Source organism: Gymnogyps californianus, chromosome 3 (genome assembly GCF_018139145.2).
Source record: "Gymnogyps californianus isolate 813 chromosome 3, ASM1813914v2, whole genome shotgun sequence".
Lineage (NCBI taxonomy): Eukaryota > Metazoa > Chordata > Aves > Accipitriformes > Cathartidae > Gymnogyps > Gymnogyps californianus.
Genome location: NC_059473.1, coordinates 122,834,680 through 122,906,768, shown reverse-complemented (window position 1 = coordinate 122,906,768; position 72,089 = coordinate 122,834,680).

The following is a 72,089-nucleotide window of genomic DNA, read 5'->3' as shown; positions in this document are numbered from 1 at the left end:
TGTTTGCTGTAGAGGGCTGAATCCAACATTCAGTGCTTCAATAGGAATCTTGAGTGCCCGAAGAATGAAGGGCTCAGCCCTCTATGCCTTGCTCAGGTCTGGGTAAGCCTCATTACTGAATTATACATGAAGACATAAACTGCTATACAGGTGGGACAGAAACTCCAAAGGATGGCAAGCAAGTTCTGTTTGGAGCAACCAGTGATTCCTTTAAAAAAAAAAAAGACAAAAAAACTCAACCAGACCAATCAACAAACCAAACAAAAGGGTGATTATCCCATAATACCAGTAATAAAAAACTTGACAATCCAAATCGGAAGGGTAAAAAGTCTCATTTTGTCCATGAAAGCAGATTACAGCTAGCTTCAGAACATTACAAAGCACTGAAATTTAGAGTCAACACTTTCTTTTGATTGAGCAACCACTTTAAATCAACTTGGCATGTAATCCTAGCAGAATTTATGGTTTTGAAAGGGGCAGGAAGGCTAAGGTTTTTGCTTTAATGAGTCTGGGGAAAGTCATGGACTGTGTAGCTGCTTCTTTGAAAGACTGCATATCACCATTTAAACAAAAAGAGTTACTTATTTTCTCTTCATCTAATTACTGTTTTATGCTGCGCTGTGGCACAAAACTTTCCAAGTTATTGGAATTAACATCTTTCTTACAGTCAAATTTTGCCTTAACAGTTATAACAAAGAGAAATGGGCTTCATGGAGGCCAAGGTTAGCCTGAAAAGACTGTCTTTGATGCAAGAAGGAGCAAGAATGGTGTCTTTCATGGTAATGTGTGCCTGAGAATGGAGTTACAACAAGTGGAACTACATATTGAAACTATACATTAATGAACCAGAGAGTCAGTAATATATATTAAGCAATTTCATTTGCTTGCTTGAAAGATGTTTGCACTGGATGCCAGAGCACTGACAACTCTTTTGCCCCCCGTTCGTTATGCAGCTTGTGTCGAGGTATGAAACACTTCCAATCTGAGGGGTATTGACACTCTACTAGCACTAACATAATTGGTTATTTCAGGTGCAAGGCAAAGCTGAAACAGCTTTCAGAGCAGGCATGAGAGAAAAAAATACTCATGGGGGAAAATCATGAAAGCACCTGTCTTCATTACCCCACTTCAGCTGAAGATGTGTAAGGACGCCTCAACAACTTTTAGCATGCAATTTCCATGGGATAATTGCAAGCACCTTCATCTGCAGTGCTGGTTTTGCTCTTCCTCATCTCATTTCTTCTGTGATTGTAAGGGCTGGGGGGTGGGTTATTTTTCATTGCAAAGAGCCATATTTAAATTCATTTTCTCCTTCCTACACACATGTTTAATTTAGGCATCATATCACATAGCAGAGCACCAAAGTTTAGTTCCCTACATGTTCTTCCTACCAGATAGTTCTGGGTACAGCCTGAAGGTCCCCATGTCACCGTTCCGGTTCAGACACAACTACGTTTAAAAGCTTTCATGAACTGGTATTTCAACAAAAAAAGAAAATGTCATTAAAAAGAGAAGAAAGAGGTTTGGGTTTTTTTCAACTCCAATATCTATTTTTAAGCAACCGTGTTGAAAGTGATAGAGATATTCCTAATGGTAGTTTTTAGTTTAAATAAATGAAAACATTTTTTTGGTCATAGCTTTTAGTAAACACCACTGTCTACCAAAGCATTTCATTAAATATTCTGGGGAGAAAATTATTAATGGGAAGGAGGTGCAAAGGAGGGGGTGGGTGGGACGTCCTTTTTTAAAAAGTCAAAGAAAAATAAAAAACTCTCTTTCACATTCCAGCTAGAGGCTTTCCAGAGAGGTTGGCATTTTTCAGGATTGTTCCACCTGCTCTAATGATCTGCTTGGCTTAGCCAGCTCCAGGATTTCTGACTGGCCTCATGTGCCTATTTTTGACCTTAAATTTCTCCACTGAGGTGCTTCCTAGGGAATTCAGTTAAGAATGTAGGAGGTAAATTACACAGGAATCACAAATGGGCTATGTAAAGGATTTTATTTGGCTGTCACTTCACTGTGATCCTTGGGAGCAGATCAGAGACATTTTGGTGCCTGGAAGTGTAGGGAGGTTTCAGAAATACTTGAATTTTCAGCCACATATTTCAGCATCCAAAAACCTTTGGAAATTCACACTACGTTCCGAGAAAAAGGGATCGTCCAAACCCTACCGATTTCAGCATTTGTCGAATGAATTCCTTTGTACACTTTCTCACATCCCTGTCCTGAGTGGGTGGACTTCTTTATTTCTAATTTATTGACTGAGCACAGAAACATGGAGAATCTAATGGCAAGCATATGCTTTTGAAAACTTGTCAATAAGTTGTCTTAAAGGGAATTATGGGGAGATATGCCTTTTTGGAAAGGGGTATGATGGACACATATTCTTAATTGTCACATCTGATGCTTCTGAAAATGTTAAGTCCAGTCTATTCTTTGGGCACCACTTTTTTCACTGACATTACAATTTTTTCCCAAAATTTGCATTAAAAAAGAAAAAGAACAAGTGTTTTTGCTGGTCTAGGCAATTTACTGTGCCAGAAGCTAATGAGACATGAATAAGGCCAGAAATGCACATCTTTTCACTTCTTTAAACTTTCCATCTTTTAGCTGCTTCTGATTTTTCCTCAGATATCAGCACAACTTTGCTGCACTGTCAAAGTCTATGTATGATCACATGGCTAAAAACCAGCAAAAATCCCTCATTTCATCCCTCTCTTTTTATTCCAATCTAAATGGATGGCTCTGGGTGAGAAAAAGAATTTGCTTTCTTCATGGTATTAATAAAACCTTTTCTTGTCTCCCTCCTCACCCTGTAATGGCATATTAAGGAAAAAAACAAACAAACAAACAAAATCTAAACTCACAAAGCTCCTCGGGGTTAGTAACTACTCTTTGGAATTTTTTTTTTTTTTTTTTTTGGTACGAGGGACTGGAAGATTAAGAATTTGATCCAGCAAAGAGAATTTTCCAGCATAAGGAAAGTGGTTTTACTGCCTACTCAAGCCAAACTAAATGCAGGCTGCTCAGCTCTGCCCACCTCCAGTCACACTATCTTTTCTGGTCACCAGATCATGGATTTATCCCAACAAAGAAGAAAACTGTATTCAAACAGGCAATGTCCTTGCTCTGACTCACTGCAGAAGAGTGCAAGCATTAGTGTTGCCCCAGGGAGGGCAACGAAAGGGCAGGCGGAACAGACAGGGAAAAAGCAGGAACGCTTTTGGGGCAGCCCACACCTCGACAAGTTTGTATCATTTGTGAAATCAGAACCTATGAGCTGTTTCAAAAAGAAAACCAGTTCCACCCAAAGTAGCTAAATTTCCATCCTTGTGGAAAAATTCTAATAGCATTTTCATGAAAAAATATCTATATAAATGAGAGATTTCCAAAGGAAAATGTCCTTGCCTTTTGGAGCAGCAGCCTTACTCCTTTTTTTCCCACTGAAAAACTTCAAGAAAGTCTGCATTTAGGATTTGAAGTATAAGTGCATGAAGCAATCTCACAATGTGAGATTCAATCTCAATGTGTTTGGGAACACATACTCATGCAAAACCCTTCTAAGTCCATGGATGTGCATCCATTCATTTTATTATTTCTTTACTTGGACTTGTATATAAACTACATAAGACTTCAAAGACATTTTAGGACCAAAATAATGAAGATGAATCTCTTCCTCACCACCCTAAACAAATCCAGAGAGTAATTCTAACATCTCCTTAGTACACACTGTGAGTAAGACCTGTAATTTTCTCCTGTTCTTCCAGTCAGATAAAATTGTATCTTACTCTTTTGTAATATTGCTGTGGTTTTGCGGTATAATTAATACTCTGAGGAAACGCACACTGTGAGAATCCCTTCTAGAAACTGACCTGGCAGATGACCTCCATGTAAGATACGGAGTAAAACAGTATTCACTTAGCTGATAACTAAAGCCGACAGAATAAGTAACTCTGACATAATATTGCTCACAATTAGCAGCAAAGGCTCCAGATTGGCCAAATAGGTAGGTGCGTTGTTTAGACCCTTGGCCCTATCACTGATGCATCTTCAGATCCTCCTGAGCACCATGGCAGACCATCACTGTGCGTCAATGAGAAGCTGCATAAGGGACTACGCTGACCCCTGTGTAACTCCGGTGCAGTCCAAGATGCTCACGCTGTGGCTTAGTTCAATACCCACTGTGGGATCCAGCTCTTCATAGACTAGTAGAAATGCAGAGCTGGAAGGAGCCTAGAGAGATAGTGCAGCCCACTCCCCTTCCCTGGGAAGTGGGGCGGGTTTTTCTGCACAGTGAACATTTTTGCTTTCGGCCACAAGAACTGTTATCAGCAGGATGCAGCTTTTTCTTAAAAAAGAAATTAAAACCTGAGTCTTCATTACGGTTCTTGTAGTGGTGGGGTAAACTCAGACCAGAACTGTTGCTTAACCGATTGGTACTCATAGATGCAATTCATACAGTTTATAATGCTAAATGATGTGTATTAAAGTGGATTAAAGTAAATACTCAGAGCGTGCAGAGGCCCCTCAGAATCATGACCTGATAATACTGATCAGTTGTCAGGAGTTGATTAAACACAGATTGAACTGCTAGCTGTAGCACATTTACATTGGCTCTTTTCTTTTTAAAAGCACTAATCTTGAAAAAAGCTGCCCACATCCTAGATTTCAGACCCAGGAATTTTGTCTTTGATTTCACTGGAATTAGTACATAAGGAAAGGGGAAGGTACAAGTGATCCCACCCGTATTATTAGGATCAGGCTTGAATTTTCACCTCCCCATGTCAGATGGTTGAAGCCCACGCTGGTAGGACTGTCAGCTCATTCCTGTGTGTCCTATTCAATATCCCCCAGACCCACTGGAAATTTTATGGGGAAGACCAAATTTGTGCTAAATGTCAGGTCACCGTCTTCGTTTGCTTTTTAATGAAAATGCAAACAAACCAACCAACAACTTTTAACTTAGAGCAAGCCTGGGCAACCAAAATGATGTCGTGCAACCACTGAAGAAGTGATGGCAGCTCTTTAAGCTTCTGCATTGCCTGCGAAGCGTCGCTGGGATCTCTGATGGCACAAAGTAGCCGTGGCTTACGGAGCTGGTAGGAGTTTTCGTTGTAACAACATTGCCACCTAGTGCTCCAGTGGCACAGTTCAGACAGGGCCTGGGAAATTATGTGTTTTAGCAAGCGAAACAAGTACAAAACAAGTTTATTTGTCGGGTTTTTAATATTTTAGAGGAGTGGACAGGCTGCAAGAAATACAGGGGTTCTTTTGGGTGACCCGTCTTTGTCAAAGTGCATGTAAAGTGCTCCCAAGAGGTGAGGAATTGATATTGTAGACACTGCACGCTTCTAAAAAGAAAAGAACAGTGGGATTCGTCACATTGAAATCTATCCTCTCTAAAGCTAGGAATAAAGCCTAAATTGGTCATCTAGACTCCTTCTGCTGTAAGTAGAGATAGGCGGCACCTCCAGGTTGTAATACATCCGACCTACACGAGAATGTGTTTATTAAAATGCATTGTTTATTAATAAATGTGTGTTTATTAATAAGCATGTGATTATCAATATACATAATAATAAACATATTAATAAGCATCCTCTCTGTGGTTTTACTGTCTCTGCTCATCATCTAGGGAGCCATAGGGACTCAGATTGGATGCCTAACTTACAGGTGGGTAATTTTGGGTGAGGTGAGTCTGGGTGTAAGTCTATGGCCAAGCTAGGAAAAGAACCAGGATATTTATAACCCTGCATTTTAGTCACACTACCACCTCTCCTGTACAACTAACTTTTAGTGAAAGTGAAGGAACATGCCACTTCTGAAATAAATCAAAGCTTACTTGCTTGCTTTTGCAATGATGTGTTGAGGTGTAGTTTCACACTACCTTTTGAGGAATTTGGGGTTTGGAACATTTTAAATTTGATCCCAGTGACTATGCTACTACAAAGAGAGAAAGGATACCTGCAGGGTAGAGGTAGGATTTTATTCCCAAAAGAAAACAGCCTAAGAACATTAATTCTAGACAGTTTTGGGGAGAAGGGTCAAAGTTTTGCTCACTGTAACTGTGTGGATTTGAGGTTTTGCCAAGTGAAATAGCTGCATTTTCTGCATATTTCCAGGTAGACTGCAGGAGGGAGATTTCTGGCAGGAAAGGTGTAGAGATGAGATTGAAACAGTCTTGTTGCAGACTGTGTTCTTACATTGTTCCTACCCAGCGTGATTTTGGAAGTCACTTAGGTTACCTGTACATTTTCATATGAGATCTAATTTCAGGGATCATCATGGTAGTTTTCATCTACCCGTATGGGCTTAAACCAAAGACACAGTGCTTTAGCATAAGTCATATGAGTCTACCAAAGGCTCTGAGAGTACATAGGTATCTGGTACTAAAGTCTACACCACCACCTCTTCTTATTGTCTCATCGGTACTAAGCTGGGGAGTACATTTTGGGTACTACCTCTACTACAAAATTTAAGCAACAGATAATCACCTTCCCCTTGTGTATACCTTCTCACTGAACAGTTATATTAATTGCAACATCAGCATGGATATCTCTCTAGGACTGGCCGTCTTTACTGCTACCATTTACCCTAATAAAAATACACATAAAAACTACTTATTACTTGCTTCTCTGAGGTAAGATGTGTCAGTACACTGATAGCAAACACAAGTGGTTAGCGCTTTGGGTTGAAATCTCCTGTAAAAGATGTTCCACTGAAACCTCTAGGCAACTTGCATTTGGATGAATCCAAATGCGCCTCCATCTGTCAACACAAGATTTCAGGATTACTCTATTGGCAGTGTCCAGGTTACAGGGCAACTCTTCAGATATGAACTGCCTGGCTCAATAACCCATAGAGGCAGAAGTCCTTATATTTGTGATAGTTTACAGTAATATGCTCAGTATCCTACAGCTGTATCTGGAAATGTAAAAGGTTTAGCAAATCAGCAAATTTTCCTTGTGGGCCTTCTTGTTCTTGAACTGGAGAAGTATTCCTCTGTGTCCTAGCTGTCATTACATGCTTGACAGATTTCGGAATGGGATATAACAAGGTGTCCAAAACCACCGGAGACAGATTTTCCTCCCATACTAAAATATACAGTAGTAACTTGGTCTCTTTAGCAAGCATCATGTGCCCTGTAAAACCGGTAAGTGGGTGGCTAGGAGCTCCTGGCTCTACGCATGACTTATTAGATACCTGCAGAAGGGGAAACAGCAGCCTCTGCTCTTTTTAATTGTTTTATCAAGTGTTTTCCTTCTTTAAAAGTAAGAGATGTAATTGCACAGAGACTAACCCCCCATAAAATGTGATTTCTTTGGAAACACATCTGGTGCTCTAAAATTTATTGTTATAGGTATGATACTCATCTGATATTGGTTCTCTCTGTCATATGGAGGTTATTTTTGTCATTATAGCATAATCTCCATTTGTGTAAATAACAGATAAACAGTGCTTTGTTTTTCAGGTGAGCACTTGAAAATCTGTGTTTAAAGTGAAACCGGAGTATTCAGGTACACTGCATTCATTCTTGCCATCAAACAATACAGAGTAGGCCCTGATCTTGACCCATCTTTGACTTTTAGATCTGAGTATTAAGTAAATGCAGAGAACAGGTGAAGATATTCAGGTGGGATTCATCACTGCTAACTGAAGGGGTCTATTTCTGAGACAGTCACACCCTCTTTAAATGGGGACAAATATGCTCTTGTGGAGCACACATCTTCTCCTTTAGAAACGAGTATTCACCTTGGCTGTGCTGATCTTTCTGAGATGGATTTGGATAGAATTGAAAAGATCTAGCTCAGATTTAGATATCTACAAGGCATAAGTGATGGCAATGTAACCAGATCAAGCCCACTTGGAGTAGGTACTGCTGTAAATGACTTCCTGCAATGTAAGGTAGGGATGAGCTCATCCAGCTAATTTCCCAGTGTCATCCTGTGACTCAAAAGCATTTTTTTCTGACCTCGGTGTTGTAACTACAAATTCCTTGATGTCAATAAGCTGATTGCCCATTAACTTCAGACACCTCAGTCCTGCTAGCGCAAAGCTGTTCAGAAGGAAGACGTCAGGCACAATGACATTGACCATTGACAATTGGGTCCTATTTGCACAGAAGCCCTCAAGCAGAGGTAACAGACAAGGATGTTACAACTTTCAGTCAGTGGATTGATTAGAACAAGATTAGGAATTTTTTTAAAGCATCTAAGTGCATAAACCCCATAGATTTTTTTGAGTTTGGGCATCTTAACACTACTGTGAATCTCATCAGGTGTTTGTGCACGTCTATAGCCACTCAGGTACATGTGGAAATCTGGTTGGCGATTCTGGAGATTCTCTGTGGAGAGAGATCACACCTGAATTAAACTGTTATAGTTAGAGCCAAAAGTGGAAGGGCTAGAATACCATGTATAAGGTAGGTCTTGCCAAACTAATCAAGAAATCATGAAAATCTTAATCAGTGCAATTAAGTGCTTAATTTTTAATGATTGAACTTCAGAATGTTATCCTTTTATAGTAGATTCACAGGGAATCTTGTGTTCATGTAGACACAAGCTTTGCAGAAATGTCCTGGCTATTAGAAAGTTCAGCTTACATTATACCAAGGGCAGAAGCAAATTCCAAGCTGTCAAGCCCTTCACTTAGAATAATTTCTCTGTCACTGTCCCCAAACAAACACATCTCAGGACTGTCAGCTGTGATGTCTCATGTGCAGAAGTATGGTCTCTGGGGTACAAGACATCTCGAACCAGAGATGATTTAGCTTTGAGAACTTTTAACCAAGGTTAAATTCTGTCCAGTTTCTGAAGTCAAACAGGAAAATCTGCTTTTACCTGAAAATCATTGTCCCTGCTACACCTATGAAAAATAATCTCAGCTGTTATCCATCAGTTAGAGTGGCCAGTATAACTAGTATACCACATAATATGAGGTGTACTTGTCCACAGGGAAGAGAAGAAACAGAACTCATTGAAATGAATTTAAAATTGATTTTTTACTGAAGCTGGTAAACAGTAGGGTTCCTCCAAGCTCCCTAATTCCCAAATTAAGAAGCACAACAGACTGTCATTATGCAAACCTGCTTAAATTCAAGTCCAAATGATTTACTGACTAAACTAACTGAAGTACATCTTAGCTTTGACTGCAAATAATACATTTTTCAATTTAATGTTGAAAAAGAAAATAAAATAAAAATCAGCTTGAATCAGAAAGAAAGAAGTTGTATGATTTTTTTCCTTCCTGTTTTTAAATTTTGTGTAAAAAAAAATCTTATTAGGGAGATTAGGACTGGGAAGACAAAATTTTGCACATTGCAATGCCAAGTGAAAAATTTTTATATTTAAGAACAGAAAAGCACAGTACTGGATCAGCTCCAAGAGGAGCCAAAAATTAATGTCTATGGAAAAGTATAAAACAATATTTCTTCAGAATTCTCTCCCATCCTGCAAGGCCTTACAGCTCAGGGATTTCTTGAGCCTGAAATCATGCTTTGTGTCTAACTCAATGAACTTCTCTGCAAAGTTGTATAGGCAACACTTGAACTCATCTAGTTTCAGCACTTGCAATATCTGATATCAGTGTCTGGAAACAGGGAATTCCATGAATTGACTGCATGTTCTATGATGAGAGATTTTCTCTAGCTTGTTTTAAATCTCTGACCTGTTGTTTCATTTCATCCACCTCACTGTTGCACCAAGAAAGTGAACAATCATTTCCCAATGTATCCATTTTTACTTAATTAAAAAACATTCCCAAACATTTATAGTTTGCTGAACGAATGTCACTCCTCTTGTTTCTTGCCATGAAGTGGAAAGGAGAAAATGCTTGTGTCAAAGCCACTCTTCCCTCCAGCTGCTGTCTGTAACCCCACTCTAAAACAAGATACTGAGCAGGGCTTTGAAAATGCCTCTAAAAGCCGCCTGGAGAATGACTAAAACTGAGCATCACCTATGGCCCCCACTGCTCTTGTGTGTATGGTGGAAGCTTTTCGGATGGAAAGCCCTGCTGTGAGGTGAAAACTGGTTTGGCATCACAGCAGACGGAGAGCAGAATTCTCGTCATGGCTGCTGCAGTTGGATGGGCAAAATAAGCGATGTTTTAAAAAAAAAGCTCTCTCTGACATTGTTTTATGGGCAATGATGCCAAAGTTGGGAAATACGGCCTCTAAGACTGTAGTCTTCCTGTATATTTCCTCTGGCTTTGCCTGACTTTTGTGATTTGCTTTTACATGTCTCACTTTTTATTGTGGTTACAATTTGTGTCATGTTTCCTATCTGAACCTAAGTAGGAACAGTGATCTTCTCTCTGTAACAAGAGCATTCGTAGATGGGCTTCACAGCTCAGATCTGGTAGATGATGACCAAAAGTGATGGAAATTACTTATTAATAAATTTTTATCTGCCAACCATTAAAAAACCTCTGTGTCAGGCCACACACATGCACAAACCCCCTGAGAGTGTCTTAAATAAGATCTCTAAATCAACAGTAAACATTGGGGTTTTTTTTCTTTTTAGTTTCCAGGCCCTGAGGTGTTCTTGCGGTATTTCCAAGTTTTTCTCGGATATCACAAAGTCTAAAATTTTCACGGTTTTTATCAAACAGATTTTCTGTAAACACAAAATCTAGTACAGGTGTAAAGAGTTTGGATAACCTAGGCATCAAAATTCAACCAAAGTTTTGAGTCTTTCCCAGTTTAAACATTAATGCAAAATGTCTCCAAATGCGTATACTAACAAAGATATGTACTTGTATGTGTGTGTTTTCCACTACATATGAGGGAAATGTTTGGCATCTCTTCTGAAGGTTAAATTGTCTCACCGATCTGCTGTCAAACGTCAGTGAATAGATTAAGGCAAGAAGATGAGAAATAAGAGCTAAGCAAGTGTGGTGGAGAAGCTGCTGGGAGTGTCAGTGTTGATCCTTGTCTATGTTGAAGAGCAAGGAAGTCCTCAGAAAGAAATGAGCTTCTTGGTTCACAGAAGATCTCTGCAAGACAGATATAAATTTCATTTAGAGGGTGCTAATTAAGGTCTGTTGAACACTCTGAAGAAATTGTCTTAGACACTAATTCAGCACTTGCAGATTTTAGGAATGCTGAGCCAACTTTTTTGTGTTCGATTTCTAGCAGGTAACCCTTCTGTCTCCTAGGACCTAGAAGGCTCCTGGCCTTTGTGAGGACATAGACTTTAGTGGTGCTACCTTACAACTAACAGCATGGCAATGGAGGAGGTACAGAAGAGCAAACTCCCACCTGGCAGTGGACCATCTCTCTGGTAAACACAGGCAGTAACCAGGTTTTAGAACAACCTAATGACTTAGCCCCAGTGTTGACTAAAACCATCAGCAAGAAACTCTGTCATGTGAATTTACACAAAGCATATTTCTTGGGTCAGGCATGAAATCAAAATTCCTTTAAGGAAGATGAGACTTTAAACACTTGCTGACGGGGAAAAAAAAAAAGTCTCCAAAGGCCTTATCTCACACATGATACAGTCACAAACATCTGCTTCCGTTTCAGTTTTTCCTTCTGTTAAAAACTAAAGAGAGTGTTTCCAGATCCCTGGAGCAGCTGTCCCTTTTAAGCCAGATAGATAGCAATATGACACACACTGTTGGACTGTGGATGGGAAAATGCTGTATTTATCAAAACAGACAATTTTTATCTCTTATTTTTGGACAATTGCTAGGCAAAGCAGTGGAAGTCTATTACCAGATTTTTCATACAGTATTTTGAATTCTGAGTTAGAAACTGGCAAGTGTATGATGTGGTGTATTTCAGGAGAGTCTCATCAATAGGAAATGTGAGATGCAAATTCAAGTAAAGCCTACAGTTTAATCCTCATTAAGAGACTCATTGGTGTCCACTTTATCAGGATAATGAGATAGAAAACAAGAGTCCTAAGGGAGACCTTAATTAGGAGTTTTGGCAGGTCTGTTAAAATGAGTATATGATGACTGATTCGGAGGGTTTGCTGTCGTTGCATTTTCTTGTTAATATGCATTTGCAAATACATCTTGTTCTCCTAAGCTTTAAAATGCATTTGGGGTCTAGTTCAAGTAGCTCTCCTCATTCTATGATTTTTTAAATCCTTCCTCCAAATTCCTACAGACCTTCAGTCCCTCTGACCAGTCAGATGTTAGGAGACAAGCTTTACTTGCAGGGCTCCTTACAAATTATTATGTGTCGGTGGTCAGTATGTGAAGCAGTCTGAATCTTACAAATCTGGTTAAGGATAATCTTAAGGCAAAAACAGAGGAGAGAAATTCATGGTCAGGACACACAACCCCTGTTCAAGATGGGGCAGATCATTTAATCTCTCTGTGCCTCTGATCCCTGCCTGTAAAATGGAAAAGAATATTATTTGCTTGCTTGTGTTATTTTTCTTCTTCTTCTTGTTACCTATTTTAAGCTTCCTCAGACAAAACCTGCTTTTTATTGTGTGTACATAGACCACACAATCTCTGATGCTGATTGTGGATATTAGCTGCTCCTGCAAGATAAACATATCCTCATCACATCACATTCCTGTTGGACTGCAGCACATCTTCCTTCTCTGCTTTCTCCACAGCTTAAGTACTGCTTGGCTATCACACAGTACTTGGCTGCTAATTTGGCCAATTAAACATTATTTCATGGACAGGCAAATTGCCAGAAGCTGAACCACTCTGCAGTGCTCTGACCCCAGAAGCAAGGAAGGATTTTCAATATATCAGCACAGCCAGTGGCTCAAGAATGCCCCAGGCCATCAGCTGGTGGGATCTGGAGCATATACTGGAGAAATACCTGCCTGTACCAGCCCTGTTCTTGCTGTCTTTCTCACGACTCTTTGACTGGTCACTACCCAGAGATGGGCTTCCAAACTATAGGGACATTTGGTCTAACTATAATAGTAATAAAATAAGTTTAACCTTTTATTATTATGCTAGTAATTTAATTTAATACCATTTTATTACTATACTATAATTTTATTATTATAAAACAAGTCAGTAACTTTTCCCTGATCCAAGACAAGAGAGTTCACGTCTACACAGATCAGCTTTCTCGTCTTCCGCAACCAATGACTGCACATGCGTTTCCTACTAGGCATGATCCCTATGTGCAAATCACCAGAGGCTATGTGGTTGTTGCTGGTTGGCCTGGGTAAAAACCGAGCTGTGAGTCCAGGAACCATTCTAGCAATTAACAGTACAGTTTACCACATGGCAGTGCTTGAACCAGGGCCTGGCTGTGCTTTAGTAGCTGCAGCCAAAGGGACCCAAATATAGACACTTCCTTTATGGCAGAATGTATGGCCGTAATACCAACAAAGAGAGATGTGCAAAACTCTAAAACATTTTGCCTGAAGTGACTTCTGCTGCTGATGCCACATCTGTGGGTTGTTCAGCACCCACAGGGCTGGCACATCTAGAAGGGAGGAAAGTGATCCCACAGGGGTGCCTTGATTGGCAGCGTTGACTTGCCTGAGAAAGCACAGCTGTCCTCTTCCATTTAAAACCAAAGACAAGAGCAATGTTAGCAGAGGCTCATTTTTAAATGTCACCTAGAGGTTGGAGAGCTCGTGGAGGATAGAGAAAACCTGGCTTCTGTGCTCCTCTCAACATGGAGAGCAGGTTAAACCAACAGCTCTTCCAGCCACAGGCTAGGATGGGACCATCTACCTCCACCTCCTGTCAAGGCTAGACCTCTGTGTAGAAAAGTTGCCACCCAATGACTCAGTTGTCCATAATGGAAATCTAGAAAAAAATTCCAGCAGTGAACTCCAGGTTCAGAGTCATACTTACCCCAGATCTGCAAAAAAGTGATTATGTAGGACACACTGGTTTTGTTGGCTTTTCAGGTTAGTTGGCTAAAATAATTCAGCTCAAAAAATCCTTTTGTAAGGCACATCATAACTTGTCTTGCTCTTTGGACAGGAGACATGTGCTCTCAGTTCTGGCTGGGCAATAGCTACTGCATTGCTGGGAATAGCTGAATTTAGGTTCCTTTCCGGCTGTGAGATGTAGCGTTTAAGGCGGCAGTCCTAAATGTATGAATTTGCAAAGCAGTCCCTTGGATGAGGATGGTGCATAAAGCCTCTGCAGGGACATCCTAACTGTTTTTTCTTGAAATAGTAAAGTTTGAGATACCAAACAAAGACAACAAGGTTGTCCCACTTTTCTGGCAAGGCTCCAATTTGATAATTACTATTTCACCTATCCATATTCCCTGTGCAAATTTAATTGCAAAAGATTACATGCGTGTCCCCCTTGAATTCATGGGGCATTGCTCAATCGTGTTTCATATTTGCCACACTGCCTCCCAAAATAAAGTGAATTTTGTCAGACCTAGCAGAGCAGAGGAATGTGTAATGAGATTCTTTGTCTCTGTAATTCCATACACAAGAGAAAAACTATGTCCCCATATGCCACCTTCAGAAAAGGTCTTTGGTATAGCGATGATCGGAGATCACAGGAAGGCCTTGTCTCTTCTAGACATCTATATCAGCTTAATCATATCAAGTGGAGTTGTAATTTTTATAGCCATACCTTATTGTTATGATGCCTAATATAGGTCTTGGTAAAATTCCAAAAAAGATCATTTATAATTGTATAGATTATTTTTCTTCTTATTCATCACCCTGAATGAAAAAAAATATGGTTTTTTTCTAATGTTGATTTGCCTGACTTTTAATTCCAGGCAGTATATCATGAGCTTTTCTGTATGAGACAGAAGAGTCTTATGATTCCTGATATTCTGTGCATGTGAAGTATAAACTCAGGGTTGTCACTGTTTAGTCTTGGAGATGCAGTAAAAGAGATGGAACCCCTTAAGTTTTCCAGCATAAGATTTTCAGTGCTGACAGTAGCTTTCTGCATGTTTTTCAGTTTTCCAACATCCTTTTTTAATGTCTAGAGATCTGAACTCAATAAAGTATTGATCTCTTCAGTGATGTGCATGGAGACAAAATCACTGCTATTCATTACTAACCCTATGTTACACACATAAGAACATTATTAATTCTTATCCTTTCTAAATTTTTTTGCTGGCAGATGATGAACGCAGTCTTCAAACAGAGTCTTTATGTTTTCAAGTATGACTTTACAATTGCTCATTTTAAACATGTTGCCATTGAACAGACATGTTTGACTAAATATTCCAAGTCACTATACGTGACAATGGCCAAGACTTTTTACCTTTGAACAATTTACAGTGTTCTTTATGGTGTACCTTTGCTTCCCACCCAGGAACTTGCTGGAATAGTGTTGGTTGTTTACAGAATTGAGGATTTATTGGCCTATTTGGTACTTCTGGACATGCAGCAGGTAGTTAGTCAACTGTAACAGCTCCTGAATCCCCACTGTGCCTACTAAGCACACAGAAACTGGAGAATATTGGATCTGCTTCAGACGTTTATCCCAAAAATCCCTTATCAGAAATCCCTGCGCTACACTGCTCCTCTGAAAACTCTGTTCATAGCCGAAGAGTTTTATTCAGAGCAAACTAGTTTTCCTCTGCACTACAAGCCCCCCCTTGACATAAGCAGTTTCTCTCCATCTTTAAACATCCCCATTTGAGGAAAGGTATTGATAAGGTTATGAAAAATCAAGCGTAGAATCACCCAGACATTTCAGATTTCCTGGAGGGTTTCCGGCAATGCTCTGCTTGTCTGTACCGTGTTTGACTCCATGGTACCTGAACACCAAGCTGAGTCAGAGGGACTGGAGCTGCTGATGTCTTTTATCTCTGAGAAAATACACTGTAGATGATTTCAGAATTGCCTCAGGATCTTATTCTTGAGGTTTTAGTGTGCATTGGTTACAAGGGGAAAACAGTATTAACTAGAAACCAAACAGAAAATAACTAAACTGGGTCATTCCACAGCCAGTTATTATAAGGGCTTTCTAACCTCTCAAAGGCTTTCCTATTTCTGTCCAGACACTGGTTTTACAAAGTGCTCCTTTGGAGAGACAACTTGCATCTTCATTTTCCAGTCCTGTCTTTCACACTCGTGCGAAAACCTTCGCAGTCATTAATCACCAGCTTGCAGCAAAACAAGCAGAACCTCTGAACCTGTCTCACACCAGAGTACCATTAAGAAAAACAATTTATCGTTTAACTCAACGTTGTTCGCATGTGAAGTTTATCTCTCTTAATGAGATGTTGTTCTCCATGGGTATTTTTTCCCCCTATTTCATTATTATGGCTCCCTTTAGGCAGGTTTCCCTTGAGTTTTAATTATGAAAACAACACCTGTTTTCAGTGCCACTGTTGGAGTTTTCATCCACTCCAGAGAAAGCATTTGTTTCTCTGCTATCTTGAACGTCTTCCACACTCTGCATTGATTTCCCAGAAAACGCTGTATCGATTTTATCTTGACATTTCAGTGAATGCCTCATCTTCCTCATTCTTCCTTCTTCTGAATTTTAGAAAGTTACACTCATCCTTGTTCTCTCCGGTCTTCCAATTAGGGAATACTTGTGATTCTCCTTTTCTGTTTTAAACCCCTCTGTGATCAGACTTTTTGTTTCTGTACCCTATGCTTTTTGAACCTGGTCTCCAGGCCACTAGAGAAATGCAAGGGTTTTTTTCTTGGTCTTTAGTCAAACCTTAAGACCTGCTGCAATTTTTCTACACAAAGACTGCTCTGCTTTTAAGCTCCACTTTAAGAGCTGTTTTCATCTGTCACGTTTGTGTTGCTTAGGATGGAAGAGCCTGGTGTTTTGTCATGTTCAGTACATCCATCATATCATCTAATATTACATTATGCTTGTGTTGGCTTCAAGACCATGGGCAAAATGTTTCTCCTAAAGTATTCTGGCTATATTTGGAGTCTGTGTTATTGCTATGTTAGTGTTTTATTGCACTAGAAATAATAAATAGTGGTGAATAATAAAGTAGTTCTTACCTTCAGTATCTTCTGGCTTTATCTCACATACAATTTTTCATCACTGCTGTGGGGAAAATAGGGCATCAGACGGCCAAAAAGAATAATTATCACTATATAATAATAAAGCAGCAGTTCACATCTAGCAACTTATATTGAAAGAACAAAGAAAGGTAGGCTTAGAACACTGCCAGGCTTATAATATTACACATCTAGGGAGCTGGACAGAATTAACTATCAGACAAAACATCTATAAGGAAATTTCTGGATTCTCCTCAAAGAAAGTGATTTATCATGCAAGCCACTGTGTCAGAGCCAAGCAATATCCTGGCCTCCAGTCTTGGATAAAGCCAAAGAACTGAGTAAGATCTAAATCCCAAAGCACAGCCATGTATGGAGGGAGTTTGGGATCCATTTTATCCAACACGAACCACCTAAAAAGTGAGTGACTACTTTAAACTAGAGATTCGGCTTCTGTGTATAGCTTATAAAGATAAATAATTGAAGTGTCAAGACACTTGGTCTTAGGAAAGGATGGATCAACCCCAGATTGGCTCCCTCAACCTGACATCAGAAGAATCAAGCTTAGACTAAATGCCTAATTTTAGGTAGGCAAAGGTAGATTAAACGCTTTCCACCCTAAATGTCCCTGAATCTTTCTAGGAGGAGTAGTTTCAGGTTTCATAGTCACGTTCCAAATCTGATCACTACAGCCTGGCACACTAGAATCATCACTGAAATTTTAATGGAACATACTTTATCACCCCTTCTTCCATCCCTCATGTAATGATTGTGTTAACAGTTAATTCCCTGTCCTCCCATCCTCAGAAGCCCACCTGTAACAAAACAAATAGCTCAAGCAAACAACCTGTGTAATGTTTACTTTGTCCAGTCTTTTAAGGTGTTGTCAGATGAAAAAGTTAAAAAATATGCCATGACTGTTTCTTTCTTTCTTCTCTAGTAGCGGTGAGTCAAATCAACTTAATTTTCACTGTGGATTTTCTGGATCAGTGTTACCTCACTCTTAGACTCTTTAAAATAAAATCCATAAGCATTTCTCACATTGTCTGCAAATAAAGAAGTGATTGAAACGAATCCACATTTTAGGGTTTAAATAAATAAATAAACATTGGCAGAACATTATAGTAAAAATTTACGTTAGCCTCCCTCCTTCCCTCTTTCCTACCTTCTCATTTTCCTTCCAGGTCTTGTCTCTCTTGAAATCCATATAATTTTCTGTGAGGATGGAATTTATTTGCAGAAACCTTCCTTTGAATGTATGTGTGTGCATATTTGTGTGTATTTTTATACATATATATCATGATTTGTAGGAAAAGCTGAAAATATATTTTAATTTAACTAGATTTCCAGACCATTAAAATATTCTGCCCCTAAAAATGATGGTTTCATTATTTTTCATTTTTTTATGAGTATTTTGAAGACCTAGAGGAATACAGGTGAGCTTAAATAACAGGAATTTTCATGAACAGCCACTAAACCAAATTCACAGATAATATCTTGAAATAAGTAAATGTGGGCATAAATCTAATGGGAAAGAGTATATTTAAATGATCTGGAAGATACAGGATTAGCAGACTTTTCAGTTTATTTGGAAATACTTTGTCATAAATTCTCCTTGCCATCCCAATGGCAGATGGTAATTTCAGTTTAGAGATGGCCATGAACAGCATCTTTGTATCTTTGCCACTACTTAGAAAAAACATGGCAAGTTCATGTCAAAGTTTTTGAATATAAATTTAAGCCTGCATTCTGATTTTTCTCATGGAAGGTTCTCCCAAGGTTTTAAATTCAGGTCAGCAAAAGTAGCATGAGATTTTCCTCAGCCATACAGGACTTCCTAAGCACTACATCACCATTATTATACTCATGCTTTTTCAGAATTTTACTAGTTTTCCAAGTCCCATCACAGATCAGCATGTTTCCCCTTCAAGGAGTTTAGCTGGCCAAATTTATTTGATACCACAGTTTTTATACATTGTGTTGTATCTAGCCTTCAGTGCTTGCCAGCAATGATACTTTTGGGCTAAATTTATGGTATGCTAGGATTATCACTAATATGGAGGTGGCTGGGTATTACTACTGAAAAAAAGTCTGAGACTAAGGGTTTTCAGGATAAAAGAGAAGTCTCAATTACAGTACAAAATTTCAGATACAATGGGAAGGCGATGAAGAATCTTAAGGGCCATCTATTGTGCTAGATGTAATAGTAGATTATGTGGGAAAGGAGTTTGTGTAGCTGGAAGATAAAAAGGAGATGAAGGACCTTGCAGTGGAGACTTGACTTTTGGGAAGATCTACAAGCTGTGGCATTAGAAGTCCAATTTTTTCCCCAGGAGTTTCACAACATGTCTTGCAGCCCATGGTTCAGGTTTTTCCTAGACTACGAAAAATGGGGAGGTAGTGAAGAATGAAATGAAACAGAAGGCAAAACTGGAAGAAGATTTCTTAGTCTTCTAAAAGTTTTGCAAGCTCTGAGCAATTCACTATAGAATAAATCCACTTACTCTATTAATATGAATAGTTTACTTTGTTCCAGTGGAAAACCCACAGACTGCTATTTAACATAAATAAGTATAACCTGGCCTTTAACACGTTATGGATTTGCTTTATATTATTGTCCTATTTTTTTACCTGAAAAAAAAAAAATCCTAGCTGGGTTTGAACAAGGAGATTCCAATGAGTTTATTTTGGTTTTGTTATATTGCAGCAGGAAAAAGTAACATAGTCAGTTATCCATGCTCCCAACAATTCGGATGACTCACATCCACAAAGTCATATTCCTTGAAGCACTGGTTTACGGGAAACTTTGCTAAAACAACCAACCATTCATCAAGAGATAATTGCCAGCATTGGATAAACTTGCAGAACCCAAAGAAAGCTGAGGGACTTTTTATGTTGGCGAAGACTATTACTCATCCGACGGCAGTTGCAGCTTTGGAACTGCAATTGCTGCCGCGCTTTGTAAATTTGGTATTCATAAAAAAAAAAAAAATAATCCACAAACAACACAAAAGTGAAACAAAAGCCCTGCTAATGTTTAAATTTTATAGTGAGATACAGCCACAAGGCACTAGCACAGAAGAATATTTCTGATTGGCTACCAGCTGTTGGAGCTGAACAGATGAGCTGGAAAGAAGCAATTTACAAGCTATTTCATATTTAAAACTGTTAGGTCCTGTGCAAAACAATCTTTTCGCTCTGGGAAAAACAACAGAAAAAAAAAATTAAAAAGAAGATCCCCAGAAGAAAGGAAACATCTACTGAGAACAGATTCTCCCAGCACAATGAGAAATTTCAGATTTTTCTTTATTCTTTCAAATACTTTATTTCTTTCAAACACTTTATTTCTTTCAAACAAATACTTTATTCTTTCAAATGAATCAGTGTCATTTAATTATGATAAAAATCAGACTTGTTCCTTAGAAACATTAATTACTAACTGGCTTCACCTCTGCCGTGTTGCAAAGTGTCACAGTTTAACTTACAGCTCACTTTTTAATCATTACTGTATTGACAGAGCTATTTTAATACAAAATCTTCCAGAATTTCTGAATGCAGTTACATAAATTGTGATTAATTAAGAGAGATTATTGCTTTTAAACTGGAATGGAAATAATAAATGTTTATTTCAGGAAAATGTAAAAGATTTGTGCAAAACCATTGCATTCTATATATAGTCCTTCATTTAACAGCTCTACAAACCTGCAAAAGTTGGTTCTTGTTGAAAACTGCCAGGCTACATACAATGAAATCTGGAGTAGTAATACCAGAGAGCTGTCAGTCAGCCATCCATCCATCTAATTGGCTTCTTACCATCTTTCCATCATGTTTTTTTTATAACTGGTCGCCTCTGGCTAAAATGCAAATCATGAGGAAGAGCCGTCTAGAAAAAGCTGCTGCTTTCTTAATTATCTGTCAGAGTACGGACCAGTGGACCCTGGGCCGCAGAGTAGAGTTATGCTAAGCAGCAAGGCATCATGGGAATTGGAGTGACAGCTCATTTTCCTCCTGTGTTTTTTCCGCGTTCGAATGACAATGCAGAAATACGGGTTTTTCCCACACTTTCTCTGAACACCTGGGCCAATGCTCAGGGGAACACAAAGCCAAAACTGTCACATTTCCAGACATGGTCTTATTGCTGTCACTGTGACAGGATTGTTGACAAATGCCAGCAGTCATCTCAGCATCTTGGGAAATGTCTGCCGTGGTTGTGTCAACAGCCTGACAGAAATTGTTAATGTTTAAACTTCTTCCACTGACAGAATCCTGTCTTGCTGACAGTATTTGTCATATGAAACTCAATCTTTGTCAAACTTGCTTAAAAATTAACACTTCCTCCATTTCTTTTGCAGCTAACTGCCTGTGTGCTTTTTTTTTTTCCTTAAGTAATAAGATTTCAACAAGGTAATATTCCACAGTCCACAATGAGTCCAAGAGCACAAGCACATTATGAACTTATGGCCAGCTTGTCCTTTTGACCTCTGCTACAATGATAATTATGCTTTTATTCCTTGCCCATTTTTTTTGCCTTAGGAATCAAAGTTCTGAATTATTCAAGAGCCATAAAAATCCTATTTCTCAGTGTACAATGTGGAAAATCAATTAAACGGAGTTAGCTTAGCACTTATATAAAAATCAAGTTACAAGTTTGTAGACATACATTAACTGAGTCCTTCTCCAACTTTGGTTTTGAAGGTCAGTCCAGCTGGATAGAGAAACAGGGTCAGTAAGTCTTACCTGGAAACCTTATTCCAGGTCTAAATCTGAAAAGTCCTAGGATGAGTATTGGTTTATACAAATGAAAAGGCGAGCCACTTAATCAATGTCGTATATCTTCCAAAAAATGGCATGGGAAGATCATGGATCATTTAAATTTATTTGAGTGAACATGGTTGCACCCAAGAAGACCTGAACTAATCATCAATATATCATTGGGTGCTAAGAACGAAGTACTATCATGGAAGACTTCTGCGTATTTTTATGCTTAAGTAGGAAAACTTGAAGGACAAATGTGCAACCCCAGGTGTGGAGACCTTCAGAATGGTGCAAGACATGATCTTGGAGCTCCATTAGGAAGAGTTTTGCCTCTGAATCCCTACTGATACCAAACTCGTGTCCCCTGGTGGCATTATGCAAGCAATGGTTATTAGGATGTCTCTAAGTCAGTGAAAAAAATCAAACCTTGGCTGTTCACAGTGATTGAAGATTCAGCAAGAGTTATGTCCTGGATATATTTTAAAACTAGGTATTTATACCTTCTCCCACTTATTGCCTTCACAGAAAATACTTAGTGGGCACTTCTCTCACCTTTGGGAAAGTGAAACCATTCCATTAGTAATCCTTGCATAGGCCTGATGTTGACCCCCAAATGTTTCATTCAGATCAAATATTGTTCTTCATTTAACTTCTTTACCTGATTTCTGTGTATTGTTAAGTGTCTGTCACTTTCTGGACACTGAAAAGGACAGAAGCAATCCCTAGGCAGGCAAAGAGTTACTCATATGTGACATTGATGTAAAGAAGCAATATAATCCAAGAAACTGAACGTGGGCCAGAGAGCTAAGGCTGCCTTTATCTTCACTTCAGTACTGACTCTGCTTTTCAGTGTGATTTTTTTCTAGTTGCATAGGGCAAACTATTAAAACTTGGGTCCCTAAAATTAGTTATGAAGCACCATACATAAGTAATTAAGTATGTGACCTGTTTCTAGAAGAGAAGACCATCTGACTCTTCCATTGTAGACAATAATGGCTAAAGGTGCTCAGCATCTCTGTGAAACAGGGCATTTCTTTAAGCACTAGGTTCCTAAACAACTTATGGCATTTGGTCTATAGGCTGAGTTTGAACTTGGTATTGTCACATCTTTCTTCTGCTGCTGGGTGGATACCCTCAGTTTGGTTACCTATACAAGCTATGAGAACAACTAGGTGCCTAAAGATGAGACCTGTAGGAGTCAGCAGCCTGAGCAAGGGACTGCCTGTAAGAAATGTGAGAGAGAGGAATAATGAATCTGTGCTCACAGTCCTTAATTATATGAACATTTATATACTTTGTGTCATTCAGACCTGTTTCAGCTTCCTAGTGGATTGAGCCTGACTGACAAGAGAGGTCAGGGAGTGCATTTGCTGTGAAATGCTGGGATTTTAGGTGCTGAACTTTCCAGCATCATGATTTGAGTAGTTTATGCTCACCAAAAGAAAAGGAGGTGTTCCTGGAGAACAGCCAAGGTGCCAGGGAAGAGTGGACTCCTCTTCCATTAGGAAGCAGCTGAGAAAACATTCTCCGTAGTTCGTTCATGGATTTAGCAATTCCTAGTTAAGCTTAAAAAATTATTTAAGAACAGGGCCTTATCTTGCCTATATCTTCACTTTCCCACTTACCAAATTGAGATAATTATATTCAGCTACTCTGAAATATCTAAGAAATGGAGAATTACAAGAGAATAGAATGGCCTAGTATTGTTATTTCTTGTTTTGAAGTGATTTTGAAGTTTACAACCAAAACATCATAATGATGTAGGTTTGCTCTCTTTTACATCCTGGACAGTGAAATCAGTCCAAATGTGTTTGAAATTTTGAAATTTTATAAAATTTCTAGCAGAAATTGGAGATACTGAATACATAAACATGATCTGCTTCCAAGAATGAAATTTAAACAGTGTTAAATTAGGACATATAAAATATTGCCAGAGGAATCCAATCTTTCCTGAATTTTGCATCATTTAATTTCACAAAGGTTTGCTTATGCTGCTACATTTGAATCTGATTATCAAGCAGAATCAATTATCTTTTTCCAGTGTACAAGAATGGTGTCAGATGAATGTAGCAGATGGTAAAATTTGATATTGTCGATGTGATCTGTAATTCTAAGAAAGTTTCAGTTCAGAGATTTGAAAATTCTTTATAAAGCGTTGTCCCCTCTATTTTACAGGTAAAGAAACTCAACAGACCAGCCAGAGCTACAATGGTAAGTACGTAGACCACTTGTACTGATGCACAGACATATTTACATGACTTGGTCAGAGCCATAATGCGAATTGATTGCAGACCCAAGTTCAAAATCTCATGTGCCCAGAATCTTACCCTTTGCATAATGGAAACAATCCCATATGTGTCTGTCAAAAAGTGTGCTAGAGAGTTTGAAACAAATCCATCCTGCCATTCCTGAGTTAGCTCTGGGTGAAAGTTATGTGTATCTGTATAAAACAAAATTCTGGTCATAAATTTGTTTGGTTTTTTAAGTTATCTCTGTCAAAAAGAAAAGTTTGAAGGTTTAAAATTGATTTGCAATTATTCATTTATGAAATATTAAATTTGACTGGAATAAGAAAGGGTTTTGGCTGAAAAAAAGTAGGCAGTGCTCAGCAATTCCATACCAGACACGAGCAATGAAAAAAACTTGAGCTATGCAGATGGGGTCCTATCAGATGTAAGATGCAAAATTCAGCCCTGCAATGAAAGATTTTGGATCCACACAGGGTTTATCTGGAGGCTACTTGGAAGTCAGCGGAATGAAAGATAGATATTGAAAACTTAAACTGGCTCTTTGCGTTCCCTGGCCAGCCTTGCAGCAACACGTTCTTCCCCAAACCATGGCACCTCTGCGCACAGCTTCTCTGAGTGATCACCTGCACTGAGTGAAACTGAAAATCCTTCATTCTCCTTGACACAACTAAGATGATGTAAAGAAGAAAACAGAGTCGAAAAGCCTATGAGAGCAGAGCAGAGCATAGACTATGCAGCCTGAGTCCTGGGCTAAATAATTATCTCCGGGTATTGTATTATTTGCATAATTAAAAAGTTTGGCTGAATTTCCAACACGCTGTCTCCTACATCAGGGAGGTGGTGGGGGCAAGTTAATCAGCAGGAGGAAAGTGAAGGTTAATGAATTGTTATTCAGATGGTGCAGGCCCTGTGAGATTTGTGGATAATTGATACCATTTGGGAGCTAAGGCAGAGTGGAAGACGAGAGAGGAGCTGCAGCAGCAGCTAGACTGGAAAAGAGCAAGCAAATGATAACTTAGCAATTATCATTTTGATGGGTCGGTTTGTCTGGGTTTTTAACTTCTTTCTCTGTCTCACTCTATCTTTTTTTTTTTTTCTTTTCTGTTCCCCCATGAGTTGAGCAGAATTAAGATGGATGCAAAAGAATCACTGAAAAAAATTAAATATCTGGCAAAGGCAATGGCCTTTGAAATCTCATCTGTGAAATTGTCATATGGAGGGTGGAAAAGATAATTTAGTGTGAGCTGGAAGTGTAGTGGCAGCCTCAGGTTGCAGAGGTTCCTTTGACTTCAGCATGGAGTTTTTCCAGCAGGTGAAATTCTCCTTTTGCAGAAGTCCAGGGTAAGCTTTGTACACCATGAGCCCACTATCCCTTATTATTCATGCTATGAAAACATCTAAAGGACATGAACGCCAACCCCACTGTATTCATCACTGTCCAAAAAGTTCACATCCCAAGGACCCTAAGGTTTTAATCTATAAATCAGCATGAGAAGAAACGCATGAGGTGACACGTAATAGCTAAAGTTACGAACAGGTGAATAAAAGAAGCCACATCTCCTGAACTGGGCCATTTTAAGTCATGAACTTTAAACCACCCTTCTGAACCACGTTGCAGGGTTTCACCAAGCTGCCTGCATTTGACATCCTAAGGAAGATATGAGAAACACCGCTAAAAGATTTCTGTCCAGACACAGCTTTCAGATGACTGTGATTAAACATTGGCAAGATAGAGGTCTTGTCCATCTTGGACATGTCTCCTGTCCAAGAAAATTATTTATAATTTAATTCAGAGAAAATGATTTCTAATTTAAGCTGTTTATAGAAAAAATACTTATAATTTAATTCAGGTAATATTCTATTACTGGAATTCTTTAGGGACCCAAAACAAACATCAAGAAGCTCCTTGACACTGGTTGCCTACCAACATCAGTTTGAGACATTTCACAAACACATTTCAAATGCTTACTTTTGGCCCACAATCAAAAACATATCAACAAACATGTTGAATTTTTATCAGTCTAGAGACAGAACAAAAAATATTTCAGCAGCAGTGCTGTTCTTGGGTAAACTGGAAATTTTAAAGTATGGGATATTCTGATATTTAAAAAAATCATTGCTGTGGATCCCAGATTACCTGAATGGGAACCTATCTGTTCTCTGCTGCTCCCTCACCAAAATCAAAACATTTGGGGTGGAATATTTGGCCTTCAATGAACGAGCATTTTGTGAAGAAAACTGAGGTCCGCGCTGCAGACAGAAAGTTGGAGAGGAAAGGCTGCTCAAAGCAGGGTAGGGATAAATTGCTTTTCTTTGTTGCCTCTTATTTAGATGGAGCCTGAAGCTTAATGGTGAAAATCATTTGGTGAAAATAACCTAAAAATTATTTTTCTCTGCCTCTAAGACACCTAAATGGCTGCTGTGATAGAAACAGGACAGCTGTAGATACAAACAGATTAGTACTATGTTTGAGATAGAGTCCAAAAAGTTTTAATATGATGTCCAATGTAATAAGGTTATGCAATGGCTTCAGCATATGGGACTAGGCAAAAGACGGGCAAAGCACTTCAGAAAACTCTGAGATTTAGTCTGATTTTAGGAAAAGCTAATGTTGATCTATATATTAAGCCTAACATATTAGTAAAGTATAGTCTACACATCACCTAAGAGGAAGAGTCCAGTACAACTGCGTCTTACTGGGAGGGAAGTGTTACATTCATTATGGTATCATTAATTATTTCCTTCCTGGAAAATCTGTATTTCTCTATCAGTGAAAGTTTGCCGCACTCCCTAAGCATTTTGGTGCTCATTCTAGGTTCTGCAGCAAACCCACACAACTTTGGCCCAAATGCATATGAACAATATGATATTTATTTGGACTTTGTTAATATTTCCCATCCCTTCCACTGGTATTACTCTAGAACAACTCCATTCTCCTGTTATGTCCCACTGAACTGATCTTTTCCTTTCTACCTTGCCTGGCTGTCTTTGAACTCTTCTCTTCTCTTCTCTTCTCTTCTCTTCTCTTCTCTTCTCTTCTCTTCTCTTCTCTCTTCTCTTCTCTTCTCTTCTTTTCTCTTCTTTTCTTTTCTTTCTTTTCTCTTCTTTTCTCTTCTTTCTTTCTCTTCTCTTCTTTTCTTTCTTTTCTTTTCTTTTCTTTTCTTTTCTTTTCTTTTCTTTTCTTTTCTTTTCTTTTCTTTTCTCTTCTTTTCTTTTCTTTTCTTTTCTTTTATCTTCTTTTCTTTTCTTCTTCTCTTCTCTTCTCTTTTCATTTTTTCTTCTTTTTTTTTTTCATATTACAAGTTCCTGCACCTTTGAGACCTTAGCAACTTCAGGAAAGTTTTATTTATTTATCGAATAAAAAATTCAGTGGGAGAAGAACATACACTCACACATACCTGTACAGTGGGAAGGGGAGGGGGTGCAGAATCTAGGGCACAGCTTGCTGTGATGAAAAAGATGACAGGTGCCCCCCACTGCAAGAGTGGGACTGAGAGACCGTGGACTGAATTTAAGGAGGATGCTAGTGACTTCAGGGAGAACTCTTCTACCTGCAATATTTCCTTGTAGTTAAAATATACAGCACACTGCTGAAGCTAGTTATAGAGACAGGCAAGTGTGAAAATTAATGTAAGAGGCAGTTACACAGATTTTGGGTGAAGGTCTGAATAATGAAAATAACACTGCTAGGGACATATTTTTGGCTGATTCCAGTGCTGAAATACACTGTAATGTTGGCTGATCTCACTTTAATACAATCCTGCAAGCAGGTGTCCTTGATGGTGCTTCAAGACTTCTTGCAAATAACTCCTTATGTTGCCACTTTTAAAATATGTGGGCAGTATTGTTGGACACAACTCACAAACACAAAATAAATGGGAAAAAAAAAAAAAGACAAGGCAGTTTGCATTGAGGATTGAAGCATATAAAGTAACTGGGTTATGCTCTAACTATAAGCCTGGTGGAAAATATAGCTCTGCAAATTTATCAGGGGGGCTGAAATAAGAGTTAAATTAAAACTTCCTGGATTGATAGATATGTTCTAGGTCAGATGGATGGCAGCAGTGGTCAGAGTGAAAGACTGAAGGTAGAGAGAGGGAGCTGATGACTCCTTGATATCTCCCTGCAGTCCATCATATATAAAATATTGCTACTTTCTCTCTGGGTCTTGTGTTCCCATTTTTTCTGTCAATCTTTTGGTGCTACGGTCTTTGACCCAGGGACTACCTCCATCCTGACAGCAGTTTTGGACACAGTTTAATTGAATAGACAAAGGCCCGTCAAATCCCTGTGTTCAGAAGCTGAAACCTGAAAAACAGAAATTTAAAGACAAAGAAGCTTTCTGAAAACCAGAGATATTTAAGCACCATTACCAAAAGACTGGAAGAATCGTTGTCACTTCAGCTCAGTAAATCCAGCCAAGCTTGAATTTTCACATCTATGTTTAGCCTTCTAAAACCTGTGTGCTCAGTTCAAGCTAATCATCGATGTTTCCTCACCTTTAATAAAATGAGGCAGCTCCAGGGGAATATTCTACATTAGACATTAGGTATTATGGTATGATGAATAACTCTCTCAAGATGGCTTTTTTTTTTTTCCCATTGACTAAAGAAACGGCCTACATATTCAGCTTAACTTTTAGACCTCCAATATTAAGTGCTTTACATTAGGTAATCCATTCCTATATATCTGATTTTTAGCAAATTAAAAATATGTAGATGAATCCTACCATTCTACCATCTTCAGTAACAAATTTATAATTTCTGTTCATTTCTTTATCACTCTCTATCATTGTTTATGACTGCAAATGCGGGGTTTTGAAAAGAAGTATTTAATGTGAGCCTAAGCCTTTATTTCTCTCGGAAAGAATATATTGAGTTTTGCTGCAGCAGATGCCATCACTGACCATTGAGCTAGAAACTTTCTACTTTATGGGTCTAATGCAAAATTTGATCCAATCTGTTTGATTAGCAAAATCCAAGCAGTTGCAAAGCATACTCATCTGTTCTTGGAGTATTAAAATAGAAAGGATTTTAGTGTCTGGGGGAGCTGAGCTTTCCAGAAGCCACCAGGGATATCTGTCCTTCTGACTACAGGAGGGTAGATAATCTCATACCATGACAATATCTTCTGTCCCCTTTGGTGGAAAAGCAGGAGTGGAAGAAATGGAAGTCTTCACATACTTTTTTGCCTAGCCTAGTGCTTTACCCCAAAGAATATTTCTTCTGCATTGACAGCTGCACCGTAAAAGCAGCTCCGTCTGTTAACATATGCAAATGACCAGCACGCATCTTTCCTCCCTCTCCTACTGGGCAGGGAATTCTGAATCTAAATTTATGGTGGAAAAAACCAGAGAATCAGAGTGAAGTGAATCTCAAACCGAGGGACTGCAGAGCATTTTGTTGGATATTGATTTCAGCAAAAGAAAAGAAACAAACAGGGACATACATACTAGTTCTAGCAAAGAAACATTTCAGCTTAGATGATTGGCAGAATCAGTGGACAGGACAGAAGGTCACTGAATTAGGGGAAAATTAACAACTAAGTCTTAACACTGAGAGATCTTTGAAAGAAAATTTATTTTATAGTTATAGATAAAAGTACACTGAAAGAGAACAAAAGTAAACTGGTGAAATGGACTGAGCTGAACAAGAAAATTCAATTTGTCCTAGAAGACAAGCAGACTTTATTTATTTATTAACTCAAAGAAGAAAGCAACGTTAACTCCACTTTCTGTTTGTTGTGTGTTCATTAGTTTTGCCTTTTGGTCTATTTGGTTATGTTTAGTGTAGACAATGATTTAGGCAAGGTAAGGGTACCTGGTCACAACAATTCAAGACACCCAGTGCTGGCCTATTTTTACAGCCACTAAGGATGGTATCTGACCTCAGCATTTATTCAAAGCAAGAATCTATTCAAAGTCTTAGCTGTAAATTTTAATATTTTCTGAAAGAAGTGAAGATTAAAGGTCTGTCTTTGAGATGGATCCAGTACAGAAAAGAGGAAGATTTCTTAAGAAAATGGGTTGGGAAGTGTATTATGGCGTGTGAGCACAAGATCACTGAGGAGTTCAACTGCGTTTTTAGAGATTGGGTTAGCTGAGATGCCCATTTCTTATACTGTATATTCAAGGTTGTGTTCCCTCTTAGTTCAAGTGTCTTACATTTTCCTACAGGACCGGTTCCACTGCTCTCTGAATTTAGCAGATGAACAAAGGAGAAAGCTAATAATCAGATTTTAGGTTTTTTGGAAGGTTGATATGTGTCTCTTCTTGGAAAAATCCTAAACTTACTCTGCCGAATTACAACTATGGGGAAGGTTTGGTCTCTCTCTAATTCAGATTGCTGGGGTACTTAGCATTCTAAATTCAGACCTTTATTCAAAGAATAATAAATGAACAAGCTGGAACATGTTATTAATACGTCTGACCACTCAGTGTAAAGTTACGTTACACTTGGTTTCATAAATAAAAGTTCATTTTCTACTGTTCCATATTGGACCTTTTAGAACTGCTTCCTAAACCATCCACTAAATGAATTCGGCACTTGATATTGTCCTCTTTAGTCATATCTCAGAACCAGCTTCCCAGAGTCATCTTTCTTCTGCTAGTCTCTTTCTGCAAAGTTGCCCAAGAAAATCCAAGCTGGTTTTCTTGAAACCATGTTACTCCCTCCTTATTTTCATAATTGTCTTTTTCCAGTTTCCTCCAATCCCTCTAAACTTTCCTTCAGTATGATTTTTAGAGGATTTTTATCTTTAGACCCTAGGTCTCAGTGGGTGAAGGGGGAAATGCCAGAAGATTCTGTCTTTGTGTCCATGGTCATTTAGACACCTTCTCTAGTTAGCAGGAATAGAGAGAAGAGAATATTTCTATAGAAATATTTGATGCTTTCCTAAAATAGTTATCTAAGCCTATATTGCTCCCTGGATATATCACTCCCTGGGAATGTTTTGTCTCAGCTCCTTAGATGACTGAACACAGTCTAGTAGATTCTCTGTCTTTGGGACATTTTCTGTCCATGTCTCAGTAGAGTTCTGGATCAGAACAAGGGTTTCTGATCCCTATAGTAATAAATAAACTAATGCTAGTAGTTTGCACTTTAGTGGATTTGAATAAATGAAAAGGAAAAGGAATGAAGATAGTCTGACAAAAAGAATATTAAAGTTCTTGTTCCGAGATACAGTCATTCCTTTCTTTTTTTTTCCTTCCTAATGAATTCCCTTTTAACCTCAGTCCAGTCATGAAGCATTGGATTTGTGGGCCTGTTTTACAGATGGAACAGCAATGGCACATAACCTATACAGCTGTGCATGCAGTATCTGGCAGAGGTCTGGCTAGTTTTCTACTTGCCAGCAAGCTGCATTTTTGGCTGGAAGAACCAGAGTTGTTCCAACTTTATTGGCCCTAATCACACCAATACTTCCACATTGTACTGACTGGTGCCAAAGTCATTCATGTTCATTTCACTCCCTAGCAATGACTATGTGATCTAATTTCATTGTCCTTCGAAACTATTATGTGCATAATGCTGATGAAAAAATCTTTGCTGACATATAGCATTTTTCATCAGCAGATCTCAAGGATCTTTGCAAAGGAGGTCAGTATTTTTATGCCCATTAACAAATGGGGAAACAGACATAACCAGGTGAAGTGTGTTTACTAAGGTTTTATTTCTTTCTAAGATAGAAAAAACTGAGAAAAGAACAGAACACAATTTCCCAGACTGCATCTATACAAATAAAAAAACCAGCTCCAAGACATAGACTTGAGCTGGGTCCCACAGCCTTCCCACCATTAGCAGGTTCCTCTGCACAGCTTTGGCTGGTGCCAGCTAGCACTCCATAATGCCATCTCCCTCCAGTAAAAGGTCCATGGCCCTTTTTATTTGCCAGTATAGATTCATCCCTTAATGTAAATCCATGCCTCTCCCTATGAGGATGCCTTATTTCTCTACATAGTCAATGCAATCTTTTGCTTGTCATGAAATAAGCACTAGAAGTTTACCAGCTCTCTAATTGATAAATATGTTTGACTTTGATAAACATGGTTGTCTTTGCCCATGCTCTCATTCCTTTTTTTAACCCAGATTTTAATCCAGAGTAATGACTTTGAGCATAGGAACACTAAAAGGAAAGAAAATGAAATATAAACCGCTGTTCTTGTCCAATGCAGAAAGCAAGAATAAAAGACATTGGATCTATAAGGTGAGATCCCATAAGAATTCATCTCTCTGTTTTGCTGAGGAAACAAGAAGCGTGTGTGAATATATCTTCCATGTGGGAGGTAAGCAGCAGGTGGTTTTAGAAATGAAGATGGAATACCTGAAAACAAGAGCTAATTTAACTCCTGAAAAAGCAAAGTGTCCTCTCACTGACAGTGGCAAAATCAAAACTAGGCACAAGCAACATGAAAGATATCCCCTGGGATCCATACCTTTCCCCCCACCTTTCCTAATAGCTATATATTTTTAGTGATACTGTTCAGGAATTTTACAACTGAAGCTTTTTATTTTTTTCCCCTCCGCAGAATATTAGAATATGCCAATTTTTCAGAAACAAATCTTTCAGTGTGTGAGAAAGTATTGTTTTCAATGATTTTTCTATCTCAAGAGCATTCCAAACTGTGAGTTAATTTGCCACTTAAGAATGTGTAAAAAAAACCTGGTTCTGAAACAAAATGTTTTAAAATGATGAAAACAAACATTGGTTTTGACCTGATCCAAAATAGTATCTATTTTGTTTTATTTTGTCTAGTGAAAATGTTCGCTATTTCACTCTCTCATCTTGTACCAGAATTGGAAAAAAGTGTGAAAATTTAAAATTATCATGGTTTAGAGCCTCTTTTCTGCCAGTTCTGATTTTGAGTCATTCACCTCTGTCTCACTGCCATCAGAGAGAGCATAAAGAAATCCCATTAAGTCTTTGTTCAATATGTTTTATATGGACTTAGGATAGTGCAGGCCAATACCACCTGCTAGGAACAATTGCTCCTGGGTTTCCACGGAGGTGTCACATAATAGAGTGGGGGTCAAGTCCACTGCTGAAGCTCCATTCATGTCATCATCAAAATATACCCAGAATAAGGGAGACAAGTAATCCTGAACTGCTTCGTCAAGATGTTGAGGTATCTAAAAAGACCAACTGACTGCTTTGAATTTCTACTTTGTTTTTTTCTCCCACAGAACTGTGTGGGATGTAAAATTCGTTGTCCACATCTGAAGGGTGCCCTCCAACTTGCAATTCTTCTGTATCTTGATTTTGTATATATAAAATAGCAAAGCTGATAGTTCCTTGGTCTTACCCAGTGCTGATCTTTTCTATTTTAAGAAAAAGATTATCATGGCAAGAGCTGACCTTTGATAGTTGCCCAGTCTCAAGGACACCAATATAAATACAATCATGGGAGTGTTTAATTATGATAAAACCAATAATACAACCTTATAATGATAACAATATGATATTTCAACAGCTTAGCATTAGGCCAAGATTACCAAGTTTGGTTGACTAAAGTCACATGTTTAAGTCTACAAAAAAATTTCTTTTGAGTAACCATATTGAAAATGCACACACCTTTAACCGTCACAAAACATGTGTCAGTAAGTGGAGACGTTGTCTACTAGCTCTTTCAAAACATCACACAGTTTACCAGCACTTTTCAGGACTGCGTGCAAGGCAAATAATTTTCCTTGCAACACTTCCATTTTGGTTTAAATCTTAGCTTGGTTTTGAGATATGCTGGCTGTATATAGTAAACTGTAAGCACCGTAAATTGTTTGTCTAGCATATAACTTTAAATATTTGAGGTTAAAGATCCAAATGCCAGCAGAAATAAATCCTGACATTATCCCTAGCTTTTTACACAACTTCAATGTTTTCCCAGCTTTCTTCATAATTACAGGAATAAATAAGAGGCAGCTTTAGAGGCTTTAAAAAAAGATCACTTCATTTCAATAATACAAAAAAAAAAATTCACTATTTTCTACATTAATGAATACTGATTTGCATAAATCAGGCAGGGATTTGCACCTTAAATCTTGTGGCTGGCACCCATTCCTATTCCTCATCAGAAACACCACTGTATGTTTTATTTTAGATATGTGCGAAATGTGTGACTAATGCAGAATCACACCATTTCCACTTTCAAAATTATATCAAGGTTCAGATTTTTAGGAACACAATACACTGTGGGTTTTTTTATTATTATTGGTTTTGGTTTAATCTCAATTCTTTGCAATCAATAGGCATTTTGTCATTGACTTCCTTGAGCATAGGATCAACCCCTCAAGCAACAGTAGTATCTGGTGTTCTTTCGGAGTTTAACCCAAACCTTCCTTTTCAATGGCCTATTAACCACAGGAGAAATAAACAAAAATACAAATCCATCTCACACTTCAAAGAACTGCTTAAATAGGGGTGATTTTACAGAATCTCAGTTTCAGCTAAATGCACCATGAGATTAAAGGAAGGCTTGGCCAGAGCAATTGCTTTGCAGGTACTTCATCTGACTGACTTTGTGAACTTTGCTGTAGGTTTACACACTCCGTGGCTTTAAGTATTTCTGAAGTACTGTACAGTAATAATTAGCAGCCAGAGGCAAAATAATCATTGCTAGTTTCATTTAATGCTAAAGCCCAAACTAGTATATTTTCTGTTGGTTGAAGTGTCAGACCTTATCTGCATTATTCTAAGATCAGATGGAAAAAATGTGCTTTTAAACATGGTTCTGAATAAGACTCCACCATTTGTAAATACATTAATCCGAATGTAAGGTATGCCTTCTAGTGGATAGAGAGGTACATTTGAAATAACCAGGTTGAGCTGATATATCAGCATACCTGATTTAAGAGGAAATGCTAATAAATAAATCAGAATCAAAACTAACAAATTGAATCAATGCTGAATTAATTTAGGTAAATATTAATATTTTAGCTCAATTACATTTGTGGGAATTCTTTAGCAGAAAGAGGTTGATAATGTTTCCAAGCAAAATTTTTAAAAGAGCAAAAACAAATCAGAGAAGGTGTTTTCATAAGGTCCATGCCATCTTATGAACCACTTAACTTTCCAAAACTTAAGCCCTCATTCTGCGTCTACAGATTCTTAAAAAGTTGTTCTTAACTGGTTTATGAACACTTGACATCTCATCCATTCACAGTAGAAAAGCTACACAGAAGTGCAAATCTTCCCCCAAGTGTTTTCAACGATGTGTATGATTTGTTTTCCTCCCCATCACAACACAGGAGCAATTTGCCATCTTCTACTTACCAAGAAAGGTCTCATCTAAGTTATGGTAAATGGACAGTGAAGGATGTCAAACAGCCAACTTCTGCTTTGTTGTTTTTGTTGTTTGCAGAGCTGGAACATTAGAAATGGCTGAACAGATCAGATTTCTTTTCTTTAAATTTTCAAAAAAAAAAAGTTGTTCATCTCAGACCTTGTATGCCAAGTTTCAACAAGGAGTGAATTTTTATGGTCAAATTACAAAACCCTGAAAATAGGAGTTTATAATGGAAACACTGATACAACCGTAACTATGGTATTGCAATTGCATCACTATAAGAAAATTGGTTTAGATAATATACCCTTCTGGAATGACTGCAGTTCTAAATGATCCTGCATCTCCATAAATCTAAGCTAACTCAGTAATTCAAAATTACTAAGATTTAAGTTTAGTACCAATAAGCAATAAACTTATGGCTATTGCTATAATAACCGCTGGTCTGTGCTCCTTTATTTCACAGCAGGTGGTCTTTGGGCTGGTTTGCAGCCTGAATGAAAATACTTCCAACTAATTCAAAACTAATTCCTGAAGTTGAGTGGAGGCACATTTCCAAACTTTCTCACAATTCCCTTTCCCTAACAAAGAGCTTGGTTGTTTGGGTTTTTTTTCTCCTTTCCCCTTTCCTCTTTAATCAGTGCCTAAGCATATTGTCCCTTTTTACACTGTTTTATACTAATATATTATATGATGACAGCTGACTCACTGTATTTCTGCAAACTGTCAAGGGAAATTCACTGAGGAACACGTAAGTTCCTCTAAACACACTGTGTCTCTTTACATCATCTTTCTTCCCCCCCACATCCCCTATACACCTAATATTCCAAATGTTAAAATCTCATGCCTAATTCCCCTGTCAGACTTCTCAGCCTTATGTGGGCATGACTTTAGTGACTGATTCAGGCCAGCAGCAAGTGAGAAGAAAATGAGGTTAATAAAGTCTAATCCCACAGTTTACCAGAGTCTGAAATCTCCTTTTCTTTGGACTATGACAGCAGCAACACCCAACCTGCCTTTCCTGTAAGGGTGAGGCACGTCCCCTTCTGCCATGAGCTCGATTCCATTGACGAGAAGTCTGGTGGTACCTTGCCTTTGTGTGAGGCAGAGGGCCCTGAGTTTGGCATGACCTGGACATACTTGCTTTCCCACAGATGACTCTGCCAAAATGCCATAGTCCGCTTCCCAGCCTGGATTTACATCTTGTGAGCCATCCATATTCTGCCTATATACACCTTTGGCACTTCTGCTCTAGATTGCTCATCTTGGCCATATTATGTAGAGCTGATTTATAGTGTTCGTTCTCCTGTCCTTGCCTCACAGGATGGCCTTACTGTCACCAGTGTCTCCATCACCTTCCAGAGTGTCAATGGGAAGACAAGTGCTCGTGGTGGTCTTACCCACCCTTTCCCACCCCTTCTTCTCTGCATATCTGTCAGAGGCAAAATGAACAGGCACTACCTGCAGGCTGCTTTTTTCTGATCTCCTTATTCTTGCTCGGATCCAGCAACAAACTTTTGATAAACAAGCTCAGCTATTCAGTCCTTCAAGAGGAGAAATTAAAAAAAATGGAAACAAGCTCATGGGATAAGCCAGCACCTGAACTCTGCCAGAATGCTGCCTCTCAATCTGTCTTGAAAGGGGATCCTTAACTAGCTAGAAATCCAACAGGGAGTTAATATTTTGTTCAGCAGAGCCAAAACAAACCTACCAGGTACAAAACAAAGTACTACTGCAAATACTCAGTTTTAATTTTAAAGTACTCATAACTTTTTTTAAATTAAGTGTAGACAGAAGGACAGGTAGATAAAGTTATGTCACATTTATAGAAACACATCCATCCTTATCTGCTTTTGCTGAGGTTATGTTTTTAACAAGTAGCTGATAATTAGAAAAAAAGGAGTGAATGTGAATTTGGGGTTTTTGTGCTGCAAGAATTTATTAAAAATCTGCATGCTAACCCTTTTGAAGCTACTATCCACTCATTCTGGGCACCCATTAACTCATTCCATGGTGTCTGGAGGTGAAGAGCTTCTGCAGTTTGACTCCAGTATGCAATATATCAAATATACATAGTCCCTGAGCTACAAACTGCCTAGAGACCAGGAAAGTATTGTGGAGACAGTTCGTTCTGCAGTTGCATGCTCTTATGTTCTTCCCAAAGTATGTGCTGTCAGCCACTGCTGGAGATGGCGTTGAACTAGGCAGATCTTCTGTAAGACTCACCCGTGCATGCAACAAATGAAATTCGGTATCTTTAGAAATTCACTCTGATAGTTTTCAGCTGGCTCAGTTCCCTGATCCAACTCACAGTGTGGCCACAGAATCACCCATGCTGGCATGAGGGAGGGTGCGAGAGTAAAGAGCTAAGGGATAGGATGTTCTGGCAACAGTGTTGAGCTGTGTTAACTAAAGTGATCGTGGAGTTACTCATTTTTCTCAAGTGAGCTTACTATAAAAAGCTTGCATGAGCTAGACAAGGTCTGTATCTTTGTCAACAAATATTAGGGGCCACATAACCTGGAAAGGTAGAGAAGTAAGGGTCAACACAATTTGCGTATTACTAACACATGGTCAGCTGCAGATCAGTCTACTGTTAATACTAAAACATGAAATAATATCCCATTTTTGTTTTAGTGCATTTCAATTTTTTTTTTTATATAAAAAGTCAAACTCTGTTCAGTTTCAGTCTTGAGTTTCTCTCAGCACTTCTGCAAATGTTTAATTTGGGAGACATTCCATTCTATCACTTGTTTTACAGAAGAATTTGAAAAAAACTGTTGAATTTATGCCAATCATAATCAAATCAAAGGGCTGGGAATGCTCCAGGTAGCAAGTTTTAGAAAAGAACTTTTAAAGACATAGAGTTTGTTTGTTTGTTTGCTTGTTTATTATGGAATAATCTGTTGGGTTAATTCAATTTTTACAAATCAAAATATCAGACCATTTTCAAACATTGGCACTGCTTTTCAAAGTCTCTGAAGGCTTGGTTCCTGCACCTCTTATCCAAGGCTGCATGTGAGTAGACCTTGTTAGACTTCATGGAAAGAGTTGAACAGATAACAGCTGAGCATTAAATGGGCAACTCTATTAAAAGAGGACTCATTCTCTGCATCTGTGCTGCTTTCCCTCGTTGCTGAACTATAGTAAGAATTTATCCTTCTCTCAATGCCTTTTTATCCCCCTAGCAGGATGAAAAATTGGAGAGGAGGAGTTTAAATACAGAAAACACTACATAATTTAGAAGATCGATACAGAAACATAAGTAGGAAATTTGTGTAGAAACACAAGTAGGAGTCTACATAATAGCCGAGGTGAATGGCAGAGAAATCCCTAGGCTGGGATATGCTCCCATGCATCATCTCATTCTCAATAATGAAGACATTTACAAAGACCAACTGTCAGTGCCTAGCTTGTGAGCAAAAGAGTCTGAATTCATCAGATAAAAAGACAAATTCTCTACTGATGGAAAACCACAACTCTGTTGACTTCAAGTCAAACGGTGCCAACTTGTGAATTTATCCCAAACTGCTAGCTCGGTTCTCTTCGGTAATGACCTTGAATAGATTTAGATTGGTGTGAAATAGATGAAAAATGGTCTGTAGCCTGTTATCAGCGCATTTCCCTACTCCCAGCCTTTAATCCCATGAGAGTAGCAGAAGTGAAAAGGTTTCAAACTTCTTATGAAAATATTTTTCCACCATGCCTGTTCCCTAGCCCTGTCTGTTCTCCTTTCTCTCTGCATAAGCAGTTTTAGACTTTATTTAAGTGTCGCATTTCCAAGTGTTCACGACTCTGTACAAAGCTCGTCACACATCACTCATGCCTTATTTCACGGGTTGAGCTGGTAATTAGCATATTTCACAATTAGCCAGTGTATTTGCTTTGCTAATTTCATTCCATGATGAAGGTGCTAACTTGGCGTGAAGCTGTAATGTACTGGTTGATTTATTAAGCTTCCTCTGATGGATGAAAATCACATGCTGTGCCTTTACTGTCGGGGAAAGTTAACAACATCCATTTGTAAGAGATGGTATTTGAAAAGTGATGTTGGTGTGATTGAATGTGTGAATCTGTAATGAAGCCAAGTCAGATAGCTCCTTCCAGATAAAATAGTATTCAACTTCTGTGGTGGCTCCTTCTTGAAACTGGGCTTTTCTGCGCAGATTCCTCCCCTAACATATGCAAGTACCAAATACTCATCAGGTATTTAGCACTCAGGTTTCTGCAGATGGAACCCAACAGTTGTAGAGGACTCAAGTGCCTAAATCCTCTGAGAATCTGCATCTTGCATTGTGTGCTGACAGGACAAAGCATTTGCTGTTCTTTTCTTAATGAAGCTGCACATAAAATGCATAGTTGACCAATCAGTCAATTTATCTGTCAGACCACAGGCTTTCAAGTGCTCCTTTTAAGGAAGAACTCCCTGGTCCATGACCTCTGGTTGTGAAACCTAACATAGTTATGTCCACGTACTCCTCATCTTTGCAAAGAAAAATTTGACTTTGTGGCTGTAACTATAATATTAAACTAAGCAGTGGCACGGCCCGTTCTTTGTCCACAGAGCCCATGGGTAGTCTGCCATGTCCATACTACGACGCTCTCTTATTCTCAGAAAAAAATGAGGCTGCATGCAAGCCGTCTGTTGGAAACAGTCCCTGGTCATTGCTAACCCACAACTGTACAAGGCCACGGTCCTGTTTAATTTGCTAATATGAATGTACTGTACGGTACGGTATAGTACAGGTAGTTATCCTGGACTGCTAAACACATGGGATCTCCCTATAGTTGATGGAAAGATATGACATGTCCAGAGATCAAATCAACATGACCTAAGACAGCAAAACTTAAAGGAACCTGTGGTTGTGGTTTACAATTTTTATGTAAAAAGCAGCTATATACGTTACTCATGATCTTCACCAGGATAGACACAGCTCCAGCCAAAATGGCAGAGGTGTAGCACAGGGAAGGCGTCTGTGGTTTCAATGACAAGTATGTGATGTAATGTAGGAATATACATGGTACTGGACAGTGATGATGGGAGGAGTGGTTGAAGGCTCTTTTCCCTCTGTTAATTCTACATTTTGTTCTTTTAGGACGCAAAGGATCTTTTCTATTCTGACCTGCATGGTTAGCCAGTCTGTCTGCATTAAAACTTTTTTGTCCATAGCTTAAATATTCCTGATACTAGCACATCCCAGAGAGGATCCACACACTCCTGAAGTGATGTTCCTTGTGGAAGGATCCCTGCTCCCTTCACTTTATTCTGTGGCCTGTGATTGGGGTATTTTAAGTCTGTTTTCCTTTTTACCTTCCTATTTCCCTTGACTTTAACTCACCTGAAGTTTATGTGTTGTCTGGAGAAATGCTTTTGAGAGAGCACTTTGAAACCTCTAATGTTTGTACGCCCAGAAAGAACAGATTAAGTTCAATCTCTCTCTAAAGCCATCACATTTTTATCTGACATCTGCATTTTCTCTGGTGCACCAAATACAAACTATTGACAAATCAACATTAACCTGTCTTGTCAGCACAGTTTAGGGTTTCAAAGGCATAAGAAATCAGATTGCTCTATATCAGAACTTGCATGTGTTTCACTAAGATGTGAAAGCAGAAGGAAAAAGCAAAGAAAAAATTGATAAGGCAAAGATCCCAAGAATTAAACAACCCCAGAATAAGGATTAATCTCATTTTATTTAAGCAGATAATAAATACACAGATGAAGTCAGCATGAGCTGATGATCTTCATATTTTGTTCTGATTTTTCTGCCTCGCTATTCTCTCTATGCTGGGTTCATCTTTGCTTTGTAAAGCCATACACATATGTGATGCTATAACAGTATTAATAAAAACAAAAACTTGGATTCAGGAAAAAAAATAAAGCAAAATCTTAAATCTATGTATGCTTCTAAGCATGTGTGTACTTTTCCAATTAAGCATGTGCTTCACTGCTATCAACTTCAGCAGCTTAAAGATAATCACAGATTCAGAACAGGTTGTTTTCCTGCATAAAGTGCTTGCTTCTTGTACCCGCTTTTGAATTATATTAGCAGGTTTGGGATCAAGGGCACTGCTTTCCTGCACAATTGAAAATGGTTTAGCCCGGATGTAACCAATCTTTCCCAGATGAAAAGCCAGGAAAAATATATGGTATCAGGAACATTACTGACCTTACTGACTTTGGACTGCCCTTCCACTCCTGCCATCAAAATGCTTTCTTGTGTCCCTTCCCTTCCTCCTCTATAAGCACCCCACCCTTATGCCTTCAACCTCCTTTTATTCCTTGGCTCAAGTCGATTTTGTAACTCAGCAGAAGGCAGGAGCTGCTGCTTCACACACATTTTGCCTCAGTGTGAGCCCCCAGTTCACACTTCCAGCTGAGCTTAGAGATCACGATCATTAATTATTGTTACTCATGTTGTTGTTTATGCTCCAAGAGCTGCTTTTTCACCCCGGAAGAGTTACAAGAAACTTAAGAGATGCCATTTGGCCAACCTTATATCATCAAAGAGTGTGTGTAACTCAGTACATTAAAGGACACCTTGCCTGTTTTTTTCATGATTTTTAAACTGCTGCTTAGATTTAGCTAGCTAAAACCTATTTTTAACTGAACAAAACCTACCTACCAGATACGGAGTATTACAGAAGAAGAATGGAAGGCTTTTCTGTAGGTTAGGGCAAATGCAACCTTTCAGAAATATATACCCAGTAGTTGTTTAATTAACTTGATCTGTCAAACTCTGATGTATGTGCCGTTGTAATTATGTGACAGTGATATGGACAGTTGGGGTTTTTTTTAATATTTTTAGATTTAGAACAAGTCTTAGTATTTCTTTTGCATTTAGCAGGCAAGCAAGATATCTTCTCCTATATTTTATATGAAAAATAAGGACTGTTTACGTCCTTAACATATTTCGCTTATTGCAATTGATTTCCTTATCACAATTTCAAATCCCATCTCCATGAGGGCACTGACCTACTGCTGAGGCAGCCACCAGGCAAGAACCAAAGTTCATGGGTTAGCCAGGCCTAAGGGGGCATCACTATCCTTGTCAATTCCTCTTAGTCCAGTAGCTGGACATAGATTACAGAAAAGAAGCAATTTTCCTGGCAGAAGTTCCCTGAACTGGTGGGATCAGTGATTTCCATGAGGTTTTGCCATCACCTTGCTGAAGAAATCAAGCCCGTGCCATTGAAATGAGGTTAACTCCAAACTGTTCTGTGTTATCAGCTCAGGTGAGAAGGATGCTGGAGCCCTTACTGAGACTGAAAATAACTAGGACAAAACTGGAATTACCCATAGCCGACACCTTTGTTAGGAGACGGACTTCATGACTACTCTCAGTGTAGGGCACCAGCACTGAACAGAAGCCATTTTGTGTTTCTCCTACACAACAGTTAGTACTTGAAGCTGCATCAGAGAACAGGGGTTGAAAGAAAAGTTCATGAGAACTCACAAGTTTATTAATGATCCTAACTGCAAGTTCCTTAATGATCTCAAAATTTGAAGCTGACCCTTGGTGTTTACAATCAGCAGGAAGCAAGGCTGATGATAAAAGGTGATAAAGAAAATGCATAATAAAATACATAAGGAAGTGGATAAAGGCAGGGAGGCAGATCAGTTATGTGGATAAGGGTCCCTGCTTGACGGGAAAGAGAAATTTTAATACACCAGCATGACAAAGCAGTATGCATAAACTCAGGTGTTTAAGGCCTGGGGTCTAATTCCTGCCCTTCTTCTCCTTTCCCTTCACCAAAGGCTCACAGAGCACTCTGTTCTTCTGCACGTCAATATGACCCTTTTGAAAAGGTTAATTACCCGCACCAGCTCCAGTCACTGATAGCATGGTCTTGTCAGTCTTTACACGTAACTGAAGTGCAGTATTTGGACTTCCTTGGATTTCCTGCAATGCATCAGCTGTCTTGTGCAGACTTTTGTTTAATCCTTAGATGTTGGGCATCCAACTCATTAGTCTACCACCCAAGTATTTAATTCCCACATGCCCCATCCATCATTCCAGTAGTTAATCTCTCAGTGCTTTAGGCCTGCATCATTTTAGCACCATTACAGCTTAGAGAGATGGGATATCCTACACAGTAGAACAGTGGGACACCTTGACAGGACAGATACATGTTTCTGGAAAGTGAGTCTCCAGTAAGACAGGTGGATCCATATGTCTGTTGGGGTAGAAGTAAAGGAGTTTGGTCATTCAGGCTACCAGCTGGAGGAAAGGTGCAGACCAAAGCTGACCGCTGCGCCCAAAGGTGTGTCTTGCCACCAATGATAACATATCCTGTTCTGAAGCCAAATATGAATGATTAAAGTCTTGGAGGGAAAAAAGGAATTGAGCAGAACACTTCCTTTGGCTTGAAACCTCTCCTGTTGAATTCTCTGCAGTATCTAAGTCCTTCTCTGAAGGATTTGCCAGCAGTTTCTGGGAGAACGGAGTAAAACCGCCACCGTCTTGTTTGTGAGTAGGCAATAGAGTAGCATGGGGGACAGTGAGATGCTGAACCTGTGATGAAGCAGGGTTTGCTCTGTGCAGCCTGCAAGCTTGTCTTTCATGCAGCAAGCATCTTTCGATAAGGTGTCATGGAGAGAAACACCAAAGGAAGGCCCTGACACCTCTGTTGTCTGTGACTCAGTTTATCGACTGCAAACGAGCCAGCATGTCCCTGTTCCCTGTAAACTCATCCTGATGCCACTAGATGGTGCTTGTCATCTCTGGTAAAATCTGCAGTGCTGGCAGGCACGGGTTTTTTCATCCCACGGTAACTCTGGAGTTTTCGGGAAGAGAGATTTTTTGCAGAAGAGAAAGCTTACCCTGCATGAGGAGAGAAACACAGACATATCCGTGAAAAAAGAAATTCTGCACTACCTTCTTTCAGCAATATTGGTACGCTTGTGATCCCAAAGCAAAATACAGTCCCTAGGTACCCTGACAGCTGCTGACAGTAAGGGACAATCTGGCCTGTAACAGCAGTGCCTTTGAATGGTGGCACTGGCCAGGCTCCATCAGGGCTGCACAGGCTGGAGGACTTGCAACTCCGGATCAGCCCTGGAAAGGCTGCACGTATGCAGATTGCCCTGGAAACGTCGGTCCTCGTGTTTCCAGACTCCCAGACCATCTGGCTCCTGGCTCGGACACCAGCCGGTGGGATGCAGGCGTTTGGGCGGCCTGGTGAGAGAGCTGGCCCATGAGTCAGGCAGCTCTGGGGATCCAGCACTTCACTGAAGCCACCGACCCCACATGTCCCGAGCAGCACAGCCATCCCTTCGGCTGCATGTGCGTTAAGAAAAGACACTGGTTCTGCTGTCATTTGGTATGAGGCAAGTAATACGTAAAAGCGTCACTGATTTCTCCTCGCCTCTCACCTTTTCTCTTAGGTTTTGTTCTGGCCAACTGATGCTTCTTCTCTTCAGTCTCTCTGGGCTGAACAGAAGATAAAATTGCAAAGTTTAAATCAGAAGGCTGATGTTTCCTACAGTGTGGGCCCATCGTTTTTTTTTGTGCGGGTAGTTCCACATTTGAAGAAAATATGGCACCTCTCTTGAAAATCATTGCTCTGCAGTCTTTGACAGAAGTCTGGCCTGTGCCACCATTTGGGAAAGTCTGATGAACTTGATTGTTTTGCTACTGTTTGTTGTAGAACAGCTGAAGCAGATACTAAAGTCAGGATGGCTGGAAGTGTCATCTTAATTTGATTAGTGTCTCCTGGAGAGAATAAGGAGTTTCTGGTATAACAGTATGGGGCTGCAGTGATGCCAGAACAGGTGCTAAAGGCTTCATCATCCTCAGGCGACACTGTGTAGTCTCAGACGACCTCTGTTAAATCCAGATAGCTTCCATTAGATAATACACATTTGCTAATTTAGTTGTTATCTTTTGAAGATCATTTTCATTTCCAGTCTCAGGAGTAAATACCAAAAAAAGTGTTGATGTTCAGAAGAGTACCTCAGTATCTGTTATATTTCACCCAGGGAAACACCTCCTTTGTACTGAAGAAGTTTAGTGTTGCAGTGATACTTTGCTCTCTATTTCATGTCACTTTTCTCCTTTCACTAAATCTTCCCAGACAAATTATAAAGAAAAATATTATTTATATAAAAAAATACAAAATGTACTGCTATTTTAAAGATGTCCTGAGTGCAATCACAACAAATTAAGACCTTTGCTATTGACTGTAGAATTTCATAGATTTATAAAGCCGACTGAGATGGTTACAACTCCTAATATATTTTGTATAATACAGCAATAATATCCTGTCCAGGTGCAACTGTATTATACTAAAACCCCCTCAAGTTGCATGAGAATAGATCTTCCAGAGAGACATCCAGTCTTGATTTAAAGGCACCAAGATGAACTACCAGGGATGTTCAACCTTCTCTGTCAAATACATGTGCACTGCTCTGCTGTGATTTGCCTGGCTTCATCTTACAACCATTGCTCATTGTTATTCCTTCCTCAGCTGAAGAGGAAGTAAATTCCATAAAGGAACATGGTACATTTATTTACCAGAACTAGGTTATAGACTTCGCAACATATTCAAGCCAGCTTGTTAGGACAGCAACAAAGGAAGCCTTAACGAGATATGTCTTTTCTTACATTAGACTTTTCCATGGTAAGAAGAAACATTTACATGGTAAAGACAAAGCCACCATTGTACATTCCAAATTCAAATAACAGTAATAATATTTTCTGGCTCCAGATTTATGTTTCCATCTGGCTGAAGTGACTTGGCAACCGAAAGCATAAGCTTTGTTTCAATTCTTGGTATCAACAAGTACCCTTAAGGCATGTTAGGGAGGTATGACAAAAATCTAGTGAATGCCAAAAGCAGTGAAGCTTAGTTACTGGCTTGCCAGCATGAGAGAAATATAATCTGCATTTTGTAAGTATGAATATAGAACAAGCCCTGGCATTGCAAGCCGCTGTCAGTCAGGAGGAACTTCCTATTTCTTTCCAGAATATATTTCATTTTATGCCAATTTATTTTTACAGTGTGGTTTAGTGAACAGAGGATTAAGCACAATGGTGTGGCATAAAACAATGTATGCGTACGCTTTGTATACACATTTTCTTATTCCACACCATTGCACTTAGCCCAGCATTTGTTGAGTACTGGATAAGTAAGAATGAGTTCCTCTCAGAGCTTTCTTGGACATTATTTTTAGTGTCCTAAAAGTGACTTGAAAGAGTTTAAAAACCTCATGGTTTTTCAAGTCCTCCATCCAGGGTGTTTGTGTATCATCAGAGGCCTTAGTCTCTGCATGAAGACAGAAATGAGTCTTCATTGACGACTTTGGCAGAATTTGAATGAAAATTTGATTCAAGTAAGAAATGGAAATCTTTAGTATGAAGCAGACAATAATGAATAGGGCATTCCACACTGGATCTTCTGCCTGTGTTTGGGTTTATTTTGTTGTTTAAGCTATTCATTTCAATTCTGCTTCCACAACTTCAGTTTTCAATGATGTCGGATAGCTATGTTTTGGTTTTCAGTGGCCAAGGAAGCATGGTCAGGCAAGAAGGTGGACCGAGGCTTGAAGACATCAGTGGATAGACGGAGTTTGAAACATGGGTGTTACAACAGATCTTTTGAGACCTTTTTAAGAGAATCCCATCAACTGTCTGATTTGTCATCCTATGACTCCTGAGCAGTTTGCAAGGTGTCCCAGAGCAGCACTGAATGATGAAGACATCACTTCACCAGCCATGGGTTTGTGCTGGCTGAGCAACTGCTGGGTAATCTGGCTCTTGTGAAAACAAATGAACTGGTGGGAGCTGCTGAAGCTACCACTGCCAAATTGTCCAGGTATCTGGCCACACATCCATATCTTCATCCCATGATGTAAAGCTGGACACGTGAATGTTTTGGTATGTGACTGGGCCTAGGAGCTCAGCTTCCTCCATCTAAAAGAATTAGACATGAAATAGTTCCAGTTGTTGACTTTTTTTTTGTTTTTAACTTTGGCTGAGCTACAAGAGTGACCTTCTGGCCTTACTTGTCTCCTGTTATTCCACATTCTAAGTTTTCCACATCTTACACTTTGAGGCGCAATGGGAAAAATCTAACACAATCATCTTTCCCATTTGCCTAGATTTTTATTGTTGGCAAGAGTCACCTTAGAGGAGAGTTACAGGGCTGAGCTCACCTATTGCACCAGGTCATACCGGGAGCCTGGAGCAATGTTTGCCATCAGTTCCAGGCTGTGACCCTGAACACAGTGAAACTTCATGGGGTAATTTTTTTCTTATTATGCAATTGATCAAATCCCAGTGAATAACAGCCAAACTGTAGTAGATTTTCAAGTTCATCAGGTCCAAGCAGGTTTTCAACCTCCTGGACTGTTTGGAGGTAGATATTATGGAGAAAAAACTAGAATTTGAACTCCGAGCCAAATGTCTCCTTCTCTTTCTGCTGCATTACTGTAGAGCAAGTGACTGGAGACACGCTTCTATGGCTTGTATTTTATCTTAACAGAATTCTTGAGAAGTGGCTTTTATAGCTGGCAAAGTAAGGATCTACCTTGGAAAGTGGTCTGCTGGAACAACAAAATAGTTGTACTACTTTTCCTATACTAGGGGTTACAAGGCCTGGTGATTTGAGCAAGCTGCACCATCTGAAATGCTAACCTCTGTCTCCTGCCTGCACAGCTCGACACAAACAGCCTTGCTGCTCTTGCCACTGAGAGAAATCTGTATCTGAGTGGCGGACAGTAGTGCAGAAGGGAGAAGAGTCCCTCTCAGCACTGCCATTGTCTTTCCCATGCCTTCGTTTGCCCCAAGCCCAGCTTCCCGGGGCTGCTCCAGGCTCTGCCTACAACCCCTCTCCCCCATTCCATTGCCCTAAGGCAGGACCAGACAGATCCCCTTCCACTCTTCACTGGAGTGATGGGAGCCCAAGAGTCTCAGGATCATGGCAAATCGTCTCCTGGGCTGCATAACAAGAAGGGTGGTCAGCAGGTTGAGGGAGGTGATGCTCCCCCTCTACTCCGCTCTCATGAGAGACCCCACCCAGAGTACTGCATCCAGCTCTGGGTCCCCCAGCACAGGAAAGACATGGACATGGTAAAGTGGGTCCAGAGGTCCCTTTATGTGGAACCTTTTATAAGAAAGGCAGAGAGAGACTTTTTACGAGGGCCTGTAGTGACAGAACAAGGGGCAATGGTTTTAAACTGAAAGAGAGTAGAGCCAGATTAGATAGGAAAAAGACATTTTTTACAATGAGGGTGGTGAGACATTGAAACAGGTTGCCCAGAGAAGTTGTGGATGCCCCATTGTTGGAAATGTTCAGGGTCAGGTTGGATGGGGCTTTGGCAACTTGATCTAGTGAAAAGTGCCCCTGCCCGTGGCAGGTGGGTTGGAGCTAGATGATATTTAAAGGTCACTTCCAGCCCAAACCATTCTGATTCTACAATTCTATAAGGAAATGTGTGAGATAGAACGTGCTTTTTGGGGAGAAGGAGACTGGCAGTAGAAGAACATGTTACAGTCCCGCTGCAACCTCACAGTCTGATCAGCTGTCAAGGGAAGGTTAATGAAAGATAACAAAGGGGGAAAGGTAGTTTTCTCCCAGGAATAACTTCCTGAAATTGTTCACTGTTCTTCAAATCTTCATCGACCCTTCTTTGTCTCATCCCTAAGCCCCCCTTTACATCCCTGGAGCTTCCTTCAAACCCACATCTTCATCATCCAGAACCCCACTGATCCTTCTTGTGACTCATCATCACATCTGTCTCCATAAAAACCTTCACACTTCTTCTGTCACAGTCACAAAATGCAATTTTGCCTAAGACATCTCAAATCAGCTCTGCTACAAGGCATAGGAAAAGATTTAAGATGCCACAACAGCCTTAGAGAAATCACTAACAGTTGCAAACACGCCATTTCAAGTGAATGCAAGTGTTCATGAACATCTGTATTTGTATGTGTGCATGCACAGTGGGGTGCATGGTAGAGACCGATACTGCTTGAAGACTTGTCTTTCCTTTCTAATTAAGTATCGAGTAGTAAAAGAATTAACTTAAAATGGCTTCTACAGCTGTTTGACATTTCTCTTTATGACAAAACCCAGATCATTGCGTGTGGACTTATATGTTCACTTAATTGAAAAAGGGACCGATCTCCGTTTGGAAGAAAATATAGTTGGTCTAAGGAAATGTATCAGCGAGACTTTACTGCTGCCTGGTAGGGGTTCAGGAGATCCAAATTCTTCACTTTAGACTGGGAAAATCACAGTTTTCCCAGTCCCCTTTAGCAGGAACCCTTTGTTTTCAGTCTTCTAGAGGTATTTTCTACAGCTGGACAGAGGAATACAGAGAAAAAATTCAGTTGCGCCCCAGGAAATATTTATTTCACAGTGATACTGCAGCCAGTCTACAGGGTCTCTCTTCCGAACATTGATTGAACTAAAACTGAAAGCAAATTTAAATTGCTGTAAGTAATAACTTTAGTCCACAATTAGTGACAAATATAGGACACCAGGAATCTTATCTTCATACCTCTGCTGTATTTAAAATTCCGTCTTATTTTGAAGAGGTTCAATTAAGCATAGACGGGGAACTTGACATGTTTAAAAGCTAAATACAACCCCCCCCACACTTATTCACCTTCTTAGTTCTTCTAATGCTTTTAAGTCCTCAGTGAGCATGTATTGGCCATTCTCTACTTTGCCCCCCGCCTTGATCACTACACTATCTGATAATTAGACTGATTAGTAGCTGAATATTAGCTGCAAAAGTTCCCAGATTCACAGCAAGTTAGATTCATCCTGAAAGTCATCATTTCATAGTAGAAGGAATGATCAGTGGTCCACAGAGTGTGTCATTATAAATCCTTTGAACAAGCCAGGGTTTTTAATTTGCCCATTGAGAGTTTAAAGATATACAATGAAATTATAGAGATGTGTCAACATTCTCCTATCTGTTGCTCTATCTCTTTCTTTTAGGGACAGGCAGCATGGGTGCACTTGCCAGATATTTTTGAAAGTTCTGCCTTTCTTCAGGGGCTGGATTTGCAGACCCTACTGGTGTCATTTAAACAGAGCTCCACCAGATCGAAAGAAGTAATAATGTCCTAGAATGTCCAAATATCTTCATCAACAGTCTCACACAATGGATGCGTATGCTTTTATCAATTTATTTATTTTCTGTTTTATTTTCTTTCTGTAGTTATTCTGAGATGCAGAAATGACAGACATTCAAAGGCCATTCTAATGCCTCCTCAAAATCAGCACCTTGGACTAAAGGGCTAAATGCGTAAGGGATCCTGAGATTTTGCAGAACCTAATTTTAAGCTTCCTTCTCTAGAGAAGATTTTCCAATTTTAAATTAGTTACCCATGCCCAAATACAATACTGTTGTCACTAAAGGGTGAGATTCACAAAGTCGGTGGACTCTGTGGAGAGACACTAGAGCTAATGGCAGCCCTGCACCCCAAAGATAAATTCACAGTGTATGTTCATCACAGCCCCTCTCTTCGATATGTAAGCTAGTTAAGTGTTTCCTGATAGTAAAATATGTACCTACAGATGAGAAACAGGATTTTTAGGGACATTAAAATCTTTCCTATTATAAGGTATTTTATTATAAGTGAATTATAAGTAGATAAAATACTCAGAAGTTAGAGATATGATTTCAAATGATGACACAGACTGATTGGGTGCAAGAGAAACAGCTCTGGTTTTCCACAGAATAGCAAAGTGTTCTGCAGCTATCAAGGAATACAATAATGCTGCCTCACATGCTTTATCTCTCCAGCTAAAATAATAGTTCATTATTTCACCAAAAATTCAATTGCTTCAATAAGAGAGACTGGAAGAACTTTACTCCAGATCACATTTATCATCTAATCTGCATTGTATCTTTTCCTTATTCCAATTCGGAAGAGTCATTCCATATTATGCATGTAAGCAAGCAGAAAATAAAAGTCTCTCTGCTTGCACAGTATCCTGTGGTGCTCTTTCACATAGTGCCTTCTTCCCTGATGTTGCTCTTGCTCCTAGATAAACTCTCTTAAAAAAGGTAGCCTCCCTTCAGAGCCCTAATAGTGAACAGCTTTGAAGGTATTGTGAGTAACTTCCCTGGTGGAAAAACAAAATCAAGGAAAGCACAGGCACAGCCATTGTCTTCTCTCCTCTGGGATAAACGCTATTGCCATAATACCCTGAAAGAGCACTCTGGAGATGCTGTGAACAGGATGCGCTCCACATCCCACACACCTTTTGTGAACATGGCTGGTTTCCTGGCAGTGTGTCCATCGGCTCTGGAGGTGACTACAGCTGCACGCAGAGGGTTGTGATATCAAAGATGGGCAAGTCTAGTCTTCAAGCTGTCATTAGGAGATGGCATAGATGGTCAGATGCACATCCTGAAGCTTTAGATATCGACAGTCCAATTGGCTATGTCTGAAAACATTGCATGGTCACTTTGTAGTCCATGCAAAGAAATAGATACATATGATATGATGTATTCCACCCCTATTAGTCATCCAGTTAGGATAAGATGAATTGCAAGCAGAAGCTTTCTCTCCCTGGCTGTAAAGGGAGTCTAGATGAAGAACTTAAATTAAGATAGCTATACAGTACATGTCTAAAGGTAGAGGAAATGGATCCTGCCCTAAGTGACTCTCCAGTTGTTCAGTTCTCAGCCCCTGTGCCAGGGACATAGCTAAATTATGCTCAAAAAATATGAGTCAAAATTAAGCTATAGCATAGATATGTTAAAATGGGAGGAAAATGGGAGATGGAAGAAATATCACCAAAGTGACAGAATATGAGCATTTCATCTTAAATTTAATCATGATTGAACTATTAATGATCACTTTTTATTAGGATAAAGGTTATTGCTTCCATTTTATAGAGGTTTACTTGTTCTAGAAGAATTTAACTCCAACAACCATTTAACCAGGCTTCACTGTGCTATGTATTGGTGAAGAAACATTTGAGTTAATTCTACTAGTTGTCACCAACTAGCACTCTCTTGCTCTCACTCTTTCTCCATATAGATACATATATGTATATACAGTAGTTTGTTGCTATGTAGAGTAATATACCTATAGTATATAAGTATATAGTATAATATGGCTACATGGAGGTAAAAGTTAAAATGACATAAAAAAAAGCACCTCTTCCAGAAAGGAGAAGATTGTTAAAGATTAATCAAACTTTACAATTAAATGGGAAGCCCTGGTTAATGATCTATATTTCAGTTTCTTTCTTAACATCCATCACCACTCTGTTGAGCACCTTGTTGATATAAATTCATTCATCCTCACTGCAATGCTGAATCCCTTTCACTTCAGTCAGGCACTGAGCAAGCAACAAAGGGACAGGTTTCTAAAGGGACACAGGGATGGAAATTAAATCAGAAGTCAAAAGCAGAAAGTTGTTCGTGCTGGGGTCCTGTCTGAAAAGACCAAACATTTGAACTTCCATTTAGGAAGAAAAGAAACTCAGCCCTTTCCTTCCACACTTTTTGTACATATTTTAGCCACTGAAGTGTCATAGGGAAGCGGAACATTACCAGCTGCATCCAGGAGCTTCTGTTGCTGATTTTCATTTTATTACAGCAAAACAGCAGCCAGGCTTCACTGTGGAGTCCAGTCTCTGTGAAACACATAAAGCGTATTCAGAAGGTGCTGATGAGAAACTACCATTTCTCCTCTACACATACATTGCCATTTTTAGAAGTTAAGGAGAGTTCATTATCATCTGACCAAAGGTCTAGTTCCCATTTATAAACTTAATCAAAGTTTTTAACAATTATTGGAATCTTTACATAACTCTGATAGCTTTCAGTCAGGTCAATTGATGTAAAGTGTGATTAACTGCTTTGTAATCACACTCATGGGTTTTGCTAGAAGACATTTGTTTTGGCTTGCGTAGAAAATGTCTAGCATCTTAAATCCTATCTTCAATATAATTTGCTATAATGGACAGATAATGTCTCTAGGGAATGCTGACGGTAGTGTTGAATTAGAATCTGCAAATTCAGGGTATACTTATATGCTTTGCCTTCCTTTAACTATGGTTAAATCAGTTTTAAATCATTTTCTCATTTTCTCTGGCTGAAATTAATTAGTATTCTCAAGAAAAGATTATTACAGCTGATGACCAACAGCAGATATTACTTTTTTGGTACTGAAAATTTCTTATTATGTTTTTTTAAAGTCAAAGGACAAAGAAATTAGGAGGGAAATTTTGCTTAGTCACTAAGTATTGACTACCTTTCAAAAACATAAAGAAGCCTTGGGAATCTCTATGCATTTATACAGCTTGTCCTAGACAGATTTATCAACTGATTGATTGATTGATGGATGAGTGATACTGATTCTTTGTCTGAATGTAAGTGTTTACATCATTATTTTTAATTTAGAATCATAGAATGGTTTGGGTTGGAAGGAACCTTTAAAGATCATCTCGTTCCAACATCCCTGCCACGGGCAGGGACAACTTCCACTAGACCAGCTTGCTCAAAGCCCCATCCAACCTGGCCTTGAACACTTCCAGGGATGGGGCATCCACAACTTCTCTGGGCAAGCTGTTCCAGTGCCTCACCACCCTCATCATAAAAAATTTCTTCTTTATATTTAACATAACTCTACCCTCTTTCAGTTTAAAACCATTGTCTCTTGTCCTGCCATTACAGACTCTGATAAAAAGTCTCTCTCCATCTTTCTTATAAGCCCTCTTTATTTATTGAAAGGCCCCAGTAAGGTCTGCTCAGAGCTTTCTCTTCTCCAGGCTGAACAACGCCAACTCTCGCAGCCTTTCCTCATAGGAGAGGTGTTCCAGCCCTCTGATCATTTTCATGGCCCTCCTCTGGTCCTACTCTAACAGATCCATGTCTGTCTTGTACTGTGGGCCCTGGAGCTGGATGCAGTACTCCAGATGGGGTCTTACAAGAGCGGAGTAGACGGGCAGACTCCCCCAGCCTGTATTGATTCTGGGGATTGCCCTGACCCAGGTGCAGGGCTTTGTAGTTGGCCTTGCTGAACTTCATGAGGTTTGCACAGGCCCACTCCTCGAGCAGTCAAGGTCCCTCTGGACGGCATCCCTTTCCTCTAACGAATCGATCATCGCACTACTCAGCTTGGTGTTGTCTGCAAACTTGCTGAGGGTGCACTCAATCCCACGATGTCGCTGATGAAGATATTAAACAGTATTGATCTCAGTACAGACCCTTGAGGGACACCACTCATTACTGGTTTCCACTTGGACGTTGAGACATTGACTAACTCTTTGGATGTGGCCATCCAGCCAGTTCCTTATCCATCTAACCGTTCATCTGTCAAACCCATATCTCTCCAATTTAGCAGCCAGAATGTTGTGTGGGATCATATTAAAGGCATTTGTCGTGGTTCAATCCCAGTCAGCAACTAAGCACCACGCAGACACTTCCCTCTCCCCCCTCCCAGTGGGATGAGGAGGAGGATCGGGAAAAAAAAAGGTAAAACTCATTGGTTGAGATAAGAACAGTTTAATAACTAAAATAAAATAAAATATAATACTAACTAATAATAACAATATAATAATCATCATTAAAAATTTAATGAAAAGGAATATAACAAAAAAAAAGAGAAATAAAACCCAAGAAAAGACAAGTGATGCACAATGCAATTGCTCACCACCCACTGACCGATGCCCCAGCAGCCATCCGCCCCTCCCGGCCAACTCCCCCCAGTTTATATACTGGGCATGACGTTCCATGGTATGGAATACCCCTTTGGCTAGTTCGGGTCAGCTGCCCCGGCTCTGCTCCCTCCCAGCTCCTTGCACACCTGCTTGCTGGCAGAGCATGGGAGACTGAAAAGTCCTTGGCTTAAGATAAGCGCTACTTAGCAACAACTAAAACATCAGAGTGTTATCAACATTATTCTCACACTAAATCTAAAACACAGCACTGTACCAGCCACCAAGAAGAAAATTAACTCTATCCTAGCTGAAACCAAGACAGCACTATAGAAGTCAAGATAGATGACATCAGTCTTATGATGTCAAAAATCAATTTATTGATTTTTCATTCCTTCTTTCTTCAATAAAAAAAAAATAAAACAGTTTGTTGGTGGAATTTTTCCTGAAGAAAATTTCCAACATAAAATATTTTCCCGACTTAAAAATAGCCAAATCATGCCTTATAATTATTTAGTCAATCACCAAATGAGAAAAGAAAAAGAGTTGTTGAATTTGTGTTGCCTTAGCCAAGGATTCTTTCAAAGGTACTTTACTGCTTCTAATTAAAAGGTGAATTAACAGTTAAATGAATATTTTCATCTGCCTTTAGATTTGGAGGTTTTTTTCTAATTGAACCAAAAGTCCGACAAAAAACCATTAATGTATCTTAAATATAAATCCCATCAAATGTCACTAACATAACTGACAAGATACATCCAAGTCAAAACCTGATTCTGAATATCCGTAATCTTGGGGAAAATTCAGTTTCAGGCTATATTTTGTTTTTCAACTGCATTTCTAGAGGATTGTCAAAAAAGGGACTGTAGATGTGCCAATATGGACATACTGAGACATTTCAGCTCTGAGTGTATCTATGTTTCTTCTGATTGCTTTTTGGAAAAACTACTAACAAACATGTTTAAAAGTTGTTTCATATGTGACTGGAAGGGGAGCCGCTGACCCAACAGGAAAGGAAAGATTTTTAAGGTTATAAAGATTTCTTGCAAAATATTTATTTTCTATGCTCGACTTCCCTATGACTAGGCTTAACATAGTGTCATAAATGTATCAGTAATGAACACAAGTTTTCAGGACACAGCTTTAAAGACATTGACTTTAATTTTGTGATGATCCTCTATCAAATAAATCCACACCCATGAAGAATAATGTAATATTTGCAATGTAGGCAGAGCAGTACTTCTAGGCATTACTAAAGATTGTTGGATTGAACTTTTTGTGTCCATTATGATTCACAACAGGATTTTTCATAAGGGGATTTGATGTAATTTTTTTTTTCAAGATTTAATAAAGTTATTTCAATATGCATGAAGACCCTAAGCAGAGTTTTGGGAACAGAAAACGAGAAAGCTCCAGAAGAACAGTTCATTAGACTCATAGCCTGCTCCCATCAATTATTTTACAGAATTTCAGAATTGGATAAGAAAAAGTTTAGGGATAGCAATCATTTGTTTAATGAGCCATAAGAAGGCAATGTGAGAAAGGAACAATAAGCTTTGCAACTCAGAATCAAGTCCTGTTACACAGTAACAAAGAGATTTATTCTGCATGACTTGTGTACTTCAAGAAGAGCACCATTGATTTAAAGGGCTGCCCCTGTATCTGTTTTGTAAATCAGTCCAGAGATTTTTTTTTTTTTTTTTTTTTGTGATCAGTAACCAAAGGAAAAATTCAAGTCACATTTCAACCATGAGAGAGAATTCCCCGTTCATCTTCAAAACCATGTTACTTGAAAGACAGGGCTGTTGAATTCAATGAATGATCTGCAAAGCAAAGCAAAGAAGGTCTTATATACAGCATGGAATAGCACGTAATAAAGAATCATCAGACTGGAGCCAACTTGAGGCAGCAAGTACGTACTGTTTGGTGCTTCCTAGCACAGATATGTTAACTTGAGCATTTGTGAAATTTACGTTTAACACTTCAGGTTCGGGGTTAACTCACACTGCACCTGCTGGGGTGTCTTTGTGGTGTGGACATAAGCTGAGAGCATTTTAATCTCTCCCTAAAATAGTCAGAACTTTTTTAAGTTGCAAATTTTGTTACAGAATAAAATGATTCATTACAAGGCCTCAGACCAAAGGTCATTTCCTAAGGCTTTGGAGGTCATCTCCTAAGAGCTTTAGCAAACATTTCGGTTCAGAGCTCCACCGACACGATGTACTGTTCTACCTCAGTGGAGCATTACATGTTGTACTATACTCACTTTTAAACTACATTTCATGTGTGGAAGGTTAGTGAAAGACTACGACTCCTGCTTGAGTGGACGTATTCTCAAAAGCTGCACCTGTATTAGTGAATCCAACAGTGCTGGGGAACATGGCTTTGCACTGGAATTTGATTTTTGTACATTGCTGAAGTGTTAGAATGGTCCCTGAAGCTGTTTGGGCTTGGATCCATGAGCACTGTCCCATACAATTCCTAGGCAGGGTTCAGGAGCTACGCTAGACCTTGTCTGAGCGCACAGTGAGATGCAGACTCCCTCTTTCAGAGCATGAATGTGGCAGATTGTGGTAGTTGGTCTCACAGCAGCAGAATAGGAGCTGACAATGTTTAGCTTACTCCGGTAGTCTTCCAATAATGAGGGGCCTGTTGGCATGCCCTTGCCATCTGTGACGTGTCACAGAATGCACTAAACAATCACCACGGCAAACACACAAGTCCTAGGGCAGGAGTGTGGTTGAAAAGTCTCAGGTATGACCTTCAAGAAGAAGCCATGGTGACTCACTTTTATGTAAACATGCAATGGTGTTTGTGCTCCAAATTTTAATTATATGATTTCAGGCAGGTAGAATTGAGTCATGCTTACCTCAGCTAGGGTATTGTTAGCCTGATTTAAATGCTATCATGATATCTAGTCACCTTTCATCTGTGCATCTATTTTTGGCAGTCACTATTTACCTTAACAACATTTGAACTCAGTTTTCAACCTATGTTTGACAAAAACAGGCAGATTTCACTGGCTGTAGCTAAACTTAACACTGTGCCCATAGGCACAAGCGCATAAACAAGCCATGTCATACTATTACAGTTTTTTAGCTTCCAAAAGCAGGCAGCCGCATCCAAACAGTCTCTTAGTAATGGTCTTTGGTCCATGTTAACTCTCAGATCACGCCCAAGAATTGTTTGGGAGAACGCAAATTGTCCCAGGCCAACAGCAGGCCAGGACCCATGCAAACACAGCAACCAGGTGCCAGTGCTCAGGATTATTTCCTAGCGTTACTTCGTTTAGTGGCATCAAACTCATTGTAGGTATGTATTCTAAAATGACATGAAAATTACTGACTAGACAGAGAACAGAAATGGAAATTTGTGTCCCTAACAGGAGAAAGGTGATGATAACCTTGGAGCTATTCAGACACTTGGTCAGCTGAAGAGCTGTAGATTTCCCTGTATTGACTGAGCTCTGTTGACTGCAATGCGATTTGAACACCTAGTGCATACCTACATGTAGCCACTTAAATATAGATGTCTTAATCTGCCAGCTAAATCCCATCTGCAGTTTCAGTAGTTCCACTGCTCACAAAATTATTGTTTAGTAGTGAGAGTGCTGCAATATAAAGTTGTCAATTAGCACAATATCACATCTCAGTCTTCAGAGATATTACAAAGGTGACAAAAGCTCCCTTCAGTTGTCAATAATTATAGTGTTTCCCTGTCCAACCACACAATCTCCATGCCAAATGCAAACTAGAAAAATCTAACAACTCAGCTATTGCTTCATTCATCGTTAAAGCGGCAATTAATAAGTTTAATTTTTATGGTTAGGATATGTTTGCAATAATAAGCATGGTAGGCTGGGATTATAATTAAGCACGTTCAGTTTTGCAGGATTCAGGAGCTGTTGGTTAATGAAGCTCAATGTGATACTGTCAGTAACAAATCTGATAATTGCTTACAGGGAAAAGGCAATTTCAACAAATGCTCCTTCATGCAGGTGGCTGGTAGAAATTGCTTTCAGTCAATTATGCCTTCAATTACTTTGGATGAATGAGGCAGGATCCTTTAGCTCATTATAAGCCCAAATCCACAATAAGTAAGTAAATATTTTGACACGGCATTGAAACTAACTTCTCTAAAAGCATGTATAATATTTATAAACATTGAAAAGGTCATGTATTTTATAATCATCATTCAGTGTGTTCAGTGCCAGCTAAAGGAAATTCATGATTTCGCTAGCCAGTTGATATCACTGGATTAATATTTTAATACTGCGAGCAGCCAGTAGTTTTCTGAAATATTGTCAGAGATGATATGGCTGATAAATATCTGTGTCTTGTATCACGTCTAAAAAAGGAGGAAGTTAAGCAACAGGAAAAAATGTATCTTGATTATGGGATACAAATATACTAATATATACTGTATTGGAAAAGCCATATCTACCCATTTTGGAGCAGAATTTTGTATCACTTTACACCAGAGAACAGGCTGAATAAAAATAAGAAAAGATCAAATATTTTGGCCTTCTACAGCAACAAAAACTTTGGGGACAAAAAAAAAAAAAAAGAAAAGGATACTCTAGCTACCCTGAAGATTCATTTGACATGGCTCAGGTTCAAACTTTGTCATCCTTGCTTCATCTCCCTGTTCGTCCAGAAGGAAATGCAAATATGAGATTACTACCACCCACTTTCAGGAGAACTGGTTGTAAACCATCACTGAGATGTCATGGAAGAGACTTTTTTCAGGTGAACGAACTGACACACGGCAATCGTGCAAGCAGAATACGTGGAGCAATTACTATAAAGGTTAAGGTTATCCTGTGCAACGTCCTAGTTTCCTTGATTTCCATAAAGGATTTCTCCTCAAAGCATGAAATATGGCATGAAATCTCACAGCATATGTTGAGTAAGGAAATAGACCAAAAAACAACTTTCCTGAATGTCCCAGGCTCTGTGAAAAGAGATTTCTCTTAAGTAAACATTGATTTTAAACTGTAGGTATAATGACTATGTCTCAAGAAAAAACAGATCACTTGAATACCAGTGGATCTGATTATTATAACAGCACTTAAAGTCTATGGCACTTTAGTCACATTCCATTTTTAAATATTGATGGTCCAATGGCAAACCTCTGCAAATATTTTTATAACTGCAGGTGAACAACTAAACTAGAATTTTTTACTTATTTCTAGGGATCTAATTGAATTAAATGAAATTGAAGCAAATGAAGCAAAAGAGAGTACTTTCTCTTTCAAAATATAGACTAGCTAACCACTTGCTTTGAGGTGATGTTTCATTATGCTTTATATATTATCCCTTTCATTAGGGCTAGGGCAGACAGGCAGATAGAATACCGTCCTTCACTATTAACGTTATGAATGCACAAGGCCATGAACTTTATGCAGGGCTTCTATCTTTATGGTCACTGTGAATATTAAATCTCAGTACCTCTTCACGAATGCAAACATTTGCACTATTCCTGTCTCCTGTTAAATTGCAAGATTAAAACTACAAAGCATGCCATTAAAATGCAAAAGGTAAATGCTGAGTGCTTGTGATTGAACAAATGCAACAAACCGACCTTCTGTTTAGACGACGTGCACATGATCTCAGTCTCATGATCTCATTGGTTTTATACCATTTGCTATGAACTTATTACTTCCAAGGTGGTACCTTGTGTACGTTCAAGAGAAAGAGTATATAAAGGATGCTGTTTCTTTGAACTGAACAAGCAGAGAATATGTGATCCATCCACAAGCCTCCTTGACTAAGCTTTGAAATTACTGATTTTTGGCTAAGATACTAGCCTTACCCTAACATGGCTTTCAACTTGTGATCCAGGGCACCACAAGGTCTCTGAATTACTTCTACTGGTTCAAAAAAATGTGATTGGACATGGAGTGGTTAAAAAGAGAATAAAAGACTATGATTTTATCTAATTTTTTTGTAGCTAAAATTTTGCTATTCTCCTTCCTGCTTTCTCTTGTTCACAGAGGACAGTGTCGTGGTTTAACCCCAGCCGGCAACTAAGCACCACACAGCCGCTCGCTCACTCCGCCCCGGTGGAATGGGGGACAGAATCAGAAGAGTAAAAGTGAGAAAACTCCTGGGTTGAGATAAAGACAGTTTAATAAGTAAAGCAGAAGCCCCGCATGCAAGCGAATCAAAACAAGGAGTTCATTTACTTCTTCCCATCGGCAGGCAGGTGTTCAGCCATCTCCAGGAAAGCAGGGCTCCATCACATGTAATGGTTACTTCAGCAGACAAACGCCATCACTCCAAATGTTCCCGCCTTCCTTCTTCTTCCCCCAGTTTTATATGCTGAGCGTGATGTCATATGGTATGGAATATTCCTTTGGTCAGTTGGGGTCAGCTGTCCTGGCTGTGCTCCCTCCCAGCTTCTTGCGCACCTGATGGCTGGCAGAGCATGGGAAACTGAAAATCCTTAACTTAAGTGCTACTTAGCAACAACTAAAACATCAGCATGTTATCAACATTATTCTCACACTAAATCCAAACCACAGCACTGTACCTGCTACTGGGAAGAAAAGTAACTCTATCCCAGCCAAAACCAAGACAGACAGTCAGGAGAGGTCGTCCTGGTTGTAGACTCTCAATGCTTGTATGATGTAAATTGCACTGAGGAATCCTTATCTGTACTCAGAGAAAAAGATAATATTGATTTTCCATGGTGAAAGATAATTCATGTTTAGCAAGAAATCAACTCTTGTAACAGAGGAGTGATATATTCTGTACTTCTGTTTAACACACTTCCTTAGCAACCCAACAGCAGCTGTAAATAAAGTTTAAAGTGCTTGGCCAAAGTTTGGAAACAGCCTATTGTGACAAGAAATATAAACTGGTTTTAAGAGGACGTTTTACAATTGAAAAGAAACTATGTAATTCAGTTATCTGCAATATCAGTGGGACTAGACTTAACAGCTCAGAAAGTCCCTTCTAGTCTTGCATCCTAGACTTCTGATATGGAGTCGTAAGAAGTGTAGCAAACATCTGTCCTACACTATGTTTTGAGAACATGATTTGATGTTCAGGCTACAGTCTTTAAATGATCTAATTGCTTATTCCCATCATTTTTCCAACCTGCTTTTCAGATGATGCCTGACCATGAGTGCTTAAACTTTTGTCATCTGGCATTTGCAAAACTATATTAAATATTACTGAGGCCTGGTGTAGAACAAATTGCCTTAAACACTTATTGAGACTTAAACTCTGGAGAATGCAAGTGTGAACGGCCGTACTACGAGGGAGTCCTCAGCTGGTAAGCAGTCAAAATGGCCAAAACCTGCATATTCCATAATAGACACATAGAGAACACAAAGATAGCTGCTGTGCTCCCCAGCTGGCTGAGTGGCTTTCAGTGCTAAAAGCCGTTTTGTACACTTTCATGCATACCAAAGCTACGCAAATCTGCCATAATGTTGAGTCAAGCACTAGCACAGAAGGGCCCCAGCATCAACAACTGGATTGTTTCTGTTTGTTCTGCAACACTCATATCAGTACTGCATGGTGGAATTTGTTTTTCAAGGACAATGTAAGACTTCATTTATTTTTAATCCTATAAAAAATAAGGGTAAAGCTACTTTTAATCCATTTTTATTTGTCCATTAAAATAGACATTAAATATCAGGATTATTCAAATATGACACTCCCTTGGGAGTTGCTGGGAGTCATTCTGTGTTAAACCAGGCTGAACTGATTGTGAAATGATTGTAAGAGTATATTTGATTTTAAATGATAGATAGTGCCTAAGTAAATAGCAGGTATTAGCTGAAACTTGCAACAGGTGTGATACCATTAAATAGCTAAAGAATGCCTATTACAAAGAATACCTTCAGAATATATATGAGGCTCCACAGATCCTGAAACCTGTGGTACCATGACTGCCATACTAATTTACTGTAATATCAGCAGGTAAATTATCCCAGAGACAACTTCATATTCTGACTGTATTGCTCACATTGCATGCTACTGGTGTCTACAGTGACAGCCAGGTAAAAACCTAAATATTGCTTATAGCACTCGGAAATACTCATGACAAAGACAGAAAAGGTTTCTCTGCTTGGATGTGATCACATATTGCTTAAGATATAATGTCAAAATAGGTAAAAAGAAAGACAAGTATCTCAAATTACTTCATATCTTGATACCATTAATTTCTAGTCTTCCTAGAGAGTCTGAAGACGAATTCTCACTCCTTTCATTAAAAGTCCATTGATTTTAATTTTTAAAAATGGACATCATAGAGGAAGGTTTGTTTCCTTGCCAAAATAATGGCAAGAAATGTTTTTCTGTATCAGTTCCAAATAAGACAATGTTATGAACTTCTCTTTTACTGCTGTAATGTATTAGGTAATAACTTAGTATCATTTGATTATCTTGGCTATTTTGAATAATTTGCAACTGCAAAAACACCAAAAGCCCAATATATGTTAAGCCATTTATCTGTTACACACACAAAATTGTAGAAGCTGAACTCAGTGGATTCACAATCACTTTTCTGTTTAAAAAAGTGTATCCTTATGTCTACATAGGCCTGCGGTTCCCAGTAGTATATGAGCAAAGGTGACAATGATGCGGTTTTCCAGTGCAAAATTGAGCTAGAGTCTGTATCTTTACACAGAGGACTGAGCTCTTATGAGCGCTGGGCAGTTTGGCTTCTCCAGTGCTTTGTGATGGAAATACAATATACACAGCAGAAAGGTTGAACTCTCCACCAACATGTTTGTTTTACTGTTCCACCTCAACTTTATAGGAGTTCGTGCAATAGGACTATTTCTGCCGTAGGATTGAGGCAGTTTCCATGGTGTTCTAATTGTTCCGTATTTTGGACAGAAAGGTATTTCTGTTTTTTCCTAACTGAGCAATGCGCCCTTTGATTGAGGGTCCGTAATGATTCGGACCCTTATTTGAAAAGTGATTCATATTCAAAACAACATTTAAACAATTGCTTAAGATAATGAATGTATTAAAAGCTCGTTATGATCAGAGGAGTGTGAGTAAAAATTCTAAAAGTATCTATTTTCCCACCTTGTCCTGAATCAGAATGAACTGGAGCGCACATTTCAGTTCTTTGCTGAACAGGGCTTTGTTTTTCTGTTGCAAAAAATGAAACAAATAAAAACATTATGTAAGAAGTCATCCAAAATGGTAGTGACAGTTGTGAGAAGTATCTTCCAAAATGTATTAACCCGACTGTGTCTCCTTAAGTCAGATCTGCATTCAGATCAGATTCACGGGCTGGTGGGAAGAGGATCCTCTCATTAGGTTACAAAGAAATTTTCCACGGCTGTTTGCCTAGATATATATAACAACCTAAGATATCACAATGTGTTATGAGCAGTGACTTGCTCTTATTCTAGAGCAACAACTTACCTTTAGGCTGGCAAAGAGGGAGAGCTAGTCATGGAAGCCAAGCTTGGAAGACATAAAGGCCATTTAGACTCTTGTCCCATGACAGACAGCTCATGCTAGGAAAAAGCTCAAGGAACTTGTCCTGGCCTTTAGTTGTCTCATAACTGCTAACAAACCGTAAACCAACACTGAATTTTATTTTCACTTTGAGCCTTTCCACACTTTCCACCATAGTGAGTTCAGGTGCAGATGTGGCCTTTACGGAAGACTGCAATTATTCAAATTTTTGGGATGGTTTTCAGTAGTAGTATTCAACCTGTGGCTTATAAACCCATCAAGAACTATTCATTTAGCCTAGAAACTTCTACTAACCTCCATATATCCTCCCCTGGTATTTAACTCTACTGTCTATGTGATATACAGAGCCCACATTTACTACACTGTAAGGTGAAGCATCTTTGTTTATCCATATAGGCGACAGCGTATAGTCCTTCCATTCTGCAACTGGTACTGCATCTATACAAGTGATGTAAACATTGCCAGGCCTGTCTTCTGACCCTGAGGCCAAGTCATTGGGCCCAGCTACAGCTGTTACACTCCAGACAGTATGGCTGGATCCTAAACTATTAGTTGGGGATGGTCCTTGGTCCACAGTAACTCCTGCACTTTACCCTGGGATTGCCTAGAGTTTTGATTAGCCTGAGCTCCAGCTATGGCCTGTGCTAACAGTTTAAGCAATAGGCTTTGCATTGCACTGCAATGTGTAGGATCATGCCCTATATAATTTACGAGTATAAATATACAGGCTGATCCGTTAGCTGGAGAGTTGTAAAACTTGGAGTTGATGGAAACTATCATGAAACATCCCAGTACCATGGGATTCTTGTGCAGATGGGCTGCAAGACTTACCGAGCAGACTTGCCTGGGCAGTATGCCACAGGTATTTTAACTTTCCTTGCAGGGGTGAAATCTGGCAAAATTCAGATTTTGAGTTCAACTCTGATAAGTCAGATGATGTCTTTGACTGGAGCATTTCAGAATGAACATCCACAGTCAACGCTTACTGCCAAGATTAAGACAATCCTTATATTTGCGTATGTTTTGTTATTAGTCATTCAATGAAGTCACACTCTTTGATGCATTAATTATATGTCCTTTGTGAGATGGTTTTATGGGAACTCTCCAGGTGATTAAACTTGCAGCAGTTCAGGGAATTAAAAAATGTTTTTTTCCTTTTCAGAGATGAGTCTACCAACTGTGCTTATTTAGCCAGTTGCTGGATCTCATCTACCTCAGACAGGTATGGACTCGAAATTTGAGGTACCCCCCAGACAACTGTGGTGTTTCCTTAGAAACCTTTTGAGAAGACCTGACGTCGTCACCAGAAACACTTCTTGCAGCCCTGGAAGACTTCCAGTATTGCTGGCAAACATCTGTCTCAGGCTGGCACCTAAATTAATATAATGTAAGATCTGAAAATGCAAATAAATACCTATTTGAATAAATGTTTTTCCTTAAATCTTTAATTGCATTTTAAGACTCTGCTGCAGTTTATGCTGCTTTACTTGCCAGAGACACAAGACGAGGTCACCGGCAAGCACACTGACCTACTATGATGAATAATTCCAACAGTTAGCAACACGCTGATGATGGCATTTGTGGTAAAGATGTTGCTCATGTTCCTGGAGCAGTGGTTCTCAAACGTTTTAATACCAGAAGCCTCATGGACTCAATTTTCATTGATCTTCCAGTGGAGGCAAGAAAAAGGTTGCAACCATTTTGGTTGAAATGTCTCGACATCTCATCCTTGTCACCAGGTACTACAGGAACTGTGACTTAGAGAGTGTCTCCCTCCTTGGAGATCTTCAAAAGCCACCTGGACATGGCCCTGGGAAACTGGCTTTGGCTGGCTCTGGTTGAGCAGGGTGGGTTGGACAAGATGACCTCCAGAGGTCCCTTCGAACCTCAACCGTTTGGTGATTCTGTGATTCTGTGTCTTCCAGACCACCAAATCATGTATCAGAGATTACATGGTTGCTCATTTTTATTGTGTTTCATTGTATTATAAAGCAATAACAGTGAACTCCTAATATTGTGTGGAATCTGATCTGCCACTGTCTAGTTCAATGCTGAGGAGTCTGACTTTAGGGAGAGAAATCCTTTGCACCCTTTGGCACAAGCTCAGCCTGTCACCACCTAAAGGGTTACCCAGCCTGTGGGTGCATAGAGATTGTGACCATGGGTTGACAGGATTCTGTAATACACAAGGGCACAGAGGCTTTTATTCTCTAAATTTCTCTACTTTATTACAGACAAGCACAAATAATCACCACTAACAAGTATATTACCACAAAATCACCACTAGCAAGTATACCTATCATTAATAGAGTGAATACGTATATATATATCAAGTTATTACAAATTCTATCAGCAATCAATAATATAGTAGCAATTAATAGTATGGCAGCAGTTAATAATAGCAGCAACCAATCGTATTGTGACAACCAATAACAACAGTAACCACGTAGGTACATACTGTTAGAGGTTACTGCAAACTTATCATTAGCGAAGCAACTTATCAACAATATAAAAGCTGATATACTTATGATAGATTACTTATATGGATATATAATACCAGTATCAAGTGAATTAGACAGATTGCAGAAGGGGACAACCACCCCAAAGGGGAGGGGAAACCGATCCCAGAGGGGGACCAAACCTTCTCAGAGGTGGTAAGACAAACCGACTCGATCCCAAAAGTGGACTCAAAGGGGGACCAATGGGATAATGGACAGAGTCTCACTTCAAAGGTGATCTGTATCAGAGAGTCTGGAGTTGACCAGATGTCCCTGGTGAGAATCCAAGATCTCATAGAAAGTTCGTGCAGAGAAATCAGCCTGTTTAGGAAAGGAAAAGGAAAAAGAAAAGGAAAAGGAAAAGGAAAAAGAAAAAGAAAAAGAAAAGGAAAAGGAAAAGGAAAAGGAAAAGGAAAAGGAAAAGGAAAAGGAAAAGGAAAAAAAAAAAAAAAGGAAAAAGAAAAAGAAAAGGAAAAAGGAAAGGAAGGGAAGGGAAGGGAAGGGAAGGGAAGGGAAGGGAAGGGAAGGGAAGGGAAGGGAAGGGAAGGGAGGGGGGGGGGGGGGGGGGGGGGGGGAAGGAAGGGAAGGAAAGGAAAGGAAAGGAAGGAAAGGAAAGGAAAGGAAAGGAAAGGAAAGGAAAAAAAAAAAAAAAAAGGAAAGGAAAGGAAAGGAAAGGAAAGGAAAGGAAAGGAAAGGAAAGGAAAGGAAAGGAAAAGGAAAGGAAAGGAAAGGAAAGGAAAGGAAAGGAACATGCAGAATAGGAAATTCTCAGAGACAGAGGCTCCATTTTGGATAAAAATTAAGTCCTTTTTATATCATAGACACATAAGAGGGCATAGGACATCACCACTTTGAGGAACCAATAGATGCTGTTAATTTTGATTTTTCACCTGTACCAGCCAATAGATGATGATGGTTTTGGTTCTTTCAGATCAGTTTTATTTTCCCAGACTGTTTCCACTTTTTCAGATGATAAATTGCTCTTACAGTTTCTTGTGCTTATTGATGGTATCTTAGGATGTCTCTGGCTTCTGGGTACCCCAGCTATACTTCAAAGAAGCCAGCTGCAGTTTTCAGGGAAGTTTCTAGTTTGAAGGCTTAGTTCCCAGGCTCACAGCTCCCAGGCTGGCAGGCAATTTCTCTGTCAGTATTTTTCAGCAGACATTTTCTTCTGCTTAGTAATTTTCCCTTCTAACCAGGCCACCTTTAAGGCTGCTCACATTGCAGCCTCTGCAGAAGAAGATCCAGTCTGCTTATTCCACATGCTTCTCTCTCTCAGTTGGAACTTCAGTCCTTCCTGAAAGGGATGCTGTTCTCTTAATGTAAATATCTACCTCCCTCAGTGTGAGCACCTTTATTTGTGCCTAAGAAAAGGGAGACTTTATGCAAAAAATCGAAGATCTAGTTCTAATTTAGGCAGGATTTAGGTTGGATAGTACTACATATGTATGTAGTATGCTGTGGAGCTGAAAGAGGTCAAGAAGGCAGATATAAATTATCATTCATCCTTTTAATCAGAAGAATAAGTAGTACAGATGATGGTGAGAAATGCAGAAAATCTGGAGAAAAAAGGGAGAGGAACTGCAGAGAATAAGAGCTGAAACTAGTTAGCCACTGAACAAAATGCCAAGAGTGGCAAAAAAAATGCCCTGCTTTGGACTCAATAAAAACAGGCTGCCTTCTGAGTGGTCTGAAAAATTCTAGCATTCCTTGTGTTTTCAGGACTACTAGTCTTGAAAATATTTTTCATCAGTATGTATTGCACAAGCATATAAGTCAAAGGCTCAATTTGTTCTTTGGTGCTCATGTAATGAAAGCAAGATCTTTGCAAAAGCAAGACTTGGAAAAATCTGCACATAAAAAATTTGCAAGGTAAATTTTATTTTATCCTGCGAAATGTTATGCCTCTGCCATGAGCTACCTTGAAGCATTGTCTTCATAAATTGTACAGAGGAAATCTAATCTGATATTTATGACCAACTTTGAATTGTCCACAGTTAACCTAACTGCCCCCCCTTTTCCCAAGGACTATAAATCATGTATCTGATGCTTCATATTACCTGACTAAGGGCTAAGGTGAATCACAGTTTCCCTTATATCATATGAAATTGAGCTCTTTTAGTAATCAATTGTGAATTACATGCCTTTTTCTGAGATTGTCTGTACTTATGGGTGGCAAAAAGAAAAGCAATGATTCGCAGGAACTGCAAGAAGTCAAAAACAGGGACTTGTGGAATTGCAACAGATCGATTTATAATGCTTACAGATTGTGTGCCCAGATAATTTGAAAGCACATGGTATGAAGGGGTCAGATCAGCCTCATGCCAACATTTTTTGCAGCATCAGGCAAGACTGTCACTTAAGACCTAGCCAAAAGATTTACAATGTAAATGGTTAGTGCATATGGGCATGAGATTGCCTAAAGTCCCCAGCTGCCAGTGTAGACAAAGCCTTAATTAGCCAATAATGCTGGAAATTTGTGCTAGTATGGAAGTTTTCTTTATTCAGTAAGCCGTTCCTCAAATAGTACTGAATTGAAATCAACAACCAGTTTGACAAGTAACCAAGGAATGTGGCTTTAGCTCAGTATTTATTAACTAAAAATTCAATCAGCTAGCTAAAGGTAAAAGTTTATCATTATATCTCATGAGACATTTGGTATGCAAAGCAAATGAGAACAAGTTTCTTTTAAAAGATTGGATATCTATGTTTGAGGATCTAATTCCTTAGGGAGAAACCTGATTATGTGGCCAGTTTTTATACATTCAGAGAAATACAGTGTCCATGAGAGATGTAAGCAATTTTAAACACTTGTTATGCAGACAGTTGAACTACCTGGGCACACTGGGTTAAGAAATTCAACAGGTCCTAGGAGTTTAGACATGCAGTTCTCAGTAATAGTATTGAAAATATCAGGTTGTATATTCAACTTTAGGTAAAGCCACCAAAGCAGACGAACCCCCTTCAGTAGTTTATTTTATCCTTTGAATTAATTGTGTTCCTTATCCCTTATTTTCTTAATGTGTAAAATGATGAAGCTGCAAAGAATGCTAAACCTTAGACAGACAAGTGCACTTTATCTTATAGTTCTAATTACGGAAGACATTGCAAAAGTAAGTTTGTTTGTTTGTTTTCCTCAAGTATTCTCTAACTGGTCTAAGCTTCTTGGCATTCTCTTGTATATGGGGAAAAGAGGAGCAGAAGTATAACAACATTATTTCCAAAAGCACAGGATTTCTGAATTATCTGATGCACTGGAGCAGAGAATGTAAAGCAGCAGATAGCTAACCAAGCTGGTAAAATCTACACTAGGAAAATGGAAATCTGAATCTGATGGCACTGACCAGTTATGAAGGCTAATAGTCTATCTCAGCTGCCAGCAAGAATTTTTACTTTCCTCAGCCAAGACAGAAATGGAACTCTAAGGCAAAGCAAGAATCAGAAGAGGAGGAAGAGAAAGCTTTCCTTCAAAGATGAGGTCTACCTGATGAGACTCTGGGCATTGATAAGGGGACTCACGAAAGGGTAAGGTTTAAACTGCTTCACACTAAAAAATTTACAGGTGAATCAGCTTAAAGTACAGAGTCAGATTCTCATATACACAAAGTCTTTGTGTATATGAGCGTGATTGTGGCAATGTAAACAGGTGAGATGATAGATAGGATAGCAGCAATACATTTGCTCACATTTGAAGTTCTGTTTAGGCTGTCACAGCAGATCAGAGAAACCTTGGTATAAATGAAAGATAGGTCAAAGCGTGTAAGGTACATATAGGTATGCAAGAATGATCAGCTTAATGTTGATAAGGCTATTTGAGAGGTGTCCAAAATGCTCTTTTGAAGCACTTGCTCTGTCTCATTTGCATGCCATTCTCTTTAATTCTGGAGATACCTGAATGGTTTCATAACTTTTCCTTGACAAAAGCAAGCAAACTCTCATACTGTGTATTGTCTACATTCTTCCTATGGTTAAAAATCCCTATTATGCAAGTGCACACACCTCATGATCATCTTCAATCCAGGACTAGTTTGATGAAACCCAAACCTTCATGTTTAATGGACCAACAACGTCCAGGCTGGTGCCGGGAAATCAATCTTAGGTATTGCTTGAACTGTAAAAATTATGCTGCATTGGGAGAACCAACCTTTTGCTGTGTAGCACTGCCAATAGTGGTTACAATGGCAGCAATATCTCCCAAAATTATGCCAGGCTTTTACTATTTTGCAACAGCTAGGTACTCCTAAGTACTGCTATTAGTACACACGCTCAGTTTCAGAACCCATTGAATTATGCTACTGTTAAGTTCTCCCTACAACAGATAAGGCTATGGAAATGAGTGAGACCAGCATTTCTCTGCCAGTCCTAGAACGTTATGTAAGTTGGAATTCAGTTGTCTGAAAATTAGATAGACGCTAGATATTATTTCTCCCTTTGGGTAGCAGCTGCAGCACCAGGGAGCAAGGTTTCTTGTCTTCTTTGGAATAGATATGAAGAAAGGATTTTGTTCCATTCTACATCATTTCAAAATTTCAGAGGAAATCTAATGAGCTCTGCTTACACACCTTACCCCAAAAGAATCTCCTGCAGAAACTGTCCTCACATTTGCAACAATGGACTAAGCAGTAAGTGAATAGATGACAGTAAGTCTTGGGAAGATTTGATGTGGCTTTGGTAATGTTGAGTTGGCTAATCCATTCCAAGTTCAGTCAAGGGGATTTGACTTGCTTGTTTGCTTTAAACAATACATGTTTGTATTGCTGAATGTGTTCATATCCAGTACATAATGGATTACCTGCCATGTCAACCAAGATAGGATTAACTGTTATGGCCTTCTAAATTCACAACAAATATGAGTAAATCAGTGTGAATATTATCCATGACTGCTTTACTGTGGATCAAAGAAGTCAACAGAGAATGATATCTGTGTTACCCACATATAGAAGAATAAAAATTCCTACCTCAGTTTTAGACTAAAGGAGAACACTGAGTCTTGCAATCTTTGCTAATAGGTACTTTCAGTACATATGGACATGGTCTTAGTTTCTTGAATTTAGATACACTTGTAAGGGTGAGATTGAGGTCATTTAACTTTAAGGGTAGTATTCATCGCTGGTCATTGTAGATTTGCATATCTACAATGTAGTGTGTACATCTGAGCAAGATGACCAAGTTACTGTTGTTACCAGTGGAAAAATACGATGGGATTAAACATATACAGGTAATGTCATTTTAAGCACTCAGAGGTGTCCTACCTAGCATCTAGCTGCTGCTCCAGAAGGCTGTGGATCTTCGGTACATCTCCCTTCCCTGTCAGACCCATGCCATGGGTGTCT